At 37.4% G+C, this 72,089-nt stretch overlaps 4 protein-coding genes across 6 annotated transcripts; 3 read left to right on the top strand and 1 right to left on the bottom strand.

Moving 5' to 3' along the window:
• The first annotated feature begins 1,671 nt into the window (after positions 1-1,671).
• Positions 1,672-21,562, top strand: pamr1a (peptidase domain containing associated with muscle regeneration 1a). Its single transcript, XM_053616507.1, has 11 exons — positions 1,672-1,767; positions 10,488-10,707; positions 14,520-14,645; positions 14,791-14,905; positions 14,995-15,212; positions 15,319-15,426; positions 16,667-16,849; positions 17,621-17,966; positions 18,132-18,355; positions 18,609-18,940; positions 21,020-21,562. Exons 1-11 carry the CDS (start codon positions 1,672-1,674, stop codon positions 21,560-21,562), a joined length of 2,511 nt encoding a protein of 836 aa, XP_053472482.1.
• A 10,851-nt stretch (positions 21,563-32,413) lies between these two features.
• slc1a2a (solute carrier family 1 member 2a) lies at positions 32,414-39,607 on the top strand. Its single transcript, XM_053617243.1, has 10 exons — positions 32,414-32,543; positions 34,311-34,463; positions 35,297-35,547; positions 36,104-36,269; positions 36,529-36,655; positions 36,849-37,082; positions 37,186-37,380; positions 37,645-37,779; positions 38,749-38,968; positions 39,536-39,607. The coding sequence occupies exons 1-10, from the start codon at positions 32,414-32,416 to the stop codon at positions 39,605-39,607; spliced, it is 1,683 nt and encodes a 560-aa protein (XP_053473218.1).
• Positions 39,608-41,697: 2,090 nt separating this feature from the next.
• On the bottom strand, positions 41,698-47,097 carry cd44a (CD44 molecule (Indian blood group) a). Its single transcript, XM_053617244.1, has 5 exons — positions 46,769-47,097; positions 43,557-44,231; positions 43,323-43,382; positions 43,145-43,223; positions 41,698-42,756 (listed from the first exon to the last, which is right to left on the bottom strand). The coding sequence occupies exons 1-5, from the start codon at positions 46,827-46,829 to the stop codon at positions 42,561-42,563; spliced, it is 1,071 nt and encodes a 356-aa protein (XP_053473219.1). The 5' UTR covers positions 46,830-47,097; the 3' UTR covers positions 41,698-42,560.
• Positions 47,098-51,376: 4,279 nt separating this feature from the next.
• Positions 51,377-62,872, top strand: apip (APAF1 interacting protein). 3 transcript variants are annotated; one of them, XR_008384945.1, is made up of 8 exons: positions 52,696-53,023; positions 53,343-53,443; positions 53,547-53,595; positions 54,525-54,642; positions 54,728-54,863; positions 59,615-59,782; positions 60,857-61,105; positions 61,914-62,872. XR_008384945.1 is itself a non-coding variant. In XM_053617222.1 (7 exons), the coding sequence occupies exons 1-7, from the start codon at positions 51,483-51,485 to the stop codon at positions 60,954-60,956; spliced, it is 723 nt and encodes a 240-aa protein (XP_053473197.1). In that variant the 5' UTR covers positions 51,377-51,482; the 3' UTR covers positions 60,957-61,322. The 3 variants fall into 3 exon arrangements, 2 of the variants coding, with proteins under 2 accessions (XP_053473197.1, XP_053473196.1); XM_053617222.1 differs by lacking the exons at positions 52,696-53,023; positions 61,914-62,872 and adding an exon at positions 51,377-51,533 and having other exon boundaries at positions 60,857-61,322; XM_053617221.1 differs by lacking the exon at positions 61,914-62,872 and having other exon boundaries at positions 60,857-61,322.
• Positions 62,873-72,089: the final 9,217 nt, after the last annotated feature.

Genomic DNA, 72,089 nt, shown 5'->3' with positions numbered 1-72,089 from the left:
ATATTCTTTGAAACAGAGCTCCACCTGGTGGACATTCAGGATTTTGTTTAAAAAATAAATATACAAAACTTTATGATTGCAGTAGGTGGTTTAACACAGAGCTCTCCCTAGTGGACATTCAGGATTTGGTAAAAACTAAAAAATATAATAATAATAATAATAATAATAATAATAATAATAATAATAATAAAATTTAAAAAAGAATAAAAAACCCTTTATGATGCAGTACGTGGCAGTGTTACAGATCTTGAGTGAGTTTGATTAATTTTATTTGATTCCTCAAAACAGACCACTTTTCTAGGTTTTTTTTTGCCAACATGCCTGCATTTTGCATTATCATCTTGATAATGGTGCAGTTCAGTTGGTCTTGATACATTGCAATGCATTTGACAGTCAACCCTGTACAATTCAATCACAATAACACTGAAAAATATTAAATAAATATATATAAAAAAGGCAACTTTGTCATTCTGCTAACTGGAATTTAGTCTCACGGTGCTAAACAAATGTTGTTGTCAAAACTCCTAGGAATTCTGAAACTTGGGTTGAACTATGGGATCCTGAAATGGTTACTGAAGATGATGATGGTGGGTTTGATTGAAAAAAGATGAAAAAATGAGGTCTACATTGTCTACATTCTTTCACAAACAGTGTAAATAAGTTGTTAAGAAAGTTACTAAATTAGTCTATAAAACAACATTTTTCCAAAACACTGCAACACTTTTACTTCTCAACAAGTAAATTAGGCTAAAGTTAAAAAGGAATTGGTGGAATTGCATTTTAATATCACCTCCAGTTTAATAAGTTTGTATTATGCAAATGACTCCACAGGGAGAAAAGTGATTACTTCATTTGTGTGTAACAGACTGTAGGAGAAAGTAGTGCGTTGAGTGAAAGAGGCATTTTCCTACATGATAAATGTGGCATGAAAACTGAGGCGAGAGAAAAGGGAAGGAAGGCTCTGCATACTTATTTCATTTACTTTAATTACTCTTTTGTTTTATTCAGGGTGGTGGTTAAATAGGGCATGGGAGAGAAAGTGCATAAAATCTATTTTGAAGAGTTCTGGGTGTCCTAAAGACACACCCACTGAGTAAAATCTACAAGTTCACACACAGCTGTTGCCAATCACACACACATACACACATACACACACACACACACACACACACACACACACACACACACAAACAACACCCTTTAAAAAGAGACTTTCATTCACAAGGACTTTATGAAGTAATTCTCTGCATTTGCATCAGTCTCAGCCTCTCCACTGTGACAGATTACTTTGCCGCCACACGATGAATTCGTGAGGAGAATTAGAATTGCGACAATCTATCATGGCACATGGACAGTTACTGGGAGAGCAGTAGCAGCGTCTGGCGGATCTCAACGACAATCTCAACTTCCTTTCTCAAGCTCTCACTGCCAATACTGCAATTGGTTCTCCAGCTCCCCAAGCTCCCATCCCCACCTTCTGAGTACCCCTGCCCATACTGGAAAAATTCACCAGTGATGCATCGCGATGTAAGGGATTTCTTTTGTAGTGCTCCTTATATTTCACCTGTTACGGGGGTATGTCCGAATCTGAGAAGATTGCACATTTCATGAATTTGCTCTCTGAAAAAGCCTTAAAGTGGGCTACGGCCATGTGAGATTGGAGGCGAGTCAATGGCTTCTTATGAAGGGTTCACAGATGTGTTTTCGACCACTCCCCCAAGAGCAAGGAAGTGGGTGAACTCCTCCTCACACTCCGCCAAGGTCCAGGTAGAGTGTCTGAGTTCACCCTTGAATTTCACACTATTGTGGCCTGAAGTGGATGGAATGACATTGCTCTCCAAGCCGCATTTCGACAGGGTCTTAACCGCGAAGTGCTCACAGAAATTGCATGCCACAATGAACCTCTCATTCTTGATTCCCTGATCAAACTAGCCATTTGCCCACCTGCTTCACAGTTGTAGCCTCTACTGAGAGGCAGGGAGCCTTCCGCCCCTTCAGAACCTATGCAGCTTGGGCACACCAAGTTGAATGAGTGAGTGAGAGAGAGGAGACACTGCAAACACAGATGCTTCTACTGAGGCAGTGCTGACCATGTTATTGGACTCTGTCCTCTGCACTCCAAAACCACAGTTAAGCCCACGCCACCTTCGAGGAGGAGCCCCACACCCCGCTATGAAACTGTGAGTATAGACCAGTCTCACTCTCTCCAGTCTTTCACTCTGCCAATTACAGTGCAACTCTCAGGTGTGGTTTCTCTATTAACAGTGCTAATCGACCAAAGCCAATGGTTTACCCCTGAAACATCCCTATGATTGTGCTATTGAACTACTTCCAGGATGCATGCCTCTGCATAACAGGACATACCCCCTTTCCATCAACAAATAAAATGCTATGGAGGAATATATACAAGAAGCACTGTAACAGGGATACATTCGCCCTTCCATGCCTCCTGCTTCATCTGGGCTCTTTTGAGTGGAGAAAAAAGGGGAGAGAACTTCGACCATGTATAGATTATCGTGGACTTAATCAAATCATGGTGACATACCATTATCCACTACCCCTGGTTCCCGTGGCACTAGAACAACTTTGTTCAGCCCAAATTTTCACAAAACTTGACCTTCGGAGAGCATATAATCTAATACACATCCAGGAAGATGATGAGTGGAAATCAGCCTTTAGCACCACCTGTGTCCACTACGAGTACTGCGTCATACCATATGGGCTTTCTTTCTCTCCCTCAGTTTTGAGTCTGATCAATGACATTTTAAGACACATGCTGGGTAAATACATCATCACTTACATAGACGATATTATCATCTACTCCCCTTCACGTGAAACCCGTATACACCATGTTCGGCAAGTCCTCCAACATCTCTCCCAGAATCAGTTGTTCGTTAAAGGAGAGAAGTGTGCATTCTGCCAACACACCATCTCTTTCCTGGGCTACATCATTAGCCCAGATGGAGTTTCCATGGATCCAGCAAAAACCATCACTGAGTGGCCCACACCCAGAACTATCAAGGATTTGCAATGATTTCTGGGCTTCACCAACTTTTACTGGTGCTTCATATGGGGTTTTAGCTAAATGGCTCGCCTACTAACTGGCCTACTCAAGAAAGGGAGAAAACATCTTGCTTGGAACCTCAGCCAGCTTAAAACAGCTCTCACCACAGAACCCATTTTGAAACATCCTGATTCTAAGAAACCTTTTGTTGTAGAGGTGGATGCTTCCAAAACAGAAGTGGGGGCTATTTTGTCCTACTTTGGGAAAAAGCCCAAGCTCCATCCCATGGCCTACTACTAAAAGAAACTTACCCCTGCCAAACAAAATGATAACATCGGGAGCAGAGAATTACTGGAGGTTAAACTGGCTCACGAAGTGTGGTGCCACTAGCTGGAGCGAGCTATTCATCCATTTACTATTTTCACTGATCATAAGGACCTAGAGTACATCAAAACAGCTAAACATCTGAATCCTCATCAAGCCTGATAGTCCTTATTCTTTACAAGATTCAAGTTCACCCTCTCCTACAGACCCAGCTCCAAGAACAAAAAGGCTGACACTCTATCATGCATGCATGGCACCAGCCCAATAATGAACTCTGAAGAGCGCTTTCTTCCCCTGTCATGCTTCTTTGGGGTTATATCCTGGGAATTGGATCAAGCTATTGCTCACACTCCGGGAGGAGGATATTGTCAGTGAAAGAAGCACACAATTCACCTCTCATGTATGGGCAAGTTTTACGAAAAATTAGGGAAAAATAAATAAATAAATAAAAAACACTACCATCCACAGACCAGCGGGCAGGTGGAGATGGCCAATCAGTAGATTGGCTGTTTCCTAAGAACATTTTGCGCCAACAACCAGGAGGATTGGGCTCAGTTTCTGCTCTGGGCCGAGTACACACAAATCTCCCTAAGACATTCTGTCACTCAGCTCACCCCTTTTCAGGGTGCATGGAAGGAGCCTCCTCTTACAGCACATTAGAAGTATCCTTCGACCCTCGTCATCGTCGTCACAGCGCCTGGCGCACCCTGGGCAACGTTCAGTATCATATTGCTGAGCGGCCAATACTTCCACCACGACGGTTCCACCAGCAACATACAATACCAAACGGCACTTGTCAGAGCCAGCCATGACCATCATCTCTATTAACATAGAGGGCTTCTCAGAAGACAAAGCGCTACTCCTTTCGGAAATGTGCCGCGAGATGCAATGCAATATCCTATGCTCCCAAGAGACCCATCGTGACTCTGGCCAAACTAGGCCACAGATACCTGGACTGACACTAGTAGCGGAAAGTCCGCACTTAAAACATGGAAGTGCGATTTACACCAAACCGGACATTACAGTTAGCATTAAAGCATATTGTTAATGATTTCTCCAATCTACCTCACAGTCTCTTAATCCGAATAGTGTCTTGACATACAGGCCATTATTGACATTGATGCCATTACTGCTACCCTAAGGACCCACCTGAACTGAACTGATTTGAGCCCGAGACCAGAAAATTCCACCACCATTATTTGCACAACCACTTTGTTGTAAAATACCTTCAAATCTGTAACTGTTTCCTAGCCAGAATATTGTATTTTCACAGAGATGAAGAAATCAAAACTCCCTTAACTAGCCCACCGGGTAAGTAAAAGCTCCAGGATGCTTGCACAGTCTCATGTTTTGGTTGCTAAGAAACCTAAATGACTAGGCTAAAAAGTGGTAGATAATGTAATGTAATAAAATATGGCAAGTTCCTGACTAAGGAAAAAAGTGTATGATCATTATCCTCTTATTTTGCTCAGTTTTCACATACCTGTATCTTCCTGGTTCTGAAACAAACTGTCACAGTTCATTGTTAAATATTCAGAGGAATGAGGGCTGCCCACTGCATTAGTTAAATTGTAGGATAGAGATCTTTCCTGTGGCTCATCTGTATTATAGCCGATTCTGTAATACACAAACCACCTGTGATAATCTTATTAATAAGATAATAAGTGTTTCGGTGTGCAGCCCTGGGTTCTTTTCAACCAACACTTTAAAGCATGTCTTGCTTGTGTTGACTTGCAAACTGTTACACTTGATCAGACATGTCTGAGACAAATAGGAGAAAGCTGACCAGAGCTCAAAGCCAGAATACAGTTTTTAGTCCCAGATATAAACAGAGAAAGGGTTTCCTGGATACAGCTCTGTAAACAACCGTGTTCAGGGAGTTCATTTCAGTTGTTCCATGTTTACTGGGTATTAACGACAGGAATAATTACTTCACAATAAATGCAACTCAGCTTTGCCTTTCACATTTACCCCCTTCAGGGCTTCTTTTACAGTGATTTTGTATTTTAGAGAAAGTCTCACCTCCCAGACCTTTCCAGCGCATGTCACTGTTCTACATTAAGACATGTTAGGTGTGCTGCATTGAGCTTCAGTGGAACATTAGACGTGAAAATTTTAAACTTCACATATTAAAGGTGCCCTTTGCTACTTTGTTTTTTCTAAGCAGTGGCAGCATTTTGCAAAAATGTTGGTTAAGTCAAAATGAAGTCACATCTTATCTGTAGCATATGATCCCCCTTTAATAAGGCCATCATTACAGCACCATAAGGTTTCAAATGCCGACTGTAACTAAATAATCCAAGCATAGGAGTGCAATAACTGTACAGAAACACAGGCGAATTTAATTAAAAAAACAACAAAAAAAAACTGCATTTGGTTTTTTATTTTGTTCTGCCTTGAATAAGCTATTTCACATAACAGATTATTATTAACATTTTATTATTTTGTTTAATGATATGTTTTTCCATTTAGTACTGCCCTTCAGAAGCTACAAAAGATATTTACGTTTCCCAGAAGACAAAATAATAACAATTTACACTGATCACCCTGTAAAAAAGTGTTTTCACCTTATGTAATAGTTGTGTGTATGTATATACATACATTTTATATATATATATATATATATATATATATATATATATATATATAATAGATATATGCATACGTATGTATATGGTTTTTTTGGTTTTGAATTTTATTTTTTTTTATCTATCGCACCTTTAGAGCATATGCTGTGTGTCATGGTTATAAAAAAATTCGGCACTGAAATACATTACCCATCAGCCCCAGCACATCACATGACCATGTCACATGTTGCTGTATGTTTCATTGTCAAGCTTTTAAGTGTGTCCCAATTCGTGTACTTTTGCACTATTCTATGCAGTTCTGTAGTATAAATAGTGTAAGTATGTTGTAGTGTGTTCATACTGAAAATTCCAAATAGCAAAAGTACACTTTAAATACCTGGATGATGCACTTAATTAACCGAAAAAACGACATGTGGAATGCTGAACACTTCATGCACTCAACTGTTGTAGCTTTAATTACGTAGCAGAAGGGGAGGGGCTATCAGACTCCAGTGTTGAATGAAAAAATAACCTTATAAATTCATACACTACACGGTTGAGTATACAGTGCATAAGTACATAGTGTATAAGTGCATCATTTGGGACACAACTTTTGTTTTTGTCAAGTGTATATGTCATTGTGTGTTCCACAACCTTGCTCATAGTCTGCCTGTTTTTGCCTTATATCCATTGTCTACATTTATGGTTCTTATTTCACATTTGTGGCGGTCTGTTTTGCACTTTTGATAATAAAAGCTGCACTTGCTTCTGCTGCCTCTGCAAAATCCCAGACACTGCATATCTACAGGGCAGTAGTGGTTCAGTGGTTAAAGGCTCTGAGTTACTGATTAGAAGGTCTGGAGTTCAAGCCCAAGCACTGCCAAACTACCATTTCAGTTGTATAAATGAGATAAATGTAAGTCTCTCTGGATAAGCGTGTCTGCCAAATGCCATAAATGTAATCTACAAATCAAAAAGACCAAAGCATCACATAAAGCAAAGAGTGTGAAATGTTGAGCACAATATTATTTATAAAGTACATTGTAATTTCTTTGTGTCTATGATGAGTCTGGTATTGTAATTCCAGGACAACCCCAATTTGTGCTTCTATTTGGAACAGAATGACTGGAGCATGGAGCAGTTGAGAACATGGAAACTCCGTGTCCATGGTAATTCAAAACAAACGAGTCAGATGCTTTAGCACTTAGTGCACTCATGTCTGGTCATTCCACTGAAAATAAACTTGCTTACAGTGCATTTTGTATCAGGCTAATACAAACACTGACAAATAAAACATTCTTCTGACTTCATTCTTCTGGTTATCACTATTACTGGGAACATGGAAACAGGAGGTGCATGCATGTCTATCACTTGTTTTTGCAAAAGAAATGAACAGAAATATACTTTTTCATAGTCTGTCATAAGTCTGTCTGTCAAAATATGTCCAGATTCAAAGCACAATAGTTTATAGGCATGTTTTTTTTTTATTTATTTTTTTTATTAATATTATTATTTATATATAGTATTTGTGTGTGCTTTTTGGAGCTGAATGTCAGTAGGTGTAAGGGTGTGTCTCTAAGCGTGTGTGTGTGTGTGTGTGTGTGTGTGTGTGTGTGTGTGTGTGTGTGTGTGTGTGTTTGTGGTGGGGGGGACAGCAGAGCAGAAGTGGTTGTGTTGAGTGAATGGGTTAAAGAGTCTTGCTCTGGATCAAAGTCTCTCAAAAGAACTGCTACGTCATAGCAGCAATTCAGTGGTGAGTCTTTCTGTGTGTTTCACAAAGAATTGAATGAGAGAGTGTGAGTGGATGAGAGATTCTGTGGGCAGATTAATCAATAGTAGGCAGTAGCGTCCTTGGTAAAAGAATGGTCTTGTTCATAAAAAGCAGAGGATTTTGGATGCTTTCTTTTCATAGACAGCATTCATGTGTGCTACCTCTTTTCTTATATGCTCTTCAGTTCTGCAGTGCAGTGATAACATGGCCATATGGTAAGAGCAATTTATATACATCAGTCTGTTGTGGTTCTTTTGTTTGGGCTTTGCAGGTTAAATATTTCCACAGGAATTTATGTGGTATGTACTTGTGCATGTTCTTCAAGTGTTTCTTTCATAAACTATTAGTTTCTGCCTGATCTAGCTGTGTTTATGGATAAAAAAAACGAGTCCAGATCTCCATAGAAATGAGTATTAGTCACTGATCATTGCTTGATGATAAATATGCTTTGGAATATGTAGATGTATGTTGAGAATGGAAGGAAGAGTTGCAGTAGGATCCAAGGTCATGTTTCATGTTATGGTTCACAGCTGTTTAAATACTTTCTGCTCCAATGCATTGCTTCCCCAAATGAGAAAAGCAGAATTTGGATAGGTAAGCCAGGAAAGGATGGCTGTAACTGCTATTTGGGACTAAACTGAGGAAGCTGAAACTGTAATGTTCTATTTAGAGACATCTCTATCTGAAAATGGCATTAGATATATTTATATTTATTTAATTTAATTTATTTTTACCAGAAGAAGTTAAAAAGATTTTGGTCTTGGTAATTAATAGTATTAGTAATTATGTTTAATTATAATTACATTAAAATTCCAGTGAATAATGAGAGCTAAATTTATTGAGTAGCATTACATCTCACAGCTCCAGGGTCCCTAGTTTGATCATTTGATCATGAGCTTAGCTTAGGTTACTGTCTGTGTAGAGTTTCTCATGTTCTCCCTGCATTGGTGTAGGCTAAATTGGCCCTAAGCATGAATCTGTGTGAATGTGTGTGTGTGTGTGTGTGTGTGTGTGTGTGGGGTATCCCATTCAGGATGCATTCTCACCTCACGCCCATATCCCATGTTCCTGGAACAGACTCTGGATACACCATGACTCGCAATTACTAAAGATAATTAATGAATAAAATGAATTCAGTAGTTTTCTATGGGATGCCAAGCAACTTTAAATTCTACAGTTTTAGAATCATTATATGCTGTTCCTCTTAAGTGTATGCTCCAATAATGTTTACAGCAACACTCATGGCAGGTGAGTAATGATGACAGTAATTAGAGAGGAGGTCTACTGATCTGTCTCATTTCTATGCAGCAACACTGTAGCCAAGTTATACAGTATGTTGGAAAATCTTAGGCAACCTATTTCTTTTAGTACAAACTTTATTATGGATTTTTATTTTATGACTTCTACATTATCGAGTCAGTGCAAAAACATGTTAGATTTCCAAACATTAGTTTTCCAGCACAAAATTAAATGTTAAAGAAAAATGTTTGTATGTTAGTACGTGGGGCGGCTGAGGCTCAGGTGGTAGAGCGTGTTGTCCACTAATCATAGGGTTGGTGGTTCGATTCCCAGCCCACATGACTCCACATGCTGAAGTGTCCTTGGGCAAGACACTGAACCCCAAGTTGCTCCCGATGGCAAGTTAGCACCTTGCATTGCAGCTCTGCTACCATTGGTGTGTGTGTGTGTGTGTGTGTGTGACTGGGTGAATGAGACACAGTGTAAAGCACTTTGGATAAAAGTACTATATGAGTGTAGACCATTCATAGTAAAGAAAGCAGGACATTATGTAAGAGACGACTTTTTGAGACAAAAAATACAATGAAGGCTGCTGGGTTTTGCTGCAGAAATAAGAAGCAAGTGAGACAGTCAAATTCTCCAGAAGAACCGTGGCTGGTTCTGCCACATGCTCACTAAAACTTACAGCTCATTTCCTTATAAAACTGCACTAACTGTATCTGAGACTACTCTTTTTTTAAGCAAAGGGTCGTCACAACAAATATTGGCTTTATTTAATTTATTACCGTTTGCTGCTCTTTATAGAGGGATTTTTTTTATGTAGAAACATTTAATTTCATTATTTTTGAAGGCATTTTTGCTCTACTGTATTTCTTTGCTTGTGCAAGACATTTCTTTGCAAGACTTTTGCACAGTGCTGTACATGCTGTTATATCATTGTTTTTTCACATTGAGCTATGGATTTTACATAAGTGTTATTATATCCTGAATGTTTTGTGTTCAGGAATCTGAACATAATGAGCTTACTAAAAGTCTCAGTGTGTAAGAACATTTGGAATGTTTAAACAACAAACAATCATTATAGTCTTTCACTGCATCCCATTCATGGACTCTCATCCAGAGTGTATTCCCAATGACCCTGGAATAGGCTCCGGATCCTCGTGTCTCTGACCAGGATAAAGCGGTTACTGAAGATGAATGAATTAAATGAATGAATATAATCTAGAATATTCTCCCAGAGGAGGTCCTAATAGAATGTAGCAAATAAGTGATCCATCTCCAATAGGACTTGAGTGCTGACTCTCTTAGAAGACTCTCTGACTATCTGAGAAAAGGGATCTAAATGCATGGATATGGACAGATAGATTAATCCTAGGTAAATCCATATTTTAATTCCATGTGTAGTCTGGGACCTTCTAGAAGCTAAAAAAACACAAGCTAATAAAAATAAACTAGAAAGACATTAACAAGTATAGTGTCCATCACCAATATGAGTGGGTGGGCAATATGGGTTGCTCCAAGGACTGTGCAAATTCTTGCTCCTGCACAAATGCTGGTTCCAGGGGCCAGTTCAGTTTAACAGAATACATTTTATACCCACTATTTATTCCGTGTGTGCTTTTCAGTGTCCAGAGCCCAGGAGGATAAGTGTCCTGGCCCTCACTGGAACGCCATGTGTCGCTCCTGCTGTGAGTATGAGCTGATCCGCTGTACGTGTCCATCTCAGAGGACACGGGTGGGCTATGCTGTGCCCTGCTGCCGTAACGACATCCATCAGTGTGACCCCTGCATCATCCACCAGGGTATGACTAAGACTGTGCAGAGACTGTGGCTGGGTGGGAACTGATCCAATCAGATTTAATCAGACCAAACATTGTTAGAAAAAGCTGCTTTACAAGTACATTTTAGGTAGGTACTCAGACCAGTACACTTAAGTACAAATGAGTTCTCCTGTGAGAATCACCCTAGTGAACGTCCTAGTTAATTTGTTAGTCTATCTATCTATCTATCTGTCTATCTATCTATCTATCTATCTATCAAGCTACGGCTTATGCCTACAAATGGCCCCACTAGTTACAAATATTTGTACTTTTTTAAGTTTACAGCTGTGTGCCAAGGACAGAATACACTTTATTACTTCATCAAGGTTCATAAATGGTCAACGACATATGTCAGTAATTAACCAGTGAAAAAAATACAATGTGTGATGTGCGTCTAATAACTTTTGTCGTTCTAAATAATGGATTCTGAATGAACCTTTTACACCTCTATTAAAGCTCAGTGTTTTAGGTATAGTCATAACAAAAGGCATAAATCAGGAAATAAATAAATAAATAAATAAACAAACAAATAAATAAATAAATAAAATCCAGTAGTATCAGAAACCAAAAAAAAACCTGGCATATAAAGAACTGCAACTGAAAAGAAGGCAAGACTTCACAATGAGATATTGAGAAGCAGGCTTATATAAACAATAGCAATCTTTCCATCCAAGTTGCGAAATTAACTTGTGCAAAAATATTGCATAAAACATTTGAGAATGAAGCACAGTTTCCATCTCATGTGTCCAAGAGAACAAAATCATCACTTCAGAAGAAACTGGGCATCTTGCTCTCTGCCATTTTTACTTTTCTGAGTCAATTAGCCAATCACATGATTTGTTGAGGCAAAGTCATATGAATTTTTTGATGCACATCAAGGAATTTATTTGGTAAAAGTGTTTCCATCATAGTTTATGTGCATGTCTTCTTATCAAATGAAAAGAATTATCCGCCTCAATTGAGCACACAAGTGCACTTGGAGATTTCATTCACATCCAGTGTTTCCACCCAGTGTTGAAAACATACACAGCAAAATCACCAGTGTTGATTTAACACCCACAGTGTTGAATTCACACCCTACAGTGTTTATATGAGTCCTTTGGACTCATATAAACACTCTGGGTGTTAATTCAACACTAGGGATTTTACTGTGTAGCTAGTGAATCAATGAGGAAGTGAAGGTGGAAGTTCAGATGACCTGGAAGTGTCCTAATATTCTGGCAGTGGGTATCTCTGGTGGTTTGAGGTGGAACAGGTGAGACAGGTGACTGCTATTATTGTATTAACTTGACAGCTCACAGCAAACTTCTTGAGAGTGTAAACCTGTACAAACATTTCTTTCCTTGCAAAGACTTCACAGAGTAACCATGTGTTGAATATGCTATATCACTCAATACCTTAGTTTGGCACATTCCAGTAAATTAAGTAGATTGTCTCAATAAGGATACACACTTGTGAGCTTGCTATGTCAGCATATACAGTTGTGCCCAAAAATTTACATACCCCTTGTAGAATCTGCAAAATCTGAATAATTTTAACAAAATAACAGGGATCATAAAAAGCCCATGATATTTTTTATTTAGTATTGTCCTGAAGAAGCTATTTCATATAACAGATGTTTGCGTATAGTCCACAAGACAAGATAATAGCTGAATTTATATAAATTACCCTCTTCTAAAGTTTATCTACCCTTGATTCTTAATAATGTGTGTTGTTAATATGTTAATTAACTAATTAATTAGGTATTTACATGTCTCCCAGAAGAGAAAATAAGAGCAATTTACACCGATCATCCTGTTCAAAAGTTTACATCCCCCTGGCTCTTAATGTAGCGTGTTACCTTCCTGAGCATCAGTGAATGTTTGCACCTTATGTAAGTTGTGTACGAGTCCCTCAGTTGTCCTCAGTGTGAAAAGATGGATCTCAACATCATATAGTCACTGTTGGAAAGGGGTCAAATATGCAGAAGATGCTGGAAAAGCAAAGAATGTGCAGGACCCTCAGGATTTTTTTCAGCTATTATCTTGTCTTGTGGACTACAGTATTTATTTTGTAAACTGATTTTTAAGTATGCATATTTAAATTTTGGCATGCATACTTAAAATTCTAGTATGCACGCTTATTTTTTTAAGTATGCATACTTAAAATTCTAGTGCATATAATGCATATAAACTTTGTGTCTATACTTAATTTGTGTACAAATACATATTTTGCATACTTATTGTTAAGTATTTGTACATATTTTTACTGATTTGTACTTTCAGATTTCTTTGCTTAAAGACTTCTATGTATTAGTAAATTAGGTAAAAATGCATTTTACCCCCTGGATTGCCCAATTAAACAAATGGCATTCCTTTCTTTAAAAAGGTTTGAAAAAGTTAGTGGTACTTTCACTAACTTTAAAAAAAATTTCTTGGGCACAATTGTAACTGATGGGACAGTGTAATAGGTCAGTAAGAAATTATCAGTTGCTCAATAAGACACATGATAAAGTTGCAAACAGTATAGTACAAATTTTTCCCCTAGCATGAACAATATTCATTCAATGTTCTGAAGATGGAAAAAGTGGAAAATTAAATGGTAGTCTATAAAAATGCACCTATTTCTGGACAATGCTTGATCTAAATATTCTACATAACGAATAAAAATCACAAACATAACACTTGTGAATAAAACAATGTTATACATTAAATTCAAAATATAGTTTTTATAATCGTCTTGAATATCTCTGCAGCTCATCAAAAATATAAACGGGGCGTCCATCAACTGAAAGCACGCAGTAGGAGTTTAAATTTAAAGTATTATTTTTGTCTGTAGTTACTTCTGTTTCTGAATAAATAAGCATTGTCATCAAATCACAAGTCTATTTTGATTTGATGGTCAGAAGCTGTACTAAATGACGAATAACCTAAAAATCACAAACATGACACTTGTAAATAAAATAATTTAATATGTGCAATTTATTAGATCCTTAAAATAAAAAGACAGCAATATAGTAAAAAAACTTAATAATTGTTGGAATTATACGAATGAATGACAATAACTTGCTAAAAGTCCATCACCTGAATCTTTCTAATTGGCATAGGCCTCCAGTCAGTGTTGTTCACGTGGAATTCATTCAGTGTTACCTTGATGAACTTTCTATAGTAAAAAAATTAATAAAAATAAAACACTGCTAATTTAAAAAACAGTTAGTTGAGCTGAGGCTTGAACCCATTTTTATTGTACTGTGTTCAGCTACAGTATGTTGTTCCATGCGCCACCTGGTGGTTATTGTGTGAAGCCCAACAAATAAATTAAAATCCTTAGAGTCCTGCCTGCGTGATCACACGTGACGAATCGCGTGATACCGCGTGGAAAAACGCGCATACTTAATGGCCACATCTGTATATGTAAACATCTGTGAAAAAACTTATTCAGGACAGTGCTAAAAAAACAACAACATGGGATTTTTATGATGCCTCTTATTTTGTTAAAAGTATTAAAATTTTTCAGATTCTACAAGGGGTGTGTAAACTTTTGGGCACAACTGTAAAGGTAACCTCTGACTTAGATTAAGGAATATTGTTTATTTTTCACCCAGAAAGCAATGTGGATGCAAACGTTGGCAATCGGTCACATATTTTTTGCTGAGAGTGACTGTTATGTAAGTTAGTGATGTACAAATTACAAGTCCTTTGAAAAAATGTCCATAGTTCTTGTCACTTAACAGAAACATCTTGACACCCTGCCTCAAATGTCCTTTTTGACATGGAGCAGAAATGGATTTTTTTTGTCTCTTTTCCTACTCTCAGGCTGCAGTGTGTTTGATAATTGTAAGAGATGTAATAATGGCACGTGGCAGGCAAAGGATGATTTCTACATCAGTGGAATGTACTGCACGGAGTGTCGTCAGGGATGGTCTGGAGGGGACTGTCTCAGTGAGTGTCCTGTTGCAGCACAGATTTCAATGCTAGATTTCAAGGGCTTTGCTTACAATCAACAAGTTATGATTTTTTTTTTTTTTTTTAATAAGATTTTTCTTGTCTTTGCATATGTGTGTTCATGTTGCTGTTTTTCCTTCAGCTTGTGGAGAAGTAATACGGAGGCCTCAAGGTCATGTGACCTTGGAGAGTTATCCAATCAATGCCAAATGTGACTGGACGCTGCATGTCGGCAGAGGGTTGGCCATGGAATTCAGGCAATTCCCTTTTTCCTAGATTATAACCTAAAGCTCACTTATTACAGAACAAATTTGTTGCTGAATGTAATGTTTTTCATCTCTTGCAGGTTTACCCGGCTTAATCTGGAGTTTGATTACAGGTGTCGCTATGACTTTGTAGAGCTCAGAGATGGTGACAGCATTCACTCACCTCTGATTGGCCGATACTGTGGAGACAAAATCCCGCCACCAATCAGGAGCTCAGGAAACTCGCTACATATCCATTTTGTGTCAGATGGCTATAATAATTATGATGGTTTCTCAGCTACGTTTCAGGAACTCTCAGGTGCAGTTTACAAACACAGGTATCTATGTGTTAAAACCACAGAGTGTATTTTTATTACAGAACACACAGCATATGTCCTCACTAGCTTGGATTTTTGTGTTTGCAGTGTGCAGCCTCAATCCATGTATGAATGGTGGTATTTGTTCATTGGATACAGTTAAAACTTTCCGCTGTGCTTGCCAAGCAGGTTTCACAGGCCTACAGTGTGAGAACAGTGAGTGTTGCTGATTAGATGGAAAAAATGAAACTGTACATAGTAATCATGTGAATGAGGTAAAGCTGCAAAATGGTGCAACTTGAATTATCCTCTTTATATGTGTGTGTGTGTGTGTGTGTGTGTGTGTGTGTGTTTGTGTTTGTGTGTATCTGTGTGTATTATCCTATATGGCAGTGATTCTTAAACTTACAGTGTTATCATATTTATTGTTGAAGTTATTAGTTTTTGACTGTTTACCAGTCACTGTTTACCAGTTTACTGTTTAATAGGTTTAATCTAAACCCCATTAACTAAAAAAAAATTATTAGAAAAAAGGAATCTTCAATGGTTCTTTACGGGTTCATTAAATAATTAAGCGTTCTTACCTTCCTACAAAGAATCTACAAAATCTTTAAGGGACAACCCTTAAGGGTCCTATTTACAGTAAAGTGTTGGCCTATAAATAACGTTAACTTGAATCTTATAGGTAAAAGCTACAGTGGTGCTCAAAAGTTTGTGAACCCTTTAGAATGTTCTATATATTTGCATAAATACAACCTAAAACATCCTTAGATTTTCACAAAAGTCCTAAAAGATGATAAAACGAACCCAGTTAAACATGTGCAGGACTGATAACAGTTACTGGAAACATTTAATTGCAGTTATTGCTGCACAAGGGGGTCACACCAGATACTGAAAGCAAAGGTTCACATACTTTTGCCACTCACAGATATTTAATATTAGACTGTTTTCCTCAATAAATAAATGATCAAGTATAATATTTTGTCTCATTGTTTAATTGAGTTCTCTTCATCTACGTTTAGGACTTGTGTGGAAATCTGATGATGTTTCAGTTCATATTTATGCAGATATATAGAAAATTCTAAAAGGTTTACAAACTTTCAAACTGTTTATGATTGTCATTTGAATGATATAGGTTTAAATGAAACATAAGTATCTCCAGAAAAAGTGGCCTATAAATAATGTCAACTTGTAGAATAAGAATGTGATGTTGGTGGAAAGTTCAGGAATAAAAAGCTTTATACTTCCAATTTAATATGCAGAATATTATTCTACAGATTTGACTAATGAGGCAAATATTGCAATAGCTGGATTATGTTCAGAAAATTAATCTTTTTCTGAGGGGGTGTGGGTTATTTATTTTTCAGTTAAAGCTGTTCCTGACTGCACAAAGTTTGAGAAACCCTGTCATACAGCATGTCATTCTAATAAATCCACCTTGTTTTTGAACAAGCAGAATCTGGCTGTGTAACCCCTCAGAAGCCTGCTCATGGAGACCACTTCCTGCTGTATGAGAATGGAGCCATCGCCACTGGAGTTCAGTACCTGTGCTATAAACCTTACAAGCTCAGAGGAGTCCCACGGAGGACGTGCCTGTCCAACGGCACCTGGAGAGGGACTGCTCCCACATGCATCAAAGGTATGATAGACATAAGTCCAGTTTAACTTGTGGATGCTTGGTCGATGACAGTAACTGACATTTATTTCTCATTTTTCTTAAATTTGATGATTGAGTAAAATACTTTGCAGGTTTATTGTGAAAAAACATAAAAAAGGTTAAGTCTGTAATTTTGGTGCATGTTAACTGGATTGAAGCTCAAAATCTTTCGAGTTTTCACTAAGTGGCACGTTCGCCTCACACCTCCAGGGTCAGGGGTTCGATTCCCACCGATTCCCTATGTTTGCAGAGTTTGCATGTTCTCCCTGTGCTGCGGGGGTTTCCTCCCCCAGTCGGTAGGCTGATTGGCATGTCTAAAGTGTCCGTAGTGTATGAATGGGTGTGTGAATGTGATTGTGCCCTGCGATGGATTTGCACTCTGTCCAGGGTGTGCAAATGTCCCGCCTTGTGCCCGATGCTACCTGGGATAGGCTCTAGGTTCCCTGTGACCCTGAAAAGGATAAGCGGTATAGAAGGTGGATGGATGAAGTTAATTCATAAATAAAAAATGGTGCTGTGGTACAATTTAGGACATGGTGTTATTGTGAAATAATCAACTTTGATGTGTTAACTGTAACTTTGTTTCACAGAGCCCACCAACATCTCACCATTCTGTCACTGATTATTTCTTATAACAACACCCTGTTGTGTTTTATTCCACATGTACAGTAGTCTTACCAAAGCTCAGCATATCAGTGGGTGCTAACCCGTGTTTTGATTCTTTTCCACTGTTCTTTGGAAATACAGACAGAGATGCCATTAGGAAACAATGTCCCCTGTTATCACAATTACATCATGGATACTCCTTAAAAGTTATTGGCTCAGATGGTACAGTCAGGAGCATGGAATTTTTCTGCAATAATTCTTATGTTCTCAGTGGAAACTCCAAAAGAACATGCCAGCTCGATGGCACTTGGAGTGGCAGGCAGCCACAGTGTATTAAAGGTATCTGTCTTTTTGAAATATTACAATACTATGAGTCATTCAATATTACCAAACAAGAACAATCATTTTCCAATGGCTGTGTTGCAGCTTGTCGGGAACCAAAGATTTCAAAGCTAGTGCGTCAGAATGTCTCGAAACCCCAACTTTCTTCAAGGTACACACATATATGTTTTTTGTTGTTATTGTTGTTGTTGTTCTTTTGTTCAACAAGACAGTGAAAGTAACTGCTACTTCATTAGTCTAACTAAGTGGAAATGAATTACCACTTAATTAAAGATTAATCTTAATCTGAAAATGCACATTTTGTTTTTTTTTTTAGAAAGAGTCCAGTACACAGGCTGTACTCCTCTCTCCAGCCTCATGAAGGAGAAAGCAGCAGCAATATAGAGACAGCGCAGGGTGAATTACCCACTGGTTTCCACCACCTCTACACAAGCATTGAGTATGAGTGCATCTCTCCTCTGTACCAGTATTCTGGAAGTGCACGCCGTACATGTCTAAAAACTGGGAAGTGGAGTGGACGCCATGTTACCTGTTTACCAGGTGGGGGCAGCACACACATATTCAGCCACAGAGAACAAGGACTTTGGTTCGGCTTACCATAGGTATAAAGAAACAGCCATATATAAGCTGTTGCTTGGTGCTTTGATGTGTGGTACATTCGAAAAGGGACCATTATGCATTACTGTTACTAGCCATTTTAATCAATTTTTATAATCACCGAAATTGGTAGTTGGTAGTTGACTCAGACCTTTCACACTGTAATGGAAATTAAAAATGTCATTCTCATTTGCAGTCTGTGGTAAGCTCTCATCCAAACCCCAGAGCTTGGCACAAACCCACTGGCCGTGGCATGCAGCCATATACCACCATCTCCCTGACCACACCAGTCCCATTATAGAGAAGACCAACAGACGAGGGGACATGTTTTCTGAAGATGACTATGACTACTGGCAGGAGAAGAGCATAGAGGAGACATGGCATCTGGTGTGCAGTGGTGCTTTGGTGAGCCAGCATGCTGTCCTGGTGCCAGCACACTGTGTAACTGAGCCTGGAAAGTCACTCCCTTACAACATGGCTGATCTAAAAGTAGTGCTGGGAAAGAACAAGAGGCTTCAGCACGTGATGGTATGCAAGCTCACACACTAACACTTTGATCTAATCTCTTCCAGGAACATCAGGACTTCTTACAGTGAGGTCCAAAAGTCTGAGACCTCATGGAAAATCTGGGATTTTTTTTAAACTGAAAATAAACAGAAGGTTTTCAACTATTTTAAATGTTTAAAACAAATAAAGTAAATGTTCAATATCTTAAATATTTAATATTCAACAGTCTGCACTATTTCTAGGTCCCTATTTAAATGGAAGCAAATTTGTGATATTGATCATGTTAATCTGTCAGATTTTCCCCATGTCTAATCTCTTCTGTTGAAGCATGTGACATGCCAGTGGATTTGATCTAAAATGGATCATTAGGGTTTGGACAAACTTGTGGAGTCCATGCCAGCTTGAGTGCACACTGTCATTAAAGCAAAAAAAAAAAAAAAAAAAAGGAAATGTACCAAATACCAAATATTCTACTTTTCACTTAAGTTGTTGTGAATAATATAATTTGCAATGAAAATTGTTTTATTAGAAAAGAATGCAAAATAACTGCATTTTCACTAGTGATCTCAGATTTTTGGACCCCACTGTATACTGTAGGATCCAAAGATCTTAATGTATTACATTTCATATTTAGCAAAATCTAATACAAAGGTTTACTGAAGCAATATCTATTCAAAAACACAGCATAAGTTGAAAATGCAGATCCTTGAAACTGAAAACAGAATATTCGTAAAAATAAGACAAACAAAAATATTCATTTGCATTAATAATAGCACATTACTTTTCTTTTTTTTTGTTAGTATAGTAATATACTGTAGGCTTTTTTCTTCTTCATCCTTAAAATGCATTGTCAGGTGAGGAATCAAAAGAAAAACCTGAATAGATTAGTACAAAAACATTGCAGGTTACAAGGGCAGATACGTCTAGACAGGTGTACTGCATGATATAATTATGAAATTAACATGCTCTGTGGCATGATTAGAAGGCCTTCAATTTTGCATCAAGATGGCAAGAGGAAAAGATTTATGCCTTTGAAAGAGGGTTATTTATTGGGGCACAGATGGCAGGAGCTTCAACCAATTGCAACAGTGACTTAAGTGACATCTGCATTTGTAGTTCAGTAAATGGGGTTGGAAATTGTGGCTACACATATACATCAGTGATTGTATTAGAGTGTTATGTAAGAAAAAAAAACTATACATACATACATACATATATAAATATATATATATATACACACACACACATATACATTATATATATATATATATTTATATATATATATAATGTATATGTATGTGTATATATATATATATATATATATATGTATATGTACGTATGCGAGAGAAAGAGAGAGCGAGAGAGAGAGTTCAATAGTGCAAAAACCACACACACACACTGGTCTACAGAGATGTGGAAAAAGGTCATTTGATGAAGGTCATTTGAGTCAAGAGAATGCTGGAGAGGCACTCCATTTATGCTGGCTCTGTTATGCTGTACTGCAAATCGGTACAAAATGTTCACCTTTATCCTATGATTAAACATTAATATCCTTATGGGAGTGGTCTCTTTCAGGATGACAATACCCAATCTACAGGGCAAAAGGGCACACACTGAATGGTTTTGATGTGATGTGATATGATGTAATTAAACATTTTTGGGAGATTTTGGACCACCATGATAGACAGCGCTCTCCATCACCATCAACAAAACACCAATTGAGCGAATGAACCAGCCAAGCGCCATCTCCTTAAGTTTGTTTTTGTGATTGCTGCCATAGCAACAGCTAGCATTGCAACAGAGAGACGATTTGCATTGCCATCATAGATGCTATTAATGTGATGTCCACTGCTGTTGAAGTGTCTCGTCAATGGCAATGAGAAAGCCTTACAAAAAAGCTTGATGAAATGGTCAGCAAGTCGTTTCTTGGTAGCTGTTACAAGGAAGCTGTTGCTATGGCAGCAATGACACTCTTGACACATAAGAGACCCAATGAATAAATATTCTGCTTTAAACAATCAACTGGTTTCACCCCCTACAGCTTTAGTAGTATTTCCTTGTGATCCGAAACCTTGACATCTCCTGCCTTCTTCTGTACAGGTCTCAGAGATCCTGGTTCATCCCAGCTATGATTCTGCTGGATTTGACTCAGACCTAGCTATACTGAAGCTGGTGGAGAAGGCAAGGATCAGTGAGTTTGTTTCCCCTGTGTGCTTGCCACGTCTTCAGGGAGGGGAGCTAACTGTGAACCAGGCCTACATCACTGGCTGGTCTGTAGCAAGAAAGCATGAAACACATTCTCAAATGGCTCAGACTGGAATGATTGAACTAACCGATGTGTTGCAGTGTGAAAGACAGCATGCTAAACAAGGGCTTCCCAGTAGCATTACTGATAATATGTTGTGTGGGAGGCAACATCCTATCAGTTCCAGTACAGTCTGTCCTGCAAGATCAGGGGGAATCATACTTGTACCTACTGTGCCACAGGACAGGAGAGCAGAGGAAAGTGTCTCTGAGTCTATCTGGGAATTGCTGGGATTGGTGAGCTTTGGCTACAATCTTCAAAACTGTAATCCACGCTTGTACACTGTATACACACGAGTGGTCAACTTTAAGAACTGGATTGAGAATAACATAAAGTAATATTATTTGACAAATCAAGTTATGGACAACAGTGATGAAATTCACCGAGTATACATGGTATGATTTCACAAGTTATGAACTGCTGTTGTTAGCTGACATTGAGAGGTTTCCAGAAGGCGGTGGAAGCAGAGGAAAGACGGTGCTGTCCAGGCAAGTCTTTAAAGTCTTTATACAATATCATATTTTTGATAGATAGATAGATAGATAGATAGATAGACCTCGACTAATATTGCCACCATTGGTGAATATGAGCAAAGAAGGCTGTGAAAAAATTGTCCTTATTGTTTAACCTTTTGATCTTTTGTTAAAAAAAAATCACATAATACTCCGATCTCATGGATATCAAACAATTGCAAACACAACACTATTTTATCTAAAAAAGATCTTTGTTAAATATAGGTGTGCAACAATTACTGGCAATTACATAATTACTCAAATATAAATTCATAGTTCCCACTGATAATTATTTATTAGTACACCTGGGTGACTAGGAACAGGAAATTGTTCAACCATGACTTCCTATTTCACAGGGGTATAAATATGAGGTATGACATAGGCCAAATTCTCTTAGTCATTCATAACAATGGGTAAGACCAAGGAATATAGTTGTGATGTGCAGCAAAAGGTTGTTGAGCTTCACAAAATAAGTGATTATAAGAAAATAGCACAAGCATTGAAAATGCCCATTTCCACAATCAGGGCAATATTTAAGAAGTTCCAGCCAACTGGAAATGTTATGAATCAATCTGGAATTGGACGGGTGTCTATATTGTCTCAGTGAACTGTGAAAAGAATGGTCCGATTGGCCAAAAAATCTCCAAGGATCACAGCTGGAGAATTGCAGAAGTTAGTTGCGTCTTGGGGTCAGAAAGTCTCCAAAACTACAATCCGAAGTCACCTACATCACCACAAGTTGTTTGGAAGGGTTTCAAGAAAAAAAGCCTTCAGTTTGCCAGATACTACTGGAACTTCAGATCAGGTTCTATGGTCAGATGAAACCAAAATAGAGCTTTTTGGCAATAAACACCAGAGGTGGTTTTGATGCACACACAGAGAGGTAGTCATATGGGAAAGTATCTCATGCCCATGGTTAAATATGTTGGTGGCTCTTTAGTGTTTTGGGGCTGTTTTTCTGCCAGAGGACCTGGACATTTTGTGAGATACATAGCATCATGGACTCTATCAAATATCAACAGATATTAAATGAAAACCCGACTGCCTCTGCCAGAAAGCTTAAAATGGGCTGTGGTTGGATCTTCCAGCAGGACAATGATCCAAAACATACATCAAAATCAACACAAAAATGGTTTACTGACCACAAAATCAAGGTCCTGCTATGACCATCCCAGTCCCCTGATTTGAAACCCATAGGAAACCTGTGGGGTGAACTGAAGAGGAGAGTCCACCAGCATGGACCTCGAATTTTTGGATGGGCCTGGAGAGATTCTGTATGGAGGAATGGTCTCAGATCCTATGCCATGTATTATCCAACCTCATCAGCTATTATATCAGAGCTGTAGCACAAAGTATTGACTAAAAGGGGGGCAATAATTGTCACACACCTATGTTTAACAAAGATTTTTTTTTTGATAAACTTGTGTCTTTTTTGCAATTGTTTATCCATGAGATCAGAGCATTTCTGTGATTTTTTTTTTTAACAAAAGATCAAAAGGTTAAACAAGAAAGACAATTTTTCACAGCCTTCTTTGCTCATATTTACCAAGGGTGCCAATATTAGCGGAGGGCACTGTATATATATTTGTTTTACAGATTTCCATGTTGTCTTTAGGCAAAGTATGACACTCATAATACATTCCTTAGCACAATCATAAATCTTCAGGGTATCAGTGAAAGCCTGTTGTCAAGATATGATACTGTGTCTTGCAAAACTTGTTTGTACCTTTACATGCACAGACCAGATTTTTTTCTCTCTGATTGAGGCCATTTTTATATATAACACTCATATTTAACTGGTTTAAACCCCTATAGTTTCAGTAGCATTTCAGTAGTGTTACATTGTGATCCACTGCCCATTGGATCAGATCTCAGGTTCTTGATATATTTTAAAGGCATATGTGTTTGCCAGAGGTCTATAAGCTCATGCTTGGTCTCTGTGTATGATCGATACTGATGATACTTATATGTCTCAATAAACATCTTACGTTTATTTGACTGTTGCCTGGATCAGTAGTGTAATTACATGCAGACCACCTCACATTTTCATATTAAATAATGAAAATCAATTTTAAAAAATATAAACTATGGGGAGACCTATGATCAATCTAAAGCAGTGGTCACCAACCCTCTTCCTTGAGATCAACCTTCCTGCAGGTTTCATCTCCAAAGAAAATCTAACACACCTGTTTTAGTTGATCCAGAACTTCTTAAGGCAATGATTATATGGTCAGGTGGGCACAATTATAGTCAGAGCTGAAGTCTTCAGGAAGTTATATCTCAAGAAACAGGGTTGGTGACCACTGCTCTAAAGCAAGACCAGACAACATTTTCTTTCCCACAGCACTAGATCATTTGGGCAAACAATTCATTCAGATTGCACTCCTGATTCTGCCAATTTGACTGAAAGGGCTTACCTACTGGTTTAAACACTAATAATAAAAAATAAAAACCAACACTAAGCAGACTTTTATTTAAAATTTAAACAGCACATGTGCAATCTCTCTCTGCAGTTTTATCATGTCCTCAGGCCCACAGCCTTTTCACAAGCCAAAGCTCACTGTTTTAGTTCTGATCATTAAGAATTAACGTCAGCCCCAATGATTAATGCATTAAAATCTGCAAGAACAAATTAGGTAAAAGAGCTCAATATTGTATTCTGTGCCATTATCCGTCATTATAAGTTTAAACCAAAACTTATGGCAATAAAACTTTTTTTAACCCACTCCCTTTGCTTGTATTTTTACTGAATAGAATAATAACAGGTGTCTCATACACTAAAATTGCTCTCAAAATATTTGTTCTGCATGATGACTTAAAGGGTGTGAAAATGAAATGAGAATGACTATTATCTTTCAGCATGCATTTTTTTCTGTTAACATACCACATTAACAGGAGATGAGGCTGCATGCATGCAGGATCACCTTCAAATGTGAATGTTGGCAGAATGACATTTTTGTTGTCTATTGACTCTTTTTGTGGAACCACCACACAACTAAATGTAATATTCAGTGAAGAAAAATCTTCAAAACAATAAATGATTTAGGAGCAACACTGTCAAAGTGGGGTCCAGGGACCCCCAGGATTTGTAAAACTAGGCCAGGGATTCAGGGATTACATTTAGTTACATTTAGTGGTGGAAATTACAACTCATTGATATCAAAGTTATTGGACTTATTAGTGGATTCTTATAGGCATTAGTCAATTTGACTGTTTTCTTTTTTTAATTGAATGGGTCTAATTCAAAACTTAAACAACTCAGAAACAAGGACACTCTTAAAAAAAATATTTAATTACTTTTGAGTGGAAAGTTCAAAAATGAAAAGCTCTCTAGCTCAAATAAATAGCCAGAATATGTAATTTTACACATTTAAATACACTACCTAATATTTGAATGCAGTATGTTCATCAAATAAATCTGCACAATATTTTGAACAGTTGTATTTTGAGATCCCATGAATTTAGCTGATTTTAGGTAACTATTAGGTTAAATACTAGGGAGTATTGATAGTTGCAAAGGTTTGAAGTTCAGTGGGTTCTTTTCTTTTTTTTTTGGCTCTGAAGATATTGATCTCTGCCAAGAGACACCTGACCATCACACCCATACAGTATATGGGCCTATTGCTACAACGTTGGAAGCACAGTATTGTCTAGAATGTCTTTGTATACTGTAGCATTAAGATTACCCTTCACTATAGCTAAAAAGCCTAACCCAAATCTGTTCCAGCATGACAATGTCACTGTACACAAATCAATGTTTATTTGCCAAGGTTAGAGTGGAAGAACTTGCACAGACCCCTGACTTCAACCCTGCTGAACACCTTTGGGATGAACTGACTGCACCCCAGGTCTCCTCATCCAACATCAGTGCCTGACCTCACTAACACTCTTGTGGCAGAATGAGCAAATCCCAACAGTTATGCTCCAAATCCTAGTGAAAAGTCTTCCCAGAAGAGTGGAGGTTATTATAACAGCAAAGGGAGAACTAAATCTGGAACTGGATGTTCAAAACGCACATATGGGTGTGATTAGTCAGGTTTCCACAAACCTTTTACTATATAGTGTATTGCAGACCCATGATGAAATATCTCTGAACATTTGCATCGGCTCTTTCACACTATGAAAAGAATGGGAGTGCAATTGATTGAGAGATAAAAAAAAACTGAACACATCTTAAGAAGGTCACATGTGGTTAACAGGAGGTCACGTGGTTAATTAGCATAGTAATATATGTTTACAGTAAATATTATTTCTTTTGTGGGTGCAAAAATCATTAACTACTGTATGTTCTGAAGCAATGAGTAAAAAAAATTTTTACTATCCCCATTTCAAGCAATCACTCAGTTATTTCTTAGAAGTCTGTGTTGTTGCATCATAAGCATAGTCACTGACTGCAAGGGCTGTGCACATCAAGTAAACCTAGTATGACAGTTTTATGTAAGAATATGTTCTTTTACTACTTCTGGCTCTGTTGTTCTGGAGAATAAAGCTAAAACAATAAAATTGACTTGTCTAATTACTTACAGAATTTACTGTATTGGCACTCTTCTCGGAATATTTGACCATTAATCTGTGCATGCAAGAAAAATGTAGGTTCCTTGCACACACCCACTAGATGTAGTTTCCTTGGTATACTATACTGTATAAAAAAAGAAAAATACATCAATAACCAACTTGTATTCAGAAGCTTTTCTGTCCTAATTCAATATTTGCACACATAAATGCTTTGAGTACTGCTGAAAACCTGAAGAACTGAAATAAAATGAGTTCACTGGGAATTACAATAGACCAATTCCGACTGATGAATAGGAAGTGCCATTGCCTTGCACAGCAGACTGACAGTGTCACTTATATTTTGATATCGCCATGCATGTAGTGTTTTCCCTCCAGTGTACTCTCACCTCTGTGTGAGTGTGCTGGATTAGCAAATCTTAGGCCAGATTAGTTAATTATAGACACCCATCTGCTAATCATGGCTGAAGTCAGGTGTATGTGTGAGAAGAGTTTTGGTTAGAATAGGAATAGGGAAAGTGGGCAGCAGATACAATACTCACTCTGCTCTTACTGCTGCATGAGGGAGAGACATTAAGGACAGTATAAAAATTTTAGCCTTAATGTCTGATTATCCAGGTTTAATGTGAAGTTTAATAAAACTATGGGTTGAGATTTGTTTTGATACCACAGCACTGTTAGATCCTTGATTTTGATTTATCAGAAGGTGTTGATTCTACAACTGCATGGCTTGGACAATCCAGTCATTCTAGCTCACAAGTTTTATATAATAATATGTTATGGTTTCTATAGTAACAGGTCATTCACAGGAACTTGTGGTATAAGGAATGCTCTGGTATAAGAAGAATAAAACCCTTTGGCTTTATGGAAAAATAATAAACATCAGAGTGGTAACTAACTCCGCTTCGCATCAGAGCACGTCATTATTTTCCTATAACAGCATGTCCCATCATGTTTTATTGCTTACATGTATGTAGGATTTGTTATACTTGACAGGCACTGTCCTAAATCATGGTTACATTATTACAACTTGCATCTTGCTGTACATGAAATATTTGTTTATAATCTTACCTGAGAATGGATCCTGAACTTATATTAGCTATGTTTCTGGTACTGAACCAGTGGTTTGAACCCCCTCTGAAATATTTTTCAGTTCCAAATGGTTATTTGTGGATAAGCAACATAACATACTTACAATGCAGCTTTTTAAACACATTTTGTGGACATCATTATAGCTATATATCAGGCTACATATTTTGTTATGATTGTGATGTTCATAAAAGGTCACTGGAGTCATCATATTTATGATTCCATATTTAACCTCCCCAAATACTCAAATGAGAAATGCATCCCTTAGTTTGTGTAATCATAAATTGTGATGATACAGTATGTTACATTAGCCAGTTAATTAAATCTGCATAACTAACTGCATAATAACTTCTGCCAATCTAGCAACACACATTTGAGTGATAACTAGCTATAGTAGGAGATAAACAATTTCACATTTTTATATAAACTACTCAGTCTAAACAATATGTTGACATATGTTGAAACTTACAGTGAACTCTGGTCTGGTCAATGGACTTCTGAGACTTTTTATAGCATTATTATACTGAGATGATAATTGTATATGAAGAAATGAACAATGAATGGAAGATGATAGCAAATGTATTTGAGTTAAATCCGGTAAACCATTATAAATACTATATAATTACATTATAATATTATAACAGTTTAATCCAGACACTACCGACTCTCACACAGAGAGTTGGTTGCACTGTATAATAAAGCATAAGACATTATGTTCTCCATGAATGTTTGAACTATTTGGGGTTCATAGCTTTTTTGCATACCATTTTTACATTTCTATACAGTATATTGGCCAAATTAAATCCTGTTGAAAGTGTTCATACTTGAATACTAGTCTTTAGTGCAGATCTTTAATACGTGAAAGCTGCATCAAGTGTTGCTCTTTAATGCTGTTCACTATAAGAGTTCTGACCAAGCATACAGTTGCGCTCATAAGTTTACATGCGCCTTGGAGAATCTCCAAATTGTTAACTTTTTTAAATGAGAAGGATCATAAAATTTGCATTTAGTCTTTTAATTAGTACTGCCCTGAATACTGGTTCTCAAGACGGCAATACAATACAATAAGAGCAAAGAGGTGTAAAAATGTTTTTTTGAAAGATAATCGGTATAAATCGTTATTATTTTGTTTAAAGCTCCTATTTTTTTAATTTAGTACTGCCCTTCAGAAGCTAGGAGCTTTTGCAAGGCCTATATAAACTTATGACCACAACTGTAAAGACAGTGAAAGATATAGGGATGTGTGACCAGGATACAGTCTAAAGGATTTCGCTCGTTACTTATTCCTAATCTGTGTGCATGACTCCTCCCTCTCCACTCTATGCAGAAGCTGCTTGGCCATTTTACCTCCATCTATAGTTGATTCAGATGTTTGGGTGGTTGTTTTGGTGGTTGTGGACAGTTATTCAAATTTGTGCATGCATGACTGTGTATATTGAAGTTCTGACTTGACAACTGCAGGGCTGAAATACAATTCACAGCAGGTGTAGGATATCATTGTCAGATTCCCAAGAAACTGGAATGGATCACCTGATGGACAAACTGTGATCTTGTCATCCTTTCTTCCGTAATCATTGTTGTAGCCTATGGTTGAATAATTATCTACTTCAGAGACACTTCATTTGATTACAACATCACAACAGGTAAAGTGGAAATTTCAGCATTTGTTAAAAAAAAAAAAAAAATTGCATGTTTTTAAATTTTTTTATTTTTTTTAAAATCAATTTCAAGCTGATGGAAGTATCTTGATAGAAACTGAGTTACAGGCCAAGGCTGACCACAATGTGTACTAGATCATCTGGCCCATGCACCACTGTGAAATGACAGCAATTAACTCATCCAGATCTTCATGCAAGAATGTAGTCCTTCAGCCTTGATAAGATCGTGTTTTAGCATTGGTTGCATCTGGTCCACTTTTAGTCTACAGTACTGATGCAATGCCATAACTGACGCTTATGTGCTTAAACCTAAATTGAATTTTTCTGTGTTGCTGGCAGACTGGATTGAACTGTGATCCTTTGATGCATTCCTAATAAATGTCCTCTACACTGTTGAGGAATATAAACACCTGGGGGTTTGCAAGCTACACCATCAAATCTGATCCACCATGAGCTGTTTGCAATGTGTGCATTTTTCTTAGTGGGACATTCAGATTGATTAAACATATTGATTTCTGATGGTCACTGTGCAGATCTTTACTGTTTAACTGTATGATGGCAAGACAAAGGTTATTCCAGGATAAACACAGACTGCTCAAAATGATTTAAAGCTTTGTGCCTGTGTGCAAACAAATTTGTATCTGCGTCAGTAAAACTGCCTTTCAGTACCTAATCCCTTGTACTGCTTGTACACCTTGATTCTCTTGGGCAGTCCATACTGTTGTGCAACACAATTATTGATGGCTAAAATTAACCTCTTAACAGACTTACATCTTATTAGGGCTGGAGCAGTGTGTATCAGACAGCCTTGGCTTTCCTAAATCCTTTTTAGCCTGGGTGCTAACTACAGTACTAACTGCTGTATAATGCATTCACACAAAGCTAGATGCTACTTTAAATGATTGGCAGATAGTACACTGAGTTTATTAGGTACACCTACCCTGTAGCTACACTCCTTAGCAATTATATCAGGTATACCTACCTACAATTATTCACTGTAGCCCATATGTTCCTATGCAGAACTGCTGCATCTATCAGTCGAAGGGACTTGCAGCTACAATAACATAGTAGGTGGCAGCAGTACAAATGCATCGGATCTAGCAGTGTTCTGGGGATTTTAAACCCTGGTTAAGAAACACCTGCCTCATTATTCCACCCTATATGCGTACAGTTGGAGATCCATGTACCTTTTATCCATGTCAATTGATGGACAAAGGCTGACAAATTGTGCACTTAAGCAGATGGGCTATAGTCCTGTTTGGTATATGTGCCTAATAAATGGTTGACATGAGTAGATATGAGGTATGTATAGCCAGTAAAGTTACATACTTAGTCTACACTTCTGTCCCGCAGATTGATTTTGATACTGGGAATTACACTAGCTCTGAGTAATGAAACTACTGTAATCATTTTAGAGAAAAAGAGAACCAAAGGTATATGGACACCATAAATTATTCTGCAATGCTCTTACTCACAGGTACCTGATTACTAAGCACTCTGAAATTATATAACCAGGCAAGGTTATGAAGGAGAAGTGACTTTAATAATCTTAAACCCAGACAACATCAAAGCCAAGTGACACTGTACTGTTTTGTCACGTGATGTGATTACCCTTAGTGGACAGCATCAAGGCAGATTGAAGAGACATGACCTGAAAGTAAAGGACACTGAAAGCTGCTGCATTATCAAGGAACTCTGCTCACTTAGAGGTTAGCAAGGTTAGCACTGGGAGATTAGCAAGCAAGAGAACTCTAATTTTGACACTATTTAATATGTTGAACATGTTGAATTCTATTCAGAATTTGCTTATAACAAGTGGCTTAGGTTTTTTTGCTGGGTAGACGTATTCACACTCTTGCACTGTAGAAGATGTCTGAAATAAATTGTAATACAATTACACATTTTGCAATGCAAAGGCATTTTCACAAACATATTCTGTAAAATGCCAGAAAGTTACCATTATAGAAAGGAACAGGAAAACAGGAAATGGTTCAGCCACAATAATGACTAATTAACATTTGAGAGATTTGATATTGCACACAAGGAAAATGGCAAGATTTTGCAACCAAGGACAAGCAAAACCAGGTATTAATGCACTACTTGAAATAAGGGGAAACTAGACACGTGGATGTAATCAGGAAACAACCAAATAATAGGAAAAGGGCAACAGAACCAAAAGAAAAAGCAGGGCAAGTTAAGACAGAACCTGTTCTGGCCCTGTGTCTCAGAGCAGAATGGCATTAAGTTAACCAGTGCTGTACTGGAGTCATAAGGTAATAAGAACCCCTGATGCCTCATCAACAAACAGAACATTAAAAAATCGAGAGAGGCAGCATTCCCAAGGTCTCGTGATTTGGCAATGTGATCTCCATTAGTGATTTGCTAATGGAGAGACTGTAAATGCAGTTTTTGTGTGGTATTTAATGTGGAAATATCATAAGTACAAGTGAGTCATCAGGTGGGAGATGCTGGTTGGCCAACTTGCTGGCAGGTCACGAAACTGATACAGCAGTGACTCAGGAAACCTGACCACTAGCAGGTCCAAAGAGAACCAAGTCTGTAGCAGAGTAACTAGAATAGGAGGTTGACCCCCAGGCTGCAAGCAGGACGTCCTTGTCACAGTCTGCCAGCGTGGTGTCCAAGTCTCAGTCTAGAAAAAGTGTGGGGCAAAGCAGCATGAAACATGCACACAGTGCTGCAAGTTGCCCCCCTAGGAAACCAAAGCCATGTAGCCAAATTTCCCCATAGAAGAAAAAAAAAATGGCTTTAGTATCCTTCTGAGGACTGGTAAACTCCTCTGAGGACAGAATACCCCTGAACTGACTTTGATCCAGGGTGGCTTTGCCATAATTTTCACCCCATCCCAGGTATCATCAATTAGCCTTGATAATAAAAACCTGAACTTCTATCTTTCATCAGGCTGACAGCACAGTTAGCACTGCAGAAGAAAACCTTCAGGGGAAAACCTTCCCTGATGCAGGGCAGGGTGCTCAGGGGACACCAGGGGTAAAATTCTATTGAGTCCAAATGAGACTTGAAAGAAAGAGAGGACTGAATGTACCTTTTCTTGTCGGTACATAAAAGCTATAAATCTAGTAGACAGTACCAAGGCTGCAGGACTGGTGGAACATGCCAGGACTGGTGGAAGATACCACTTAACAGTCACATGTTTTTTTTTTTTACCTTGCAGAGTCTGGAGTTTAAAGTCACAAGCTGTGCTTTTTTCATTCCCACAAACATAAACAAGTGCAGCGCACCAGAAACATATATTGTAGAAGGGCAGCAGCAAATAGGCAATGGTTTGGCAATTAATGAGGAGAAACTAGGCATGGGTATGCTTATGAAGTCAGTAAAAAAAATGTTAAAGACTTTTATAAGATCCATCTGTATTTCCATCTCTTCTGTCAGTGCCAACAGCATGGAGAAGCAAGTTGAGGTTCGAATGCACGAGTGTCACTTTGAAGCTCCAGCTCCCCCTCCAGGGCCAGCATGTGGAGGTCTCTGTAACAAATTCATGAAGAACTTGCTTCTAGCACTCACAGTGCTTGGTAAGACATCCTGATATAGACACAATCATATTTAACACACTGATAACAGCTACAGTAGTCAGGACAGTTTTGGCTCATTGGTTTAAGCTCTGAGTTAGTGATCAGATGGTTATGAATATGAATCGACAGAACCATTGTTTAGCCTTTAAACTTCAATTGTTTGGACTATGTCTTTTTCACTTTGGATAAAAGCATATGATACATGAATAAATGTGTGTATTTATTTAATTAATCAATATGATGATGTTTTAATTAAATAAATACATTCCTGGTTATTATGCTTATAAAACCACCAGAATAACACACTAACCATCTCTAATCACATGCACTAGCAGAAATATTTATGAAGGTGTCAGTGTATATATTTCAGGAACATTTAGTTTGTGGTTAAACTGTGAAAAATATCTAAAAAAAAAAAAAAAAAATACAACAACAACATATAATTGTACCTCATGAAATGGTAACCATCTCTATGTGGGGAAAAACCATACACACTGAGTAATAGAAAGGTGGAACCAATAACCTATTATTATAGTGTATGTGGAGAATGGATTTATAACATCTGACTGTACATGTTCAGGGAATGTCCTATCTATTGTGGAATACACTACAAAGTAAAACCTTACATTGGAAATGGCTAAATAAAATGAACAATCACTACTCAGATGTGTTGAAATGTCATATTTACTCATCTGGGAGTTTTCACAGTTGTGAGAACTCAGTAACAGAACATTGCTTGAAGAACTCAATATGATGGTTACAACCGTGTGTAAAATTTCAAGTAAGCATAACTCTGTGTGACTGTGTGATTGTTTGAAGTTTTAATTACTTAAATAATATTAGTTTAAACCTAGATCAAACCTTCTTTCAAACTTCTCCTGAACACCTCATGCAAAATAATCCTTCTTGGTGTGTTCTTTTACTTAACTTCAATTCAGTTAGTTAACAAATAGTGACCAATATAGGCCAGAGGTATTAAAATTTAAATTGGTAAAGGTCCAGTAATATAAAATTCTGTCTGTGTGGAGTTTCGCATATTCTTCCCATGTCTCTGCAGGTGCCCTCTAGGTTCTCCGGTTTCCTTTCACCTTCCAAAAACATGCCATTAGGCAGATTGGTTAAGATAAATTGGCCGAAGGTGTGAATGTGTGTGAATGTGTGTGAATGTGCGCGTGTGTGTGCGCGTATTGTACCCTGCAATGGACTGGTGTCCTAATGGTCCTGCAAAAGACTCTTTTTATATCCAACCATGTTACTGACCTGTTGCCAATTAACCTAATTAGTTGCAAAAATATCCTCCAGCTGTTTCTTTTTAGTAACACTTACTTTTCCAGCCTTTTCTTGCCCCCATCCCAACTTTTTGAGACGTGTTGCGGCCATAAAATTCAAAATTAACTTATTTTTTTCCATAAAATGGTACATTTCCTCAGATTAAACATTTGATCTGTTTTCTGTCTTCTATTGTGAATAACATATGGGTTTATGAGATTTGCAAATCATTGCAGTATCAAAAAATCAATAAACTGAGTAATGTTCAGTAAGTAGAAGGTAAATTATTTAAATGGAATATTTTTGTAACATTTAAAATACATAAATTGATTAGATTTAAGGTACTACAGCTGCTGGTGAAAAGTCATGCAAATTATGGAGATGCAATTTTATAAACTGTAGAATTTTGCATTTGAAAATAGAGGACATTTTTCTTAAATACTACATGTCTGTCTTTACATATCTGTCTGATTCTGTCTGATGCTGTGTTTTGTCCAGGTGTGATTGTAGGCTCAGTGGCTGGTGCCCTTCTGCGTTATGCATCTCCTCTTCACCCAGATGTTATCATGATCATCGCTTTCCCTGGTGATATTCTCATGAGAATGTTGAAGATGGTGATTTTGCCCCTGATCATCTCCAGTTTAATCACAGGTATTGTGCACAATATCACCTCCCACATACATACTTCTGTTGATCTCGGACAGGGCTATCCAATTTTGTTGGCTAGTGGAAAGCTGCATCCATTAAACACAATATTCAGTAATCACGTAGCTCGCCTAATTACAGCAAGTTGTGCTTGTCTGCACCTGCCTTCAAATAATTATTTTCCTCACTTGCTGCATGTCAGGTAGGCTTACAACAAACACACCATGAATTTCATTGTCTCATAAGCACCAGTTCATCACCAGTTCATCAGCACCAGTTGAGTGTCATTTCAGATCACAGACCACAGCCCAGTCACATAACCATGTCACATGCTGTTTCCCTACTGATTACAGTTTCCCTACTGATTTTATGTTTCCCTTTCATTAGTGCCCCTATGTAAGTCTTGAGAGTTCTTTGTTTCATTGCTAAGCTTATGTTGTCTTTTATGTGTTTCAACCCCTTGTTCTCCAAGTTCTTGTTTTGCTCATTTTATGAATCTTCTCTGGACTTTGTTAGTTTTCTTTTGCCTGTTATACAAAAAAAGATTGCACTTGCATCCATCTTCACTGCTGACATATGTTCATATGTTAAAAGTTCTAAAAATATAATTTATTTATTTGTTTGTGTGTTAAATTGCACCAACTAATGGTCATCATGTCTAATTGGCAATTAGGTAAAAAGTGAGATGTTAACTGTTAAGTTGAAATAACAGGAGACTGAAATAATAAGATAACTCAAAATAACAACATACTGTCTTGAAATAACAAATTAACAATTAGAAATAATCACATATTAAGTTGAAATAAATTTGTACCAATCAATTATTTTATTTATTGCAGGTCTGGCAGGTTTAGATGCCAAATCTAGCAGTCGTCTCGGCACCAGAGCCATGGTGTATTACATGTCCACAACCATCATTGCTGCAGTGCTGGGGGTGCTTCTGGTGCTGGCTATCCACCCGGGCCACCCCAAACTAAGATCGCATTTCGGAGAGGGCAAGAAGAACGATGATGTGTCCACTTTGGATGCCTTATTTGACCTCATCAGAAATCTCTTTCCAGAGAATCTGGTACAAGCTTGCTTTCAGCAGGTGGGTTTCAATTATCTATTTATGTTTGTAAGGAACACGAGGATTCAATCAGCACCAAACATTGGGTAAATACATTTGAGCATTTGAGTTTACTGCTTATGATACTTGCGTATAAGCTGCATCCATGATGTAATTGGTGGTTGGTTGTTAACAATAAAAAAGCTTAATATAAAATGAGGATGATGATGGCTCCGATTGGGTAACATTGCTACTTCACAGCTCCATGGTCCATCATCTGTGTCAAGTTTCACAAGTTCTCCCTGTGTCCATATGGATTTCCTATGGGTTTTTCTTTCTGTCTTCCCACCTCAAAAAAATCGTGTGGATAGTTGGTTTGGTTACACTTTTGCTCATAGGTGTGACTGTGTGTGCGTGATGCACTGCAATGTCCTTTCCAGGGTGTAGGCTCTGGATGGAGATGAATGATGAATGAATAACATACTACTACTAGTACTATTACTACTACTACAACTACTACTACTACTACTACTACTACTACTACTAATAATAATAATAATAATAATAATAATAATAATAATAATTGCTTTCTTTGCAGATTCAGACTGTTACAAATAAGGTAGAGGTAGCAACACCTCATCATCCACCTCATCATCCATCTCATCATCCACCTCATCATCGGTTTGGACGAAATACCACCAAATGGGCAGCAAAATATGTTATGAAGAAATCTCTTCAATTCAAGAGTGGCATGAATGTTTTAGGTGCATATACAGCATGTTTACACTAGATTACAAAATATAAGTAAACATATTAAAGATTATAACAAAAAGGGTAATACACATAGAAGTTCAAATGGCATTATGATCAGGGTTTAGGATATAAGTTTAAGAGGATTATGTGGTGTGAACAGCTTTGTTTATGGTGATTATGGTAAATTTGTATTTTAGGTCTGTCAGTAATCATAGTTCTGTATGTCTTCAGATCCTTATATAGGATTTACACCATGCTTTCTTTTGCTAGGGCTCATTGGTTTCTTTGTGGCTTTTGGAATCTGCATGGGAAAGATGGGGGAGAAAGCCAAGCTGATGATGGACTTCTTCAACGTTCTCAATGAAATCGTCATGAAACTTGTTGGCATGATTATGTGGTCAGTACATTGTGCTTGTTAAAGTCGTAGTATACATCAAAAGTCATGTTGTTCATCATAATTATTAAAGTCAGCCAAGCAAACTGTGCTACAACAATTTAACAGCAATGTTTCAAATTAGTTTCTTAGCTAGTTAAGTAAGTAGTACTGGTTGTCTGCTATACACTCTTATGTTACTTTTTCCTTCTTGTAGGTATTCCCCTGTGGGCATTGCATGCCTGATCTGTGGCAAGATTATTTCCATTAATGACCTGGAGGTGGTGGCCAAGCAGTTGGGCATGTACATGCTCACAGTCATTGTGGGCCTCATCATCCATGGTGGCATATTCCTCCCACTGATATATTTTGTCATTGTTCGTAAAAACCCTTTTACATTTTTTATGGGAGTATTTCAAGCTTGGGTGACCGCTTTAGGAACAGCATCTAGGTAGGCCATTTTCCTGTACTTCCTATTTTATTAATTCAACATTAAAGAAAGCATCTAGATATGGCTTGGAGGCTGTAACTAATAATGTGTGTCTCTGTATTAGTGCTGGTACACTGCCTGTTACGTTTCGTTGCCTGGAGGAAAACTTGGGCATTGATAAAAGGGTTACTCGATTTGTGCTTCCTGTTGGTGCGACAATCAACATGGATGGCACGGCACTTTATGAGGCAGTAGCAGCCATTTTCATCGCACAGATGAATGGAATAAAACTTGGCCCTGGTCAGATTGTTACAGTCAGGTAGGTTAAGCATTTGCGGCTTTGTGACAGATGGCAGAAGTTCAAAAATGAGTTTCCCATTTGCTCTAAAATGTGGGTGCTAAATAAAGACTGGTTTTGGATTCACATTTTGCATTGTACTGTATCAACTTTATACATGTAACATCTGCAAATAATCATAATTAGCATTACAAATGATCTCAAAGTTATAATAGCGGTCACACCATTAATAGTTTCAACACTGCACCAAGTTAAGGTGAAAATAATGTTGTGATTTTGTTGAAGCCTGACAGCTACTCTTGCTAGTGTAGGAGCTGCCAGTATTCCCAGCGCTGGCCTCGTCACCATGCTGCTCATTCTCACCGCTGTGGGACTGCCCACCCAAGACATCAGCTTACTGATCGCTGTCGACTGGCTTCTGTGAGTAAATATGTGCAAGACTCTTCTTATATTTATATATATATATATATATATATATATATATATATATATATATATATATATATATATATAAAAACAACAACAACATAATAATAGTTAAGTGATTAATAAGGAGAACTAAAAGTACTGTCATCAGGAGGAACTGTAGAGTGATTTTTTTCTGTAGGATGCAGTCACTATCAAGAGGGTGCTCTGTCTTCAGTTTTACTTTTTGCAGTTGTAACTATCAACTAAGTCATTTATACAACGGCAGAGATTTTGCTTTTCAGAGGTAAACATATTACTAGCCCAGGTGCCTGAGACAAACAGATTTCATGTCAGGGCCATAATATTTATTCATAGTTGCTTGGTGGACAGGTAGGTTCAACGACCAGAGAAAAAAAAATCTGCTCATAGCTGAAACCTAAAAAAATGACGTTGTGACTTTTTATGAAGGTCGCAAACATTATGTGCTTTATTAGAAACTATTATATTAGAACTATATTAGAAACATCAGGAGAGGATATGGACTATGGCTAGGCAGTCATCCCCTCCACAGGAATTCATTGCCTTTACCTGTATTAATGTACTTAACTAGCTAAATGGCTGGCCATATGCTTTGCATTAGCTACCATTTTATAGTCCAGTCACTGAGGTTTCTAGGCAACCAAAATATGGGATCCAGCACACTGGAGTTTCCACTAGTACTTAATAATATATGATATAATATAATATAATATAATATAATGACTAACTGACTAACTAATTATTAGCAATAGAAAGCAATATTTGTGGAAGTACATGCACTAAATGGCAGATGTGTGTGTGTGTGTGTGTGTGTGTGTGTGTGTGTGTGTCTGCGCACATTTAAGAGCTAACAGAAAAACATAATCCAGCTAGGAATGATAAATGGCCTGTCAATAAGTTAAGCTGTGGCACATGGCTCTGTGTCTCATTCCAACTCAATAGGGATCGCTTCCGAACATCGGTCAACGTTATTGGAGACTCTTATGGAGCAGGCATCGTGTACCACCTCACCAAAGATGAGCTCAACATGCTCGATGCCCAGCAGATGAGAACAGATGACTTCGAGATGACCAAATCACAATCCTTATATGAGAATAACACAAACCATGGTGTATATGCATCGTACAACTCCTCTCCACAAGTGCTAATAGATGACTGCAAGGTACATAACACTCTCACAGATATAGAAACTTGCATGTAGAAGATACATTTTGGTTTTGTGTATAAATGGTCATTAGTGACACAAATGACAGAGTAAGATTTCCTTTTAGTCTGGTAGTAGACTGTAAACCCAAGCTGGCTTTGGGTTGTTTTCTTTTAAACCTATGTGTACTGTGTAGCTGATAACAAAGACTGCTATTTCCTCAAAACCAAAAATGTTGCAATGATACTGTGATTAATTTTTTTGGCCATTTCAACTATCCAAAGTGTTTTTCATTTCATTGTATTTGAAAGCTCTGGTATTTTCCCATACTTTTTTCCTGCACTATTATCTTTGGTAGTTGAACAGATATCCCTGAATCTTTTTCTTTAAAACTGTAGGCCAAAGTTATTCTGTCCAATAGTTAATATGATACTTTTCTTCACATCTTTTGTACCACTTGCTTTGGACAAAGATTCCTTGAGAAAAACACAATGTAATGCTAATCCCTTTAGGTCCACTTTTCATTTTATATTCATTGAATGTGCCTTGGTCCAACAGTTAGCTGTCCATGACAATTGCTTTCAGATCAACTTGACCCCAAATGGCTCTTCTGCTGTCTTTTCCATTATTGAGGAGGAACCTTGGACTCAAGAGTAAAACAGCACAAAGATCCAGCTTCGCCTTATGTCGAGTGCTACAAGCTTGCTATTCTGGGTGAAAACAATTTAATGAATGCAGACTTTACATTTATGATGATAACCACAAACATCAAACAACTATTTGCATGCATTATACCAGCACAAACAATTGTATAATGAACTCCTCATGATCTTGGTGACTTAGGTTAAAGTTTGTTCTCCATTCTGTGGTTAGGGATCTATGCCTGTGATCTTAAGGTTGAAATCAGTGGTTGACATAAGTAAGGTTCCAGTGCAACTGTCCTCTCCCATGATGGCTGTACCCTTGAGTGAGGGCCAAACCCTCTACCTGCTCGTTGCTGCAAACTTGAGTAAGACCCCATGACTCCTAATTGCTGATGGCTGAGCCAATGAGCAAAGTTAAAACCTTTAACTGGCAGAATTTCTCTGAATTTCATCATTTTGTATATTTATTGCAGTCTGTGAAGAGTTCCAGATCAGGTTTAGGGGCCAAATACAAGTTTTTGTCCAAAATTCCACATATGGTGTGTTTAACGTAGGGGTTTCCATGTAATTGGGAGACAAGAATTCCCAACCTAGACTCTGAAAGAGCAATCTGAGGACCCCATCAACTACCCTCCCAATACTTTTTTACTTGTTAATCAGAAATATATGTAAAGCCACAAATGTTTGGGCTCACTGTTAGTGGCCAGATGATGGAAGTGCAACTTGCCCTCGCTGACTTGACTTAGACGGATTAAGCCTTGGTGGTGGCACTCGAGATCAGCCTCTTACCGTGACAGGCCTTCAACACGGGGCTGGATTTTGCCTTCAAGGCTAATTTTAACCACCAACGCAAATGCCACCCAAGTAATTAAATAACCAGAACAGACACAAAGGCTGGTGTCAAGCAAATGGTTATCTATATGAGGACAGCTTATCTGGTACCACCTTTGACATTCACAGATTCATGAGTTACAGTGTTCATGAATTAGTGATTGTCAAATGAGTTGGTATGCTGACATAATTCTAAAGTTTATGGACTATGTATTCAGCCCATGCATGTATGCACACATTTAATTTAATTTTATTTGATTAAAAACCATGTCTTGCATGCAGCAAATGTAAACTGTACAGAATGCAAAGATAAGTAATATTAACTCCCAAACCACTTTCTTTAATCCTACAGAAAGTACACTGTAAAACTGAATGGATTTTGCCGCATTGCCGCAGTGGTGTTATATAAGGCTCTCATCACACATCACATACACTGCCAATGATGTATTTAAATAGAGGGAGGGAAAAAAGAAAAAAAAAAATGTTCATGGAAAAAATAGAATCCACCCTGATTCACCGTGAAAATACACCCTTTACTTGTACTATAGTGATCTATCATTACTTTTAATTGTCCAATCATTTACTAATCTTGCTTTTCATCTTAAAGTGCCTCTTTGCACTTTGTGTATTTATCATTATTTAGGTTTTCTTATGTGACCTGTGAAAGTATTATTAATTCTATATCGAAATATAATAATAATATACAATATATAGTTTTGAAGCCTTGTACTCAGCATTTTGTTAATGGTTTACTACAACATAAACAAATAGCATTCAAATCTTAACTGAAAAGATTTTTTCGCAGCCTGTTTGGATCAGATTTTCTGGTGTAGCATGTAACATGGTTTTATCCAGCTAATTCTTTTATTTCAAAATTAATTTCTGATTATAATATTAGTGACTATTAATGCAGAAAACCTAGAGGATACCTTTAGTTAAGGATATCTTTACATATACAGTATTACATATGCAGTACTTTTAATACCATGAAAACTGGTGGAGTACAGACAGTGTTTAAGTTCAGGAGTATTGTATGTAGAACTGTGTAAATGTGTATATTATTAAGGTGTACATGCTCAGGCAGGGCCTGACACAACACCCAGGTTTTTTCTCAGCTGAGATTTTTATTCATATGCTAATGAATGTGTGTGCAAATGTTTTTAAAGTGATGTTTTTTGGTTTGTTTTGTGTTCTGTGTTATTCCAGATTTACTCCAAGATAAATTTTCAAAACAAGATTTACTTTTTGAATGTGATTTTCCTCTATTTTCTATGGATGCAGATGTTAAATTGTAAATAATGGAAACATTATTATTTCATGTGTCTTTTATTTTGAGCTCAAATAAACTAAAATACACATTGTTCCATAAAATGTTTAGTTCTCTTCATCAAGACAATGTGCAATCAACCTCATCAACCCCACAGGAATAAAATATGAATTGGGGACAAACGTTCTTGTCCTCATAATGAGAAATGTATTAAAAGAATTAGACAGACTATAATTAGGAGCTTTGTGCATGTAAACATGAGGACCGGCAAAAGGAGCTCACAAATTATTTTCTCATGTTACGGTGCTTATAAGAGTATGTGGTCCTCACAAAAGTCACACATTTTATTGCTAATTAAGCACATTTGTAATTTCAAACATAAGCAGGTATATCTTATGCATGTCAAATAAAAGTAGCATTTCATTGTTCTATGCTTGATTATCTGAAAGCATTATATTTTAGTACACAGTACTTACAGGTGGGTATTTATATAATAGTTTAATAACATTTTAACTAGCAATTCTCTAGTTATTCACTGCAATTAATTAACAAGCACTTTTCTTTCAAAATTGAAACCAGTAGAGTTAATATTAAAAAGGTGCAACTTCATGCTTGTGATTAAATAGAAAGAAGAAAATGAGAAACTAAGCTGTAAGCGATAAGTGATAATCGAAAGGATTTACATTTCATTAAAGTGTGGTTTGTCTGTAAGGTGATTAGCATTTATCCATGAAGCACATTAACGGTAACAAATCAGGCCGAACACTAGTATTAACTAGAAAAAAAATCAGCTTAATCTCTTTGTTCATTAGCTGATGATGGTTAATGGTCAGGGCTTAGAGCTCACTTCCTTTACTTCCCACTAGTACTACATCAGATATTCCTTTTCTGGAACTTCATCAAGGCTGATAATGGTATGGTTTTTCCTCTCTTCATTTTGTGAGCTCATGAGTGCCACTATTTCCTTCTCTGACATGGGGAGAGTTGCTGCTTTGTCATATTCCTCATGTTTCTTCGACTCTGTGGAGTTGATATTGAGGCATTTCCTACTAGGCTCGTACCACCTAAACAAGAAAAAAAAATATGACACGTTATTATTAAGTAACTTAATAAGTTCTTAATAACTTATTAAGTTATTATTACTATTATTATTATTATTATCACTATTATTAGTACTATTATTATTATTATTATTATTATTAGTAGTAGTAGTAGTAGTAGTAGTAGTAGTAGTAGCAGTTTATAATTGTTAGTTTTTAATTAGCTACATGATGTAATTTACTGCAAATGACTACAGATAGCCAGTGATATTATTTATCTGAAATGTTGATAAGTACATACTTTCATTACAAAATAAGGAAATAGTCTTAAAATGAAAACAACCCAGAAAATATCTATCATATAATCATAAGTATCTAGCATATGTTATGTAGTTTAAAACAAGTACTGTACATGTCTTTGGTGGCAATCCCAGCAAACACGCAGATAACAGCTCCAAGTGTCAGGCATAATGCTAAAATGAGAAGCCAACCTAGACAGAAGAAAAACAGAATATCGACAAGATTATACAGGGTTTGATAAAAGAAGAAAATGATCAACAATGGCACGCAATGTCATTGCATTAACTCACCAGGTGTGCCCTCTTTAACCCGTGCGGATATAGTGGGTTCTGGATCCAGCACAGAAAACACTGCATGGAGAAAATATAATCTGAGAGTTAAACATTATGATTTTGCATTGCACCACCATTCAGTGGAATAGCTTATATATTTTTGAAAGATTTAACTAAAGTTGTACAAGTAATTTTCCAAGAATATACTATTTTGTGTCACATCATAGTGATTAAATGATGGAATACCTTTACCTGTTAGATCTTGAGTACTTTCATCTAAGGGTTTTTCCACTGCTACTTCATTGTTTTTGTGTGCTATAATTTCAGCTTCTACAATAATGGTTGACGTAGTTGTCAGCCAATCTGAGGTGGGAACTTCAGGCCCCATCCTAGATTCACCATTCTTTTCTGCTGAATCAAATACAAGTGTAGAGTTGTCAAGCTCTCCAGAAGTACGGACAGTGGTGGTGAACTGGAGATCCTCTTCCTGCTTCTCATTGAGAGTCTCTGAAAACATGCCGGAACCGTCGCTGCTAATGTCCACTTCAGCCACAGTTTCTATGGCAGTGTGCATCTCAATAACTCGTTCAGGGAACATACCTGAGCCTTCAGCATTCTCCTCGGGGGATAGTGTGGTGGTTTGGCTTGAGCCAACTGTGTTCAAAACAGCAGCACTCTCATTCTTTGGACGTTCCTTAGCATTTTCATTGGTGAACCCCTTTGGGGGTTTGGCGATAGTTACTGTTGGCAGACTATCTTTCTGAAACAGGGATAGATTTGCTTCTGGGTTTAGTGAGTCATGGGTAATAATGACATTGTAATTATCCTGTGGTTTCTCAGTTTTGGTAGGTCCTTTAGTGCCAACTATAAAACCTTCAGCCATTGCCTCTTCAAGGAAGTCATCTTGTTCAAGATTTTCAGTCAGGCCTATGCGGGGGGGGGGGGGGGATCATATAACATATGGTTACAGAACAGACAAGTTAATAGATTAATAATTTCTCATAATTTAAATAAGTCATAGCCTATTCCCACCCACTAGCTAGGGTTCTTGTACAACTACCAAGAATGATACATGCTTCTTTCGAAGACAGGTGAATAAAATGACTTGATCTTTTCAAATTGCTGCTCATGCCATGGAGTAACCCACTTTCACAAATGTGTATTCTATATTCTGAGCTAATAGAAGCTTGTAATTGCTAATGTCTTTCTGACTGACAGAGGAGAAAGGAATGATGTCCTTCTCATATAGACAGCAGGACCAGTTATGCTCTCTTGGGTGATATACTAGATATATTGGGAATCTTTAAGACAATCTGGAGCCCTATAGCGTGCTTTTAAAATTTTCAGTTAAGACTCAGGCAGCATTGATCAAGCAGCTGATTTATGATGTTATACCATTTGTTTGATCTGGATTTTATTCTAGAGAATTCCTAAAGCAACCAGGAGTTCCTGTTCAAACATGCATTTCTCAGTAAACTGAGTTTCAGGGTGTGTTGGTAGTTGGTTTAGACTTGTGTATTCAGTGAATCCAAATGTTTCACATGTGTGGGTGGATTATTGAAATTGTAATGTTTGGTGTTGTGCTTTGCCACTAACTAGACTACAACTGGACACAAGCTGCCTTAAACCCTGCTGCTTTCATTCATAGCTTGGCAATGGAAACTTACTAGACAAATATAGAGTAGTCAGTACCCAGACTTCTCGTATCTAAACTTAAAAAAAAAAAAAAGTGTACATCCATATCACTTGGACAACTCTTTGAACACATTGTATTTTAACAGGGGGCACATTTCCCTATTACTTATGTAAAGTTATAAAGACAAAGTTGTTTTCCTTTTACATTTCTTGTTTTGTAATTTGATGGATGTTCTGCTCATTTTGTTACTAGACATTCTTTAATTTATTTGGCTTTCCACTACCCATCACAACCTCACATCATTAAATGACTCCATATCACCATTCAGTTGCTGTCACAGTAAGGTTAAAAATGGCTGAGAAAGATGAACTTGTAGAGGAAACTCATTGGAAGTAGAGGACTGCTGGCATTGACATGTCAAATATCTATCTACCTATTGTAGATAAATAAATATCTATCCACCTATTGTATCTATATCTATCTATCTATCTCTCTCTCTCTCTCTCTCTCTCTCTCTCTCTCTCTCTATATATATATATATATATATATATATATATATATATATATATATATATATATATATTCTGTTTATTTCCATCAAATGTATTGAGCTCAGCATCATCACTGCCACCACCATAGCCACTGCTTATTCCCAGATGTAAATCTGACCCTGTGTAACTTGAGCAGTCATTTCAGCAGAATGAGGCCTCTGGCTGCTCTCGATTCATTTGTGTGGAGATAAAACATGAAATATGAACTGAATCCATGTAAATATTGTTCCCATAAAAGCTTACAGTTGTTAGCAAGTCCTCTTTCACGTGTACCAATTGCACATTGATGTAGGGGGAGTGCATGCAGTCCAGGCCAACACTGTACAGTATGTATAATACTCACTGCTTGTTAGCACATTTCTCAGTGAAATATGTCTGTAACAAATAAATAAATAAATAAATAATCCTCAGTTGAAAGGACTCAGCCATGCACAAGTATAGAATTTGTGTGTTTCATTTTTCGTTTCAACTTTGGTATTCACCGTTACTTTTTCAATACTGCTTTGTTAATTGGTATCTATTGATAAGTCACTCATATTTCAGTAAAGAAATCTCTCCGGTTTCTAACAATGGCACGACATGCTCAAAAAGAAAAAAGCATGATAAGCCATGTTGCATTCACATTCCATCGCTTTTTGTGTGATTTGGCTGTACGGTAACAATTTGGTTTTAGTGCATTACAATGATCTCATTTATACAAATGAGCAGTTGAGGTTTAAGGGCCAACAATTCCATTTAACCAAAAGCAGTAATGGCTTCTGTGGGTAATTCAGACCTATGACTGTACATCTACATAGATACTGTAAAAGCTTATTCATTTTAATAAATCTGCCATGTTTCAGTGAAATAGTCAGATACAAAATATACACACAGACTACTGTGTACACACCATGATTAATGAAGACCCAGGTATCTACTTTGTTCTAGCACATTCTGAGATACTTTTGGACTCACTTTTTCCTGTATTCTATGTAGGTGATTAAAAGAAACAATATGAGTTTTTTTCCTCTGTAAAACATGAAAAACATAACTTTATTGGACATTAAGACTTCACACATCTCATGTGGTACTGCTGACCTTTAACCTGATTCAGGACTTACTAATTCATTAAAATATGTGGTGCAAAGACTTTTGCAGAACTTTTATCACAGTGTCAGGACCATTAACAGCTCTACGCTTGGATTGGATTGTATATTATTTTGGATATAATCATCTACGAAACAATTATGTGCAAAATTGAATTTTTAATAAATTCAACATTCAAGAACATCACTCACCTTGAGATGTCTGAAGTAACACCAGTCCAGATGTGACCATGACAAGCAGAAGAGTATGCATAATTAATGCTGCTGATTGTGTATGATACAGTCTATAATCAGTTCCAGAGCCAAACTTTTCAGAGTGTGAGATGTGGAAATGTGCCTCACCTCTTTTATAAACTTAAGTCATGATTTTGACGACACACTGTGAGGCAAGATGGGTGGTGCAAGCGCCAACACACCCTGTTTAGTGCATGACTTTCTTCCTCTCTCACCTGGTTGATCACCATCATTAGCACACCTAAGAGTCTGTGCTGAACACTTACAGCAGCTTATGTGGATCTTCATGGACGTCACAACTCCTCTTGCTCTTCTTAAATCAAATCTTCCATACACATGCTTAATTACAGTGCTAAAGTATATTTAGTGAGAGCTTGGGTGAGATTTACTCAGGAACTAATGCAGCTCTTTAGGACAGTTGTTTCTTGTATTTTGTTTCTGGTGTCTGGTAACATTTTATATATATATATATATATATATATATATATATATATATATATATATATATATATATATGTGTGTGTGTGTGTGTGTGTGTGTGTGTGTGTGTGTGTGTGTGTGTGTGTTCACATGCCTTGCCACATATGTGATTGAAGAGGAAATGAAAATTAAGTAAAAGTCAAGTTAACACACATCAGATGCAGGTGTAGATTTTATTGGTCTGGAAGGCAGCCTTCAGGCATGTTGAATCAGTATGGTGATGAAAGTGTTTGGATGACTCAGGTAAATACACCCTTTCTTCCCCATTTGTGCAAATACGCCTTTACTTCCTGTGCCTCGTATGGCATTGTCTCATTTAAAAAAAAATTGTGTTGTATGATTTTGATCTGAATTCTTTTAAATTGCAAAAATGTACGCTGGTATAAAGTGAGATCACCCAGCAAATCTCATCTAGTTCTCCAGAAGCAATGAGATTAGTTAAGAAGATGAAGTTTTATCAATGAATTGTAATGAATCCATGAGATTCTTACTCATGCAATAATACATTTACGTAATAGGACACCTGATCCTTTTCTTAAGACATACAGATTCAGGATTTGCCCTGTTTGCTGACTACAGAATGTTCATAAAGATTATATTTCTGTGGTTAGTGTTTTGTTGCTGCTTGACGGGGGCCCTGTTCAACTATTATCCTCAATTCAAAATTATCTTCATCATGATAATTTTCTAAATATCTGTTAATATACAGTACAATCAGATTACTAAATTTTCACTGTTCCAAAGGCCGGGTGTAAGGGAAGGTAAAATAGGTCAGAGCACAGATCCTTGTGGTACAGCACCAGCTAAAAGAGGGCACATGTAGGACATGATGGAAATTAAGAAATTTGCCATACACAATCAGGAAAGCCATTAATTCAATATGGGGATACGCATTACAAGGGGGGGTTAGTAATCTTTACAAGAAATAATATAGGGGAGGGGCTGAGGTGGACAACAACTAAAAAGAGAAAGACTTTTAGATTCTTTAGGGTTCATTTTGATTTGATTGATTTATTATTATTTTTTTTTTTTTTTTTTACATGAGCAGCACATATTTGAAAAATAACCAAAAATTGCATACTATTAAATATAATGAGATGTCTGGTATTAAATGGGAAGCCAAAAAGACCATTAATATTGCATTGATTAGATTAATTATAGATTTGTGTCAACACAATATGGATCAGAGACATTGCATGAGAAATTAAATAACATTCAAACTCAGGTTCTAAGAAGCTGTGAGTTGGCAATGCTATCCACTGCACAACTATACCATGCATGAGTCGATCGAGTTAATTTAATCTCTTCCTGTCAGCACTAACACCCTAGTGTCGTCTTGTCATCTTGTCGTTTTCTCACACAATTTTTTAATGCCACTATGATCATGTTAATAGCAGTCATTGGATCAAACTCACTCAACAGATTTTTTTATGTAAACCACACATATTCTTTTTTGTGTGTGTGTGTGAATGGGAGTGGCATAAATACAACTTAGCCCAAGAGTAGTGATATTTTCAAGTCCAACCTGGAGTTATACACACAATTAGAATCTGCAAATCAAGTTCAGTTTAGGGGGGTTTGAGCATATTTGAGACCAGAGGGAAATGAGAATGCTGATAAAGCAGCTAAATAAGTGGTTAGCCATGATAGAGTTGACATTGAAATACCAATAAGTAAAGCAGAAATTAAATTTCACATGGAAAGTAGTGGTGAGAAAATGCCGGCAGTTGGGAAAGCAAGAGAAATAACTGAAAGATGTTTTAACATTCAGAAGAAGGTTGGGCCAGGAAATGTAAGAGATAGGAACAGAAGAGAAGAAGTTATATTCACTAGTAATTAATGTGGTTTGAGAGAAATGTGTATTGACGAATTAAATCTAAAAATTCTACTACAGGATGAATAACAAAGGCTTACATTTAAGCACAACACACATTATTAAAGGATCCAGAGTTAGTGAAAAGAATATATACTAAAGTAAAAATACAACCTTGAAAACTAAAAGACCCACTCTATCCCTACTAAAGTGACTGATACAGCAGTGCTTTAGTCCTTTCTATAACTCTCTCACCTCCTTCAAATTTCATGGAAATACTATCAATAACATCAATCTTGTGGATGACTAACTACCCGAGCCAAACCTTTGCCATGACTCACGCCAGCATCATATTACGCAACATTGCACAAGCTAGAGTTCTGATGTTCAGAATAAGAGCATGATTACAAGTGTGATCTTGCTTTTATACAACAGTTCTATAAACAAAAGTACAGATGCACAAATAGCCCGACAGCCCATAGTAGCTTTAGTAACAGTTTCAATGTAAAACTGTTGCTAGAATTGGAAGAGCAAACAAGGAGTGATACAAACAGTGAAATGTACCAGTGCTGTTATAGTAAATATCAGCAATCTTGGAACAGTACTTGTCCAATTAAACTAGTGGACTGAGACTAACTGAAGAACTGAAGTTGCATTTCATTCTGGAACGTCCGATGTTTTCTATCCTCACTACTTCTGCATTGGATTTTGGCATAAATATGACATTGAATGTTGTTGGAAAATAGTGGATGACAAAAGTAGCTTTTTGTTCTTCTTTTATTAGGCGCCAACAATGAAACCTCTCTGCTAAACCTTATGTTTGTCATCATTATATTTCCCTCCCTCATATTCAATGCCATTGTAACTGCACTAGAAATATCCCCATGTGATGTCAGTGCTGCACACAACCTCAAACTTCTCACAGGAATAATGAAACTACAGCACCAACCAACAAATTAGCAAAAACACCACTAAGTACATCACAATATTTCAACATAAACATACAGGTGCATCTAAAAAAATTAGAATATCATGGAAAAGTTTATTTTTTTCTGTAATGTAATTCAAAAAGTGGAACTTTCCTATATTTTAGATTCATTACACAAAGTGAAATATTTCAAGCCATTTTTGTTTTAATCTTGATGATTACAGCTTACAGCTCATGGGAATTAAAAATCCAGTATCTCAAAATATTAGAATAAAGAATTTATAATACAGAAATGTAGACCTGAGAAGAGCTCTAATAAGCTAATTAACTCAAAACACCTGCAAAGGTTTCCTGAGCCTTTAATCTCTCAGTCTGGTTCAGTACACACAACCACAGTCATGGGGAAGATGAAAGTAAATGTTGCATTTCATTTGGAAATCAAGGTTCCAGAGTCTGGAGGAAGAGTGGAGAGGGACAGAATCCAAGTTGTTTGAAGTCCAATGTGAAGTTTCCACAGTCAGTGATGATTTGGGGTGCCATGTCATCTGCTGGTGTTGGCCCACTGTGTTTTCTCAAGTCAAGAGTCAATGTAGCATTTGCCAGGAGATTTTAGAGCACTTCATGCTCCCATCTGCTGACAAGCTTTATGGAGATGCTGATTTCCTTTTCCAGCAGGACTTGGCCCCTTCCACAGTGCCAGAACTACTAGTAACTGGTTTGCTGACCATGGTATTACTGTGCTTGATTGGCCAGCCAACTCTCCTGACCCGAACCCCATAGAGAATCTATGAGAGACACCAGAACCAACAATACAGACGAGCTGAAGGCCGCTATCAAAGCAACCTGGGCTTCCAGAACACCTCAGCAGTGCCACAGGCTGATCGCCTCCAGGTCACGCCACATTGATGCAGTAATTCCTGCACAAGGATTAAAACTCCGACCAAGTATTGAGTGCATAAATTAACACACTTTTCAGAAGGTCGACATTTCTGTATTATAAATTCTTTATTCTAATATTTTGAGATACAGGATGTTTATTTCCATGAGCTGTAAACTGTAATCATCAAGATTAAAACAAACAAACAAAAAAGGCTTGAATTATATTTCGCTTTATGTGTAATGAATATAGAAAATATGAAAGGTCCACTTTTTGAATTAAATTACGCGGGGGGTAATGGATTTTTCCACGATATTCAAATTTTTTGAGATGCACCTGTATTTAAGGTTTTAGAATGTGGACGTTTCTTTTAAGCAAAAGGGGAAAAGTACAAGTCGTGATGCGTATCTACACTCCAGTGCAGTAGGTGGCAGTAATACGCATAGCGTACGACGTCAAGAAGAAGAAGAAAAAAATTAGGAAGAAGAACTCCGTGACGCTCTCACTTGGCATGTGCTTTTTCTCCCTGTATGAACTGTTTTGGTTTTAAGCTACTGCTTTGTAATTTAAAATTATGTCATCTGTCACAGCTGACGGAGATTGTAACGATATAACTGTACCATTGGTAAGCGAATAAACACGTTCAGATCTCTACTGCTAACATCTGTATCTCTGACTAACTAATGTTTCATTATTGTTTTAGTTTGATCAGTCACGCAATAATAATAATAATAATAATAATAATAATAATAATAATAATAATAATAATTATGGAGATCAGGTTATTTAAAAGTATAAATAAGTTATTCGCGTGAAAGTCAGAATTTTGTAACATTATTATTGCTGTATTATTCTTTATTATTATTATTATTCTTTATTATTATTATTATTATTATTATTATTATTTATTATTATTATTATTATTATTATTAAAACTAAATATAAAATGATATATAAGTAAATATGGCTAAATCATAAACAGGATCCTGTATAGTGCATCTATATACAGTGGATATAAAAAGTCTCCACACTCTTGGCAGGTTTTCTGATGTAAAAAAAAAAAAATTTAATATATATAAATAATGTTGGAACCTTTCCCACCTTTTACTGTGAATGTACAACCTATAAATTGAAGTAAAAAACAATCAGATCATTTTAGGGGGAAAAATAAAAATGTACAATATATAAATATAAATGTGCACACCACTAAATTAATTTTAACCTTTAGATTTGATCACGGTATTCAGTCTTTTTTAGTAAGAATCATTGAATCAATTTGGCATGTCTAACTTTGTCAGATTGATTGGGCGTTTCCACAGCCCTCTTCAGGTTACCCCACAGATTTTTGATTGGATTTAGATCTACAATAGACTCTGGCTGGGCCATTCCAAAACCTTGATCTTGTTTTGGTGAAGCCATTCCTTTGTTGATCTAGAGGTTTGTTTTGGGTCATTGTCATGCTGAAAGGTGAAATTCTTCTTCATAATGAATCTTTATTGTCACATATGCACAATGAAATTCTTTTCTTCGCATAACCCAGCATGTAAGGGGACTGGGACAGAGCACAAGGTATAGCGCCCCTGGAGCAGAGAGGGTTAAGAGAGCAGAGAGGGTTAAGAGAGCACTGTGGGGCTCAGGCACCCCACAGTGGGGGCTTGGCAGTGCTGGGGCTTGAACCCCCGACCTTCCGAGCAGTAACCCAGAGCCTTAACCGCTAGACCACCAGGCTTCTGTCTTGTCACCCTACCCCATAGCCCAGAGATATGTTGCCACATGTAGGGAGCAACCAGTACTTTCCAGAAATTGCTGCAATACTTTTAATGTTTCTGTTGGCCTCTTGGCAGCTTCTCCTGATATTCTAATCAATTTTAGAGGGAAGTTCTGTACTTAGTAGTGTCACTATTGTGCCATCTTATCTCCACTTGTTGAATATTGTCTTTATAGTGTTCCATGGTATATCCAGTGCCTTGGAATTTTTTTTTAACCCTCTCCTGAGTGATCTTTTTCAACAGTGGGATCCAGTACCAGCTTTGTAAGCTGTTTGGCTTTTCCGGTTTGATGTTACCAAGAAGATGTCAGGAAAATCCTATAGTAACAGCTGTACTTTATTTGGGGGTAATCAGTCACTTTAATTGATGGCAGGTGTATACTAGTTAGTATTTAACATGAATTTGAATGTGATTGGTTGATTCTGAACACTGCCACATTCCCAATTATAAAAAGGTGTTCACACTAATGCAACCTGTGTATTGGACTGTTTTTTGTTGTTTTTCTTTTTCCCCATAAAACATTTTAATTGTCACTTAATTTTATATGTTGCAATTTCACAATAAAGATGGGAAAAGGTTCTGACATGATTTAACTTGGGTTTATGTATGAATAGGAATAGGCAGCTATTTTTTACAACTACTAAAATGTAATTTATTATTTACAGGATAAGGAGCATCCACGTGTCCTTATCCCTGAGCTGTGCAGACTTTTCTATCAGCTCGGATGGGTGACAGGAACAGGAGGTGGAATAAGCCTTAGACATGGGTTGGTCATACCATTCTTACTGAAATAATAGTTTGGAATATAGTTATACATTTTTACACACTTTTGAAGTAAATATATCTGTGGAAATATGTGTTTGTAACAGGGACCACATTTATATCGCCCCGTCTGGAGTTCAGAAGGAAAGAATACAGGTAAGTGATTTCTTTCTTTGTCAGTTTTTAAATATTCCTACCTTATATTCTCATTATGTTCCTCTAAAAACCTGGAACATAATCGTAATACCTTTACTGGTGTCTGCTCAAGCTTTCTTTCATTCAGTCTTTCATGTGGTATTTTACTGATACGCTTCTTTTAGTATAGGATTCCACAGATTATTTCCCTGAAAATTGTATTAAATCTCAGATGCAGTTCTAATGTTCCTGAGATTTTCACTCGGGCCTGGGTTCAGCTTTATTATTGCACAAAACTGTGTGAACGGAGATGTTATAGAGCAATAATTAATGAGAGGGGGATTATTTATGAAGTTGATTATTTTTCAATAACAGCACAAGCTTTTTTCCTCCTTTACAACACAATTTACCAAAGCTAACCTTTTTTTAGTATGTCTAAACATTTGATTTGTAATACATTAAAAAAAAATACATTTATAGTTATTTTTAATGATGTGGAATATCTCAAAAAAGTTAGTTTCTCTCATCGCTTATGTTATTAAGATTTTTTTCCTCACACCCTTGAAGTTAATTAGACAAAAACAAAAAAAACACACACAGCTTATATATAGTGTTACCTAGAAACCACAAAGTGCAAACTCCTTCATCCTGACGACTTTCCAGTGGTGGAAAAGTTACAGCTTTGTTTTGTTTTTTTTTAAATCCGTTTATGCAACATGTCTGACATACAAGCCCCTGTGTTAACTGTTGCTATAGAAACGTAATGTATTGGAACAAGCACATTAACATATACCTTGCAGCTGACACCTCTGTCAGAGCTGTGCTGTTATAGAATATTAATCAACATCTGCTGACCAATTAGAATTGAAAATTTAACAGCGCTGTGGCATAACTACATTATACATAACTACATAGCAGTATTATACAACATCACTGCTGTTTGTCTGCAGCCAGAGGACATGTTTGTGTGTGACATTGAGGAGCAGGACATCAGCACCCCTCCTGCATGCAAGAAACTAAAGAAGAGCCAGTGCACACCGCTGTTCATGAATGCGTATACCATGAGGGGTGAGAGTATACACAGACACACACGATCCTTAGATTGCTTACTTTTTTGGTATGTTGAAAGCTCTTTGATCTTCACTATGTGCAGGAGCCCACGCCGTCATTCATACACACTCAAAGTCTGCTGTCATGGCCACTTTGCTGTTTCCTGGCAAGGAGTTTCGCATCACACACCAAGAGATGATCAAGGGGATTTGCAAAGGAAACTCGGGTTCAAATTTCAGGTTGGAATACTCTCTGTGGTATAGTATGTTTTGTAATAATGTAAATTTTGCGAATGTTCCATTGACCTAGTTAGTGTGTAAAAGTATAAAATGTCACAAAGACGAAACTCACAGGAATGTGAGAACAGTGAAAGATGGGCATTATACATTTAAAGCAAGATTTTATATTAAAGACACTGACAACTTGCAAAGTTTTACACCGTTCCTAAACAGCTTATTATAAGACATGACACAAAAGGCATTTCATCCCTAGATTTTATGAGAAATTGTTATCTATTTAAAACAACAGCAACAAAAAAACAGAGATCACAGAGCTTAAGACAGTAAAACAGCCATCCTGTACAGCTGTTGCCTAGAGATGCTGCCTGAGGCAGAATTATATGTTAGAGGAGATACAGATGTTAATGTAGCACCAGTTTGATTTGTATGTTATTTTTTAAAAGATGTATGAGGTGATGGGGTTGAGTCAAATGAAATATATATATTTTTATTTTGAATTGTTTATTTCAAACAGGTGTTACAAAAGTGTAACAAGTTTAAGATTGCCATAGCAGGTGCGAGTAGTACATTTTTGCTTTTGCGACTACAACTCTAATGTGCTGTTTCTCTAATTTATCACACTTTTAATGTATTCGTTTGACTCACCCTTGTGCAAAAAAGCAAAAATGTATCACGCTTTTAGCTTACTCAATCAATCACCACATCTCTGACAATCACTAAAATAAATTTGCCACTGAGAAAACAGTGAAAAACCTGTTTATTTGAGTAGCAATGGTGGTAAGTACTAAATGATAGCTTTTACATATCAACAGTGGCTAGATGTGCTTATAATCTTTTAATAAGCTGATTGAAAAAAAAATCATACCGATCAGCCATAACATTAAAAACATCTGCTTACCTGTAAGTTGCGATGTGGGGCCTCCATGGATCAGATTTGTTTGCCCAGCACATCCCATTGATGCGCGATGGAATTGAGATCTCGAGAATTTGGAGGCCAAGTCAACACCTTGAACTCTGTCATGTTCCTCAAACCATTTCTGAACAATTTTTGTAGTTTCATCATACTATTTCTATCGTATCACATCATCAATAAACGGCAGTGTCCCAGCTCCAATGGCAGCCATACATGCCCATGCCATAACACTGCCTCCAGATGTTTGATAGATGAGGTGGTATGCTTTGTGGTATGCCTTTTTTTTTTAACAAGAGCCCTCACTTTCCTTCTCCATACTTTTCTCTTCCCATCATTCTGGTTCAAGAACTGGTCATGCTTATTTTATTTTATTTATTTATATTTTTTAAACCAAAGTCTAATCTAGAATTTCTGTTCTTGAGTGTTACCAGTGGTTTGCATCCTGAGGTAAACCAACTGTATTTACATTCATGAAAGCGCCTCTTGATTGTAGACTTTTATAATGATACGCCTACCTCCTCCAGAGTGTTCTTGACTTGGCTAGATTTTGTGAAGGGGTTTTTCTTCAACAAGGAAAGAATTCTGCGACCATCCTCTTTAGTTGTCTTCTGTGATCTTCCAGGCCTTTTGCTGTTGTTGAGCATATGAGTGCATTCCTTCTTTTTAAGAATGTCCCAAATTGTTGATTTGGCCACTCCTAAAGTATCTCCTGATAGGTCTGTTTTGTTTTGTGAGCTTAATGATGCCCTCCTTGGATATTGAGAGCTCCAATGACAGCTACCAAATGCAAATTCAATGTTTGGCAACAACTCTACACCTTTTCTGTTCTTAATTCAGAAACAGGCCAAACCTGGCCATGAAACTGCTTATCCGTCTATCAATTACTTTTGAGCCTGTGAAAATGGAGGGACTTGGTAAAAAAATGGCTGTAATTCCTAAATGGTTAATGCAATTTTTTTGTAAATCCCCCTTGAATTAAAGCTGAAAGTCTACACTTCAATCACACCTTGATTACTTAATTTCAAATCCATTGCGGTGGTGTACCGAGGTGAAATAACGAAAATTGTGTCACTGTCCAAATACTGTCCTATAGTCTGTGTATATAGACAGACCTCAATCAGAATCAGAATGGAGTAAACTGATTGAGACCAAACCGAATAAAATTTGTACCCGATTGGACTAGGGTAATTATTCTAATAATCCATTATATATAAGAATAATAGTCATGTAAAACTTTGTGTCGGATTATTTTCATTATCAGAATCTTCATGTACGTTTGAGTCACGATGTGCACCTTTAAAGCGCAGTAAATAATAAACAATTATATAAATAAATATATTATATAAATAATTGTGAGGTTGGATTGGTACCAAACTAACACTTTGAGGCAAATGCAGGAGGGGAATTGACCTCAGTAAAGGTCAGCATTTAATATTTGGCAGAAGTTCAGTCAGGATGCAGAACTTGCATGTGGTACAAAAAAGGGGTAAAAATGTTTTGATTAAATTGTTTTTTTTGGATTAATTTCTTATTAATTTTTTTGGTGCTATTCCTAATGGCCTTTAATACCAGTGGCATTAGAAGGCAGGTAAAGGCGTTGTACTGTGTATCTGTTTTATCAATAGATGATTTGTGCATTTTCAACAACCAGAGACCTTGTTCCTGAATCTTGGGTAAGTATGAAATTCTGAGCAACTATGTTGCGGTCACAATCTCTTCTTCCAAGTTTCAAACCATTCTTAAATGTCTCATTATAAGACATGACACAAAGGCCAGTAAATCAGCATTCTTACCCATTACATTCTGCCTTCAGTTGAGTGTGTCTCCATTGGGTAAGTGTTGACTCACAGACAGAAGTAGCCCTTTTCAAACAGAAGTTCAGTTGGTAGCGCGTCTTGAAATTCTGGGCTTAAATGTGCAAATTTAGGGTCCATGGATTGATCTTTTGCACCACATTGTTGTTTGATCATCTTCTATAAGACTGTTAAATGTCGCATGGGTAAAGAACAAAAGAATTGCTGAGGCTGCGTTCTGTTTTTATCTTTCAAAGCTGCGGAAATCAATCAGGCACTGGATTTGCAATTTTAATGCAGCTCAAATAGTTTTTTGATATTCCTTATTTTGTTAGATCTGTATGTCTGTAAGGGCAGTGTGTAGCGTTGCCGCCTCGTAGCTCCAGGGTCCCTGCTTCAAACCTGAGCTTGGGCTGCTATTCATGTGGAGTTTCTCATGTTCACCCCATGTCTGTGTGATTATTATTTTGGTTCTCCAGTTTCCTACCACTTACCAAAAACATGCCCGTGGGTGGATTGGCTACTCAGTTGCCCCAAGGTGTGAGTGGACATTCATGTGAAAATTATAAGCATGGAAATTATTGGCTTTTTTGACATATTTGGACAAACAAACATTTGGTCATCTTTGAAACAGGGCCTATTAATGAAGTTGATATATTTGAACAAAACCACAAGGAAAATTAGCTTTTTCAAACATTTATTCAACAGAATACATTATTCCACGCATGGTCACAGAATATTCGAATCATCTCCAAATGAATCGACTCCGTTTTACTTGTGTAAAAGTAGCCATCTCTCTGAAAATCCATACCAGGTTTTGAATGTTACCTTGCAGTGACAGACACTTGCGCTGGTCAAGCTTGGCAAATGGTTCAGCAAGCCCTAGCTACTTGGTTTTTCAAAAAAAAATTAATTATGTTTCTAAAAGCTGCTGAATGGATTCATTTGGAGACTGTCCAACTCAGAAATCCTCTGAGACAGGCAGGCAATGCAAAATAAAATTTGAGATTAGGAAAAAGTGTGTGAGTGTGGGGGGTTGGGGGGTTGGGGGGGGGGTGGTGTTGGGATAAAACTTAGATTTTGAAATGTAGGGGGCTGTATATAATGGCTCCTACGCCCATGGTCTGACCTGTTTTTTGTTCATTTAAATTGTAAAAATTACTACAAAATGTCAATTTTAGAGGTCATTTGATAGAGGTGTATCGACTTTATTAATATGCACTGTTTCAAAGAGGATCAGATGTTTGCTTGTCCAAATATGTAAAAAAAAAAAATTATAATAATAATAAATAAAATTCCATGGGGTGTACTTATTTTTTCACATGATTGTATGTGTGCATGGTTTTCTGCAGTAGACTGGTGTCCCATTCACAGTTTATTCATGGTTTGCACCCAGTGTGCCTGGGATAGGCTCCGGAACCACCATGACTCTGACCAGGATAAACCAGAATAAATTGACACCTTACACATGGGGAATTCAGATGCAAAAGAATAGGAACAGCATTGATTGAAGAAATGTGTTTTTATTGCAGATTTTTAATCTGAGTTGAGTCAGCCAGTGACTTGGTGAACATTCATTCCAAACCCTTGATTGTGTTCTATTCCTGTCTATTGTACCCTTACAGTAGTTTTCAACTTCTATTAATCTTTAATAATAGTAAATCTGAATTTTGCAACTCTAAAATTATTGTCTAAACTTTGAAACAATTAAATAAGTTACTAAAATGGTCCTTTATTGTGCTTTTTATGACTTTAGTCATCATACAAGACTATAAGAATAAAGAACGTAACCAGCAGCATAGCCACTTGTTCACTCATTTAAGAGGAATCACCATGTTGAAATATCAGACTGCGCTCATCCGTGCAGTCTAATAGTAAATTCAAGTACAAAGGGGAGCTTAGATCCTGTGGAGTCATGCTATTAACAAAGGAAATAAAAACCTCTCAGCAGACTGCACTGAACACTGCACTGAATATACTTTCACAGGCTCAAAACAACCACAGCTGCATGTTGGCTTTCACGATTTGTTCGTTTGTGCTTCAAGGTACGACGAGACGTTGGTGGTGCCTATCATAGAGAACACACCAGAGGAGAAGGACCTGAAGGAACGCATGGCCAGAGCTATGGAGGAGTACCCAGATTCCTGTGCTGTGCTCGTCAGACGGCATGGAGTGTACGTGTGGGGAGAGAGCTGGGAAAAAGCCAAGACTATGTGAGATACCAGACCATACACTGAATATATTACTAATTTCTGCAGGTTTTCACACTGAATTTGTTGACTAAGAGCCTGAAGGGAAATGTTGCTAAAGAGTTGTGCTGTTGTCATTTATTTGGGTTTCGAGGTAATTACGCAAGCAGCGGGGGTGGAAAAAATAATAACTCCTTTATCCAGTTCTGTATAGTTATAGGAATAATTAAGGCACTACTGTTGGAATACATTGGAAATCTATCAGGTTTGATTAGAATCAGCTCTTCCCAGTAGTAAGTGAACCTGACAGTGCACAGCTACTAACGGCACAATTCCAAGGAAACTGCTGAGATTCTTAGATAAATAGTTACAGAGTAGTTTCCAAAACATAGAGAGCAGTAAAAGTGTTCAAAAGTTGTACTACAAAAGTCAGAAAGGGTTAGAAATGAGATGCTTTGCTACACCATGAAACAAACGCCTTTCAGTATTCTGGATGAAAAAATATATAAGTTTTTTCCTTCTATTAAACATCCAGCTGCAAAAAGAATTCTGGATATCTTTTGAATTTATTACAACAGCAGTGAGTTTTTAATAAACTCACATATCATTATAGAAATGCTTTTTAAAGAAATGTTAGGGTCTCGTTTACTTGCCATTTTCTCTCAGCTATGGTTTGAGGGATTAACATAGTTGACAGTTTAAATGTATTTTCATAAAATGTCAGTGGTTAGGTTACTTTTACTTCTATAGAGTTCCAAAGAGTAAACATTCTCATCATTAGATCTGCATCAGAGTGTGTGAGTATGAGCTGCACATGGCTGATCCAACCACCAAATGGGGCGTATTTGGCTGTAATCACTGCTGCCAGCATGGATGTAATTAGATATTGAGCAAGAGGCGCAATTACCTTTTTACACAATAGTTTCCTTTTCCATAACATTTGTAAAATAATGAACATTATTGAGTTGTGCTATGTGTTCAGTAGTGCTGTTTTCAGTAGTGTATGCTGATGGATGTGACAGCATTATAGATAATAATTTGGTGTCTTTTTCACGCTGCCTCACTCACCCTGTATAATCATCTCTCCCTTTTTTCCAGGTGTGAATGTTATGACTACCTGTTTGACATTGCTGTGCAGATGAAGCAGTGTGGTTTAGACCCATCCGCACTTCCCACTGAAGCTAAAGGCATTATTTAATCTGACTCATTGATGACGTCTGGATGACGCTTGCTTTTTCTTTGGAGAAGCAGACAATGAGGAACACAGTGAATACTGTTAATCAGAAAAGATTCAGTTTTCACCAATCAGATATCAGCTGGCGTGATGCGTGATACTTTGTCACAAATGTAATTATGAATATTTCATAATTAAGGATAATAAAACAATATCTGATTTACTGTGTGTTCACAGCAGCCTGTAAACGATACAAACGATAGAAGGGCATCCTTTTGAATTTTTGTTTATGTTTTTACTATTGGTTCAAAAGCTAAAATAATGGCTTGTTCCATTATGTCATGTACCTAATATATGAATTCACCACATCATTAAAGGAAATACAATTTGGAAATTCTTGTCGTCATTAAAGAAAATGATGTGTGAATTTCTAAGAATGAAGGGAGTATGAAGGGTTTTCTGCTACACACCAAACCCTTTATCCTATTAAAGCATTTCATACTGACAATGGCTGGTTTCTTGAAATAAGCTTTTAATGCTGACTCACTGCTAGACTGCTTGTTGCAGATTTTCTTCTTTCTTTAAAAAGTCAGTCTTTTTCTTAGGCTTTATATAAACCTGGAGTGACCCAGTTGATCCTCATTGGCTCCCTTGGCATTGATGTGCCGTGTACGACATGTTCCTTTGCGTAGGATTCTGTCGGCAATTGATTTTTTCGAATGTGGTCGGTTGGTGATTTGGACTTGACGCAGTGTCACACAATACAAATGAATTTTTTTTCATCCACAAGGTGTCAGTGTAGTCCTAAAACCCATATAGGAGCGCCTATGAGATTAGAAAATGCACAGTGCTAGGGAACATTCATATTCACATTATCCAGGTTTAATAAGTCTGCTCTGTATATTGAAGATGCTGTCGAACTCATGATAAATGAAGCGTGAGGTGGTGAGGGACTAAACGACGACTTCTTTTTCTTGATAGATTCAGCGACAAGTTGCTCCGTGGAGCCAGTCTTTGTTCTATTGCCTTCCGGTTTCCACTGCTACCGTTCCCCCATCCATTTGAATGAACATTATTCCCGGAGGTGCCATAACTCGCAGGCTGCCCACGCTGGCTGGAGACTGCTAGGCTCAGCTGATTCAACCCCACTGTGACTACTCTCATCCTATCCTTCCTGAGTGTGGGCATACCTGCTGAGCAACGGCAAGACAAATCACCGCCAATTCCTTCTGGAGTTGTTTATTCTAGTCTTGTTCATTCCGGAAAACTCAAATTCTGGTGTGTAAACACGTGATGAAAGCTGGCACCTTGGCATTTAAGGATAAGGCCAGTGTTGACCAGCTGTTCGAAGCAGTCTGAGAGCATCACTGAGAGAGCTCTGACCCGTAATAATGTGCTGCCATCCATGTATTTGTAAATGTAGTGACTGATGATTTGCTAGTCAGTTTAAAGGCGCATACAAGTATGTGTAATTCACAATTCAATAAGTTCACAACAAATATTGTTGTTTCTTGACAATGTGCTGAACAGTGATGGATCTGGTTTGGCTATGTCTCCGATTTACTGAAGCTTCATGGTAGCTTTGGCTTTACAGGCTTGTGCAGTATTGATTTTTCCTTCCTGGTGATTTTTTTTTTATTTTTTTTATGGTAAATAAACAATTTAATTATCCAGACCAGAAAACAAGCATTTCAACCATTTCAGGTTTAAGGAGGGTACAGAATGGGTGTAGTAATATTACTAGCAGTGCAGTCAGGAACTGCTTGCTGGCAGTGGCAATAGTGAAATCTCAGTTGGATGCTGATTCTGCAGTAATTCAAAGTGAACAGACAAAAAACATAACAGAATGTTTTCATTAGAATCCTTTTGCAAATTGCAGATATTTTCTCAAGTTTGTTGCTCAACACATTTGAAATCTGACCAACACAGGAGAGAGAGAGAAAAAAAAAAACCCAGCATATTTAATCACTTTCTAATGATCATCACCATTATTATTTTTCATAAAATGTTAAATACAGTACCGTCTTTTAGGCCCAAATTTTCATCCTTTTTCCTCTTTTAACCATTATTGGCTGATATTTTTTAGTGAAATATCTAATAAACATAGTTAACTAATGTTAAACTATGCACAGTACTTGTCTAATGTTAGCTAAGTCAAACATCCTATACTGATACTGAACAATGATGATTTATTTTGTATTAATAATCTCAAAATATTGTCCAATTATCTTGACAGAAAGCAATGCCAGTAAAGATTGTGAGATGGGTTAAGGGGGCAGGGCTTCCAGGCGGTGTCATTTAATATCAGAGAGTTCTAACTATCTGCACAAATCATTCCTGATTCATATGCTGATTGGCTCATCTCCTGTTTTATCGGGAGAAAAAGACAGCTCTTCTGGGATATTTTTCAGTGATGACTCATACTAGCATACGTCGAGGTTAAATTGTGGAGCTTCTACAGAAAATGTGTAAAGGCTGGCAGATCTGGTAATATAATCGGAGTGAATATCACTGGATATTGTGGCAGTGTAAAATCGCGTAGAGACGATTAAATTGTTATATCGCACAAACCTATGACTTTACTATCCATCAATCTTTATTGCTCCTCATGCTGAAAAACGACAGCAACTGACTACAAATGCAAATGCCACATATAAAATCAGCATTGTAGGTTTTAATGGTCTTCTGTTGTATAAAAAAGCATCAACAAAATGCTGACTAAGAATAAACTAAACAGACAGTTGTGCAATTACCTCAAGTTATTAGTTTCACCCAATATATATTCAAATACCCTCAGACCTAAGTGGAATGAGATGGAGCATAAAGATAAACACAAACCGACCAATTACTTGGTCTGCACTATAAATATGCACATACGCATCCAGTGCATACTTTCAGTGGACAGTACCTTAAATCAGCAGATCAGATGTCCGAACAGGCTGTAATTATAGGCTTTCAGTTCCACTAATTAACCCAGCTAATTCATGTGTGCTTTTCGCACTGAAGGAAGTTGCTATGTTAATGTGTGACTCACAGCAGGAAGCTGTGATGTCGTCGAGGGCAATTTCCTTCCACTTTGTGCACGGCACATTTGAAATCAAGGTTCTAGGACCCAGTGTGAGCATTTCAGGTGCTTCACTCCTGATTACAATTTTAGATGCAAAGCACCTCAAAGACCTGTATACTTTCACTCACTTGCATCCAACGAGCACTGTGTATCAGGGATGCAGAGTCTTGTGGCACAGTAAAATAGAAGGGAGCATGGGCAGGGGAAAAACTATACATTTGTCCATACCACTTATCATACACAGGGTCATGGGGGAACCTGGAGCCTATCCAAGGGAACTCAGGGCACGCGTCTCATGCCAACCAAAAGCATGGCATAATTGTACATACATTCAAACACTACTGACAGTTTGCAAATGCCAGTCAGCATACAGCATATGCCTTTGGATTGGGAGAGGAAACCAGAGTACCTAGAGGAAACCTCCGAAGCACAGGGAGAACATGCAAAGTCCTCCCCCATATACATTTGTAAAAAAAAAAAAATAATAATAATGCAGAAAATCGTTGAGTAAATGGTTGAGTGAGCATTAGACAGTGCTAAACCAAATGGATAAGGTAAAAATAGCCAGTCCACTATTTTTAACAACACAGTATACAGGATTACATTAGCCATATAGTAGAATGTTCATGCAATCAAGGACAGTTAAAAAATCAAATCAGTGGCTTCACTGCTTTGTTGCTGCAGCAAGTTGACAGCTGCAGTATCACCACTGATGTAACATCAACCTGACGATCACAAGGAAATAGAGAGAAATGGAGGAACAAAGATGTGATTACCAAAATAGCTGTAAGATTTATTATCTAAGAGAAGAGAAGCCTGTCTAATCTAGGGTTATTAGATAATATTATTTTTTTCTCTACAGTAGTCTTAAGCAGTGACTCTCAACGTAGGGTCCATAAAGCATAGTCAGAGTTTTATGATTTTAAAAAATATATATTTTTTATTTTGTTACAGTGGTGGACATCACAACCCAAAATATTTGTTCATTGAGTTTTTATAGTTATTGGCCTATCTGACTGGTCACTTGAATTATAGAGTTGCAGTCAAAATTATTCAACCCCCATTGCAATTGAAATACAACGAATGCTTCAAGTGGTTTCCCCAAATTCAACTGAAAATGCAACTTATAATGATTTCTCCAGTCTCAAAATTATTCAACCCCTTCATGGCAAGCACCTTTAGTACTTAGTAGAGCACCCTTTTGCTGTTGTGACCTGCTGCAAACGAGATGCAGAGCTTCTGGCAGCGTTCCTGAGGAATCTTAGCCCATTCCTCATGATCAATGGCCTCCAGTTCAGTAATATTCTTGGGTTTGCGTGCTCCAACTGCCTTCTTCAAATCCCACCAGAGATTTTCTATGGGGTTCAAGTCAGGTGATTGTGATGGCCCTGTAGAATCTTCCAGGACTTCTGCAACTAAGCCTTGGTGGAATTTGAGATGTGCTTGGGATCATTGTCCTGTTGGAAGGTCCAATGACGTCCAAGCTTCAGCTTCCTCACAGATGGCATGAAGTTTTCTCCTAGGATTTCCTGATACTTCAATGAATCCCTCTTGCCTTCTACACGCTTTCAAGTGCCAGAGGATGCAAAGCAGCCCCAGAGCATCACCAAGCCACCACCACCTTGCTTGACTGTGGACAGAGTGTTCTTTCTTCATTCTTTTCCCCCCAGACATACTGCTGATCAATCGTGCGAAAATGTTCCAGTTTTGTTTCATTGCACCACAGAACAGAATCCCAAAACTTCTGTGGCTTATTTATATGATTTTGAGCTGACTTTTCTTGTTTCCTTTTGCGTTTAGTACGCGCCTTACTGTGCTCACTGAAACCTCAGTGCATGTTGCCATTTGGGGAATTTGGGGAAACCACTTGAAGCATCCGTTGTGTTGAACTATTTCAATTGCTTTTGTTTGATTTGTTCATTGCAAACAGCTGAAAGTCTTTAAATTTTGACAACAAACCTGATTTGCAATGGGGGTTGAACAATTCTGATTGCAGCTGTACAAAAATAACTCCAAAATATCTTCCGTTGGTGGAAAGTTCAGGAATAAAATACTCTCTGGCTCCAATAAACAGATGAATTATTGTTGTTCACATTTAAATAGTAACACTAATATTTGTATAGTTAGAGTATGTTCATAAATATGTACCGATGGAAAGTATTATTTACCGATAAAGTGGTCCCTGGCTGCAAAAACCTTGATAGCCCCTGCTCTAAAGCATCATCACCATCCGAAGCAACACACTAAGCAGTGGGTGTTTTATTTAGCTTAAGAGTGTTTGTTGTATAGTCTAACAATTCTATATGTTAGAAAGAATGTCATGTAATCTGTAGCTTTTATGGGCCTTATGTAAATGTAGTTTTTTTTTCCCCCAGTTTCATTTTTATTGAACATTTCTGCTGTACATTTCTTCTGAACATTTCTGCTGAACATTTCTTCTGAACATTTCTGTTGAACATTTCTGCTGAACTAAACATTTCTACTGAACATTTCTGCTGAACTAAACATTTCTGCTAAACATTTCTGCTGAACTAAACATTTCTGCTGAACATTTCTGCTGAACTAAACATTTCTGCTGAACATTTCTGATGAACTAAACATTTCTGCTGAACTAAACATTTCTGCTGAACATTTCTGCTGAACTAAACATTTCTACTGAACATTTCTGCTAAACATTTCTGCTGAACATTTCTGCTGAACATTTCTGCTGAACTAAACATTTCTGCTGAACATTTCTGCTAAACATTTCTGCTGAACATTTCTGCTGAACTAAACATTTCTACTGAACATTTCTGCTAAACATTTCTGCTGAACATTTCTGCTAAACATTTCTGCTGAACATTTCTGCTGAACTAAACATTTCTACTGAACATTTCTGCTAAACATTTCTACTGAACATTTCTGCTAAACATTTCTGCTGAACATTTCTGCTAAACATTTCTGCTGGACATTTCTGCTGAACTAAACATTTCTGCTGAACATTTCTGCTAAACATTTCTGCTGAACATTTCTGCTGAACTAAACATTTCTGCTGGACATTTCTGCTGAACTAAACATTTCTACTGAACATTTCTGCTGAACATTTCTGCTGAACTAAACATTTCTGCTGAACATTTCTGCTGAACATTCTGCTGGACATTTCTGCTGAACTAAACATTTCTGCTGGACATTTCTGCTGGACATTTCTGCTGAACTAAACATTTCTACTGAACATTTCTGCTGAACATTTCTGCTGAACTAAACATTTCTGCTGAACATTCTGCTGGACATTTCTGCTGGACATTTCTGCTGAACTAAACATTTCTACTGAACATTTCTGCTAAACATTTCTGCTGAACATTTCTGCTAAACATTTCTGCTGAACATTTCTGCTGAACTAAACATTTCTGCTAAACATTTCTGCTGGACATTTCTGCTGAACTAAACATTTCTACTGAACATTTCTGCTAAACATTTCTGCTGAACATTTCTGCTAAACATTTCTGCTGAACATTTCTGCTGAACTAAACATTTCTGCTGAACATTTCTGCTAAACATTTCTGCTGAACATTTCTGCTGAACTAAACATTTCTGCTGGACATTTCTGCTGGACATTTCTGCTGAACTAAACATTTCTACTGAACATTTCTGCTGAACATTTCTGCTGAACTAAACATTTCTGCTGAACATTTCTGCTAAACATTTCTGCTGAACATTTCTGCTGAACTAAACATTTCTGCTGAACATTTCTGCTGAACACGTCTACCAAACATGTCTGCTGAACATCACCTTTTTTCTTCTCTCCTCCCCTCCCTTTCCCAAATACCCCATTTAAATGTAGTTTTGATGCAGACCTTAACACCTCTTAAAATGTGTTACTCCAGGACCTTTAACTGCTATATCTAGTGGTCCTGGTTCTAGAAGTCTGTTCCACTATGATGATTCCTGCACCTATTGAGTGATAGCTAGGTAGATTGCTACTGCAGATATTAACATAACATAACTTATTTTGTTCTTCATGATGATGTTTGTTTAGCTGAGATGAGATGACAGATCAGATTTTCAGCTTTCATTTCCTCATATTTACCTCATATTTATCTAGTTGTGTTAAACATGGCACCTTTTGTTTGAAACCACCCTATTTTTCAAGTGATAAAAAATATTGGAACATGACTGACTGACATGACTGACAGGTGTTGGAACATCTCCCTCCACTGGCTTCCTGTAGCTGCCCGTATCAAATTCAAGGCCTTCATGCTCACGTACAAGACCATGTCTTTACAGTACCCTATACCTCAACATTCTCCTTGAGGCTTACATTCCCTCACGCAATCTGCGATCGGTTAATGACCGACGCTTAGTAGTACCTACTCAGCGTGGCTCAAAGTCCCTTTCCAGAACCTTCAAACTAACTGTTCCTCAGTGGTGGAATGAACTTCCAACCTCAATCCAGACCACAGAATCTGTCACTATTTTCAAAAAACAGCTAAAGACTCACCTCTTCCGTGAGCATTTAACTAACTGCTAAAATGCCAACCCCACATTATTTAAAATAAAAAATAATAAAAAGTTACCCTGGCTCTTACACCTCTACTCTGCACACTTTGCTTCTCTAGAACTCAATTATAAATCTTTCATGGTAGCACTACTTGTATTGTTCTTCACTTGACATATCACTTTGCTTGTATTTCCTCATTTGTAAGTCGCTTTGGATAAAAACGTCTGCTAAATTAATAAATGTAAATGTGTTCCTTGCTGCCCAGGTGTGCCCTGTTAAATTGATTGTTTAATTAATTAATAGCTCAGAATGTCTGCCACTGGTTTGAGCAGTAGGTTTCACCTGTGAAGACTGCATTTGTTGTTAAAAAGGATGGACCAACATGAAAACCAGAGAGCTGTATATGGGAGAAAAGTAAGTCATTTTGAAGCTGAGAAAAATCAGAACCACTGTACAAGCATTGTACATAGCCAATAAAATAATTTGGAATGTGCTGAAAAAGAAAGAAACCAGTGGTGTACTAACAACCAGACAAGGAACAGGTCAGCCAAGGAAAACAATAGCAGTTGGTGAGAGAATCATTGTGAGAGCTATGAAGAAAAAAACCCAAAACAACAGTTAGTGACACCAATACAAAGCTTCCCAGGGCAGGGGTGAAGGTATCACAATCCACCATTCCAAGAAGACTTCAAGGGCAGAAATATAGAGGCCATACCACAAGATGCAAACCACTCACCAGCAGTAAGAATCAGAAAGCCAGATTGGAATTCACAACAAAATAGAGAGATGAGCCACAAAAGTTCTGGAACTAAGATTAACCTCTACCAACGTGATGGAATTCCAAAGTGTGGAGAAAGAAAGGATCTGCTCATGATCCAAAACAAGGAATCTCATCAGTCAAGAATGGCGGAGGTATTGTCATGGTTTGCGCTTGCATGGCTGCTTCTGGAACAAGCTCATTAATCTTTATTGATGATGTAACTCATGAATCATCATCAGCAGAATTAATTCAGAAGTCTACAAAAACAATCTGTCTTCTATCATCTCATATTCATATTTTGATCTCAAATCCAAATATCTTCAGTGTATTGCGAAAACAATAGAATTGGCCTTGCTGCTCCAATACTTTCAGAGGGGACTGTATAATTAAGTAAATTTCAGTAATGTTTCAGTTGTAACATTACAAAATGTCAAAAAGTTCAGGGGGGGAAGGGGGAGATACTTATGCAAGCCACTGTATGTGTATACTTTGTGTAGCATGATCTGAAGGCTGCATGGGGGCTAAGTGTTGTAGCCACTGATAATGTAGGCACTTGTTGAACACACCAGGGTTGTGTTGAAGGAAATTTGGGCCAAGGTCATGTTTGTGCTTTTGTCCTTGCATCACACATTGGGATGGAGGAGTAATTCACATCTGCCTGCCTCCCTTCCTTGCTCCGTCGCTTGTCTGCTGGGGAAAATTGCAGTGCTGAATGGATCTCAGCAAGAGGAATGTGGCTAATGGCCTGAATATGCTTGCAGGGAGGTTAGAGACCACCTAACCCGTTCATCAAAATGCTGGATATGTATTCATTATCACCTGCACTCTCCGTGAAAGCCTAGAATTCAGCATTGAGATCTCTGTGGATGGGGAGGAGATGACCTGAGGCCACACCTTGCATCTCTGCATTTGCTTATTCAGGAAGTGTGTGCAGGTGCAGTGCTTCAACAACATCGATCCCAGGAACATTAGTGGCCCTGACAGCTGGAAGAGCTTTGGAATGGGATGCTCCAGGCTCGCAAATAACACTTTGTAATGATGCATCATGTGCCCTGCCCTGTCATATGCTAAGACAAGTTATGGTTGGATGGAGACAGCTGCTTGAAAGCAGAGATATTAATGGCACTGATACTAGAGTGATAAAGGAGAGATTATCCATTTTCTGCAAGCAAAGAGCGTAACATTAATCAATCAGTGATAGAGATGATGAGTTCATAATTAATTCCTAATTTGGATTTTGATCAAAATCTTGTTTAAAATTGTGTTAAAATGCTCAACACGTTCAGACTCGCCAAAATGAAAAAAATAAATCGGATATCTGAGTCAAAGAGCAGGTCAGAAGGGAGGCTGTATAGAAACAGAAATTAAATTAACTTTGAATGTTCTTTATCCTTTTTTGAAAAAAAGGTAATTAAGTTAATATCTTGCTGGACTATTTGATTTGGTGGAATGAAGCATGACACATTGCAATGGGAGAGAGAGGGAGGTAATCAAGGTACTTTTCCGCCACTACTTCATCAATACTGAGCACTGGAAAATCAGAATATTCTGGCCTCGCCTGGCTCTGTGTCTCCAGAGACATCAATCATCTGTCGGCTTGTGCATAGTTTTCTTGTTTTGCACACATGCTCATTTGCAGATTGATTTGTGCTACATCAATTTAAAGCCTTGAACCAACCAGCTATGTCCATGCAATTACAAGTGTGACATCTTGTATGCTTGGACGTTGCTAGGCCTATTATATGAAAAAATTCATTACCCCCTCGTCCCCCCGCCCCCAAGGAAATAAATATATCAGTCAATATATTTTCTTTTTGATTTCCTTTTTTTCATCAACGGTTCAACTCCATTGCATCTTAAACCTGTTCCTGGGTGGGCACAAGGACCTGGGGGAGGCTGCTATGTGCACTATGCACACAATGGCGTAAAAACTTGTAGCTCGACTTCGTCCAGCATGTATACACTTTAATCGAGCCGTTCTGTTGGTCAGCAAAATCTCTAGTGACGTCCCTGACATGCAAAAACACTGATCAGTAGTCATCGGGTATGGTGTCTTAATTTGGATTAATTTCAAAATGTGAAGTCTGAATTTTTATCAAAAAGAATATTTACAGTGTGTTGCATAAACATCCACCCCCTTGAACTTGAACATTTTGTACAACCTGGAACTAAAATGGATTTAATTGGGATTATATTTAATGATGCTCCACAGGAATTTGACATATTTTTATAAGCAGAACTATAAATAAAACAGAACTAATTAAGATTCATGATATATAATCCCAATTAAGTCCATTTCAGTACCAGGTTGAAACACTACAAAATGTGAAGAAGTTCAAGGGGTGAATACTTATGTAAGGCATTGTAACTCTCTATTTTTATAGTGCAGCCTGAGACTAAATTTTCCCTTCTAGCAAAGGGTTAAACTAAAATTACTAATCTGGGTGTAGAAAAGATCCAAAGCACACTGGGATCTCTGTGTGTCTTTAATAATAGAAAAATCTATTCGTTCCCCATTGCTTCAAAGGAGTATTATCCTTTGTTTTATAGATGTAAACTTCTGGAAACAGCAAAGCAATCACGCAAGATGTAAAACTATGATGTTAAACTATGCGAAAAAAGGAATCAGTGAATTTCAAATACAAGCCATAATGAATATCTGGTATGCCCGATCATGTCAGACTTTACTTTATAATACAATAGAATTGTGTTTTGACTGCTCTCCATCAGAGACAAACATAATGACAAAGACTTGGAACATAATCAGGGATTGATGTTCAACCCTGTAACCATACAAAAGGGGCGATATGAAATAGACTCGCCTCTGTGGACCCACAAAAATAGTTTTATAAT

This window comes from Ictalurus furcatus, chromosome 27, assembly GCF_023375685.1.
Source record: "Ictalurus furcatus strain D&B chromosome 27, Billie_1.0, whole genome shotgun sequence".
Taxonomy (NCBI): Eukaryota; Metazoa; Chordata; class Actinopteri; order Siluriformes; family Ictaluridae; genus Ictalurus; species Ictalurus furcatus.
Note: the sequence above shows the minus strand (reverse complement) of the source record. Positions and strands in the feature narration are given on the sequence as shown.

What these genes read in the sequence shown, in the direction of transcription:
- pamr1a (XM_053616507.1), top strand. Translation starts at nt 1,672, where the DNA reads ATGGCTTCTTATGAAGGGTTCACAGATGTGTTTTCGACCACTCCCCCA. An exon ending in CCCCTGCATCATCCACCAGG is followed by an intron (nt 10,708 to 14,519) that starts GTATGACTAAGA and finishes TCCTACTCTCAG; the next exon opens with GCTGCAGTGTGTTTGATAAT. An exon ending in GGGTTGGCCATGGAATTCAG is followed by an intron (nt 14,906 to 14,994) that starts GCAATTCCCTTT and finishes CATCTCTTGCAG; the next exon opens with GTTTACCCGGCTTAATCTGG.
- slc1a2a (XM_053617243.1), top strand. Translation starts at nt 32,414, where the DNA reads ATGGAGAAGCAAGTTGAGGTTCGAATGCACGAGTGTCACTTTGAAGCT. An exon ending in GAGTGGCATGAATGTTTTAG is followed by an intron (nt 36,270 to 36,528) that starts GTGCATATACAG and finishes TTCTTTTGCTAG; the next exon opens with GGCTCATTGGTTTCTTTGTG. An exon ending in TGCTAATAGATGACTGCAAG is followed by an intron (nt 38,969 to 39,535) that starts GTACATAACACT and finishes AATTGCTTTCAG; the next exon opens with ATCAACTTGACCCCAAATGG.
- cd44a (XM_053617244.1), bottom strand. Translation starts at nt 46,829, where the DNA reads ATGCATACTCTTCTGCTTGTCATGGTCACATCTGGACTGGTGTTACTT. An exon ending in GTTACTTCAGACATCTCAAG is followed by an intron (nt 44,232 to 46,768) that starts GTGAGTGATGTT and finishes CCCCCCGCATAG; the next exon opens with GCCTGACTGAAAATCTTGAA. An exon ending in GGGATTGCCACCAAAGACAT is followed by an intron (nt 42,757 to 43,144) that starts GTACAGTACTTG and finishes TTTCTTGTTTAG; the next exon opens with GTGGTACGAGCCTAGTAGGA.
- apip (XM_053617221.1), top strand. Translation starts at nt 52,967, where the DNA reads ATGTTACCAAGAAGATGTCAGGAAAATCCTATAGTAACAGCTGTACTT. An exon ending in CAGCTGTACTTTATTTGGGG is followed by an intron (nt 53,024 to 53,342) that starts GTAATCAGTCAC and finishes TATTATTTACAG; the next exon opens with GATAAGGAGCATCCACGTGT. An exon ending in GGAATAAGCCTTAGACATGG is followed by an intron (nt 53,444 to 53,546) that starts GTTGGTCATACC and finishes TGTTTGTAACAG; the next exon opens with GGACCACATTTATATCGCCC.